This window comes from Natator depressus, chromosome 19 (genome assembly GCF_965152275.1).
Source record: "Natator depressus isolate rNatDep1 chromosome 19, rNatDep2.hap1, whole genome shotgun sequence".
In the NCBI taxonomy this organism is placed as follows: domain Eukaryota; kingdom Metazoa; phylum Chordata; order Testudines; family Cheloniidae; genus Natator; species Natator depressus.
In genome coordinates this window covers 30,752-102,840 of record NC_134252.1, presented here as the reverse complement: position 1 = coordinate 102,840, position 72,089 = coordinate 30,752, and the positions used below count along the sequence as shown (strand labels likewise).

The 72,089-nt window shown below is 42.1% G+C and overlaps 3 protein-coding genes across 4 annotated transcripts; all 3 read right to left on the bottom strand.

The window, feature by feature from the left end:
- Nucleotides 1-15,593: 15,593 nt before the first annotated feature.
- On the bottom strand, nucleotides 15,594-36,330 carry RRAGC (Ras related GTP binding C). 2 transcript variants are annotated; one of them, XM_074934260.1, is made up of 7 exons: nucleotides 35,925-36,330; nucleotides 27,916-28,119; nucleotides 26,096-26,295; nucleotides 25,035-25,149; nucleotides 22,629-22,771; nucleotides 19,145-19,293; nucleotides 15,594-17,523 (listed from the first exon to the last, which is right to left on the bottom strand). In XM_074934260.1, the coding sequence occupies exons 1-7, from the start codon at nucleotides 36,195-36,197 to the stop codon at nucleotides 17,375-17,377; spliced, it is 1,233 nt and encodes a 410-aa protein (XP_074790361.1). In that variant the 5' UTR covers nucleotides 36,198-36,330; the 3' UTR covers nucleotides 15,594-17,374. The 2 variants fall into 2 exon arrangements, with proteins under 2 accessions (XP_074790361.1, XP_074790362.1); XM_074934261.1 differs by having other exon boundaries at nucleotides 35,934-36,325.
- Nucleotides 36,331-38,670: 2,340 nt separating this feature from the next.
- On the bottom strand, nucleotides 38,671-52,805 carry MYCBP (MYC binding protein). The gene is made up of 5 exons (XM_074934262.1): nucleotides 52,723-52,805; nucleotides 52,460-52,532; nucleotides 44,173-44,221; nucleotides 43,179-43,308; nucleotides 38,671-38,786 (listed from the first exon to the last, which is right to left on the bottom strand). The coding sequence occupies exons 1-5, from the start codon at nucleotides 52,735-52,737 to the stop codon at nucleotides 38,742-38,744; spliced, it is 312 nt and encodes a 103-aa protein (XP_074790363.1). The 5' UTR covers nucleotides 52,738-52,805; the 3' UTR covers nucleotides 38,671-38,741.
- An 11,348-nt stretch (nucleotides 52,806-64,153) lies between these two features.
- GJA9 (gap junction protein alpha 9) lies at nucleotides 64,154-65,962 on the bottom strand. The gene has a single exon (XM_074934281.1). It carries the CDS (start codon nucleotides 65,946-65,948, stop codon nucleotides 64,380-64,382), a length of 1,569 nt encoding a protein of 522 aa, XP_074790382.1. The 5' UTR covers nucleotides 65,949-65,962; the 3' UTR covers nucleotides 64,154-64,379.
- Nucleotides 65,963-72,089: the final 6,127 nt, after the last annotated feature.

Sequence of the window (72,089 nt, the reverse complement as noted above, 5' to 3'; positions counted from 1 at the left end):
CCTTTTCCGCAGAACGGCAACCTATAGTTGAACAACTCCTTAGTACTGTCCAGGGTGTCTGTGCTTGTTTCCCAGGCCCAGAATTGGCATTCCATGGCATGAGCCTGCCCCATTAACACCATGATCTCCAAATTGCCGGGGACCACAGTTTTAGAGAAATCTGTGTCCATGTCCTCATCACTCTCGTCATCGCGCTGCCGTCACCACCTCGCCTGGCTTTTCAGGTTCTATTTCTGCATAAACTGCACGATAATGCACGAGGTGTTTACAATGGTTATAACTGCTGCGGTGAGCTGAACGGGCTCTATGCTTGCCGTGCTATGGCGTCTGCTTGGGCAATCCAGGGAAAAGGGTGCAAAATGATTGTCTGCCATTGCTTTCATGGAGGGAGGGTTGACTGACGACATTTACCCATAACCACCCGCAACAAATTTTTGGCCCCATCAGGCATTGGGAGCTCAGCCCAGAATTCCAATGGGCAGCGGGGACTGCGGGAACTGTGGAATAGCTACCAACAGTGCACCGCTAAGAAAGTCGACGCTTGCCATGGTACTGTGGACGCACACCGCTGAATTAATGTGCTTAGTGTGGATGCATGCACTCGACTTTATACCATCTGTTCCCGAAAATCAACTTCTGTAAAATCAGAGTAATTTCATAGACTAGACAAGGCCCTAGACACATCAGAAAACTAGACAGTTTTAGGGGCTAGCGGCCTTTGGGAAGGGAACACTGTGTAAAATTTTCTGCTCATGCCCCCAGATCAATTGCTGGCATTATGGAAGCTTAGTGTAATTTTATTAGTATTGCCGCTTTCAAGCAGCTGTTACAGACCAGTAAATAAAATGAGGAGATGAAAGAAAAAAATTATTAGTCCCACAGAGTATGGAGAGAACTTCTCCTCTACAGTCTGATATCAGATTTAGAACTTGTTTGACCTGCCAAGAACAGAAACATTCACAAGTTTTTTCTCATTACAGCAAGTTTCCCCTTTTTTGCTCTCACTTTCTCTTCATCTACTATCTTACCAGAGAGCTAAAAGTTCTAAAAATAGTGAGAACATTCTAACTACTGCAAACCCTGTGTTTTGAGCCTACTGCAGGTACCCAGCCCATTTCTTATTTTTAAAGGTATACGGACAAATATATATGCAAATTCTCGTACTTCTCATGCCATTTCCATAACACTGACAAAAGAATTTATAAAAACAAATTCCTACTATATACTCCAGAATAAAAGAAAAATGTATAGAAGACTGTATTCATTCTGAAGTTCCTATTTCCCTTAATTTCTGGAATCCTGTATAAACCTAAAGCATGCTTCCTGCCTTGCCTTGTTTCATTTCAGACAGCTGAAACATATAGGGTCTGCTTACTGATACTAGCAAGATATAATTGTTGCATTAAGCCCAGAAATGCTTTTTAAAAGCTTCTTTTCACAGGTCTTCTAATGATGACCTTTTCCTTAAATTTGTGATGGTTTCAACTGGCTTTTCGATCTTCTGTGTAGCTATAAAAGGCAAAACACCTCCTCCTAACCCCATTAGGATGAAAGCTGAAGATTTTATTATTCATTTTTAACAGGAAGAAGCTAAAACTCCCTCAAGAAGTGTAAAAGGTAGGCTCTTGATGTATCAGATACTGAGAGGTTGCCACAAAGTCATGCCTTTCATAGACAGTCTGATAAAGAGCATACTTTGTAAGAGAAAGAGAGAGGTTATCTTTTTCCTCCATCTTTTTAAAACAAAAAATAATTAAATTTCAATTTGATAGGTCTCATTTTATTCACTCTTATTAGCCTGCTGGATAGTATTTAAACAGAGGATGTACCATCAACCTAAAATACAGCAAAATGTTCAGGCCAAGACATTGTCTCATGATAATTGTCTGTTAAACAGTAACAGCACACTACATAAAGGTAACTAAATATAACATATCCCTCCAGCATTCTGTAGTTTATAATTGCAAGAAAACCCCTCCTGCAGACAGTGTCATTATCCAAAAGACATTAACATCAATATTAGTATCAAACACCATCTGGCAAAGGAGACTGCAAACTGAAGCAAAAACTAACTGAAAACCTGGTCGGCATAGTGGCTGACTGGCAATAAAAGGAGATTTCCAGAAATGCTGCCCTGTAGCTGTTACGGAAGAGGGCGATGGTCTGAGATGGTGAAGCACGGAGCATTGTCTAAGCACTGAGCATTGTCTGAACCCTTTTTTCTCAGCAAGGGGTTGCCACCCTCACGGGAGCCACGAAAGGCACTGAAAATTAAAATTTTATTACACTCTGAAGCAGAAAAAAAAACGTCACTCCCACACACACCCTTACCCTTCAAGTATATTCTGTCATCTTCTTGAAACACAAAAAAATTATATAAGAGTATTATTATCATTTGATTCACTTTTAGTAAGGGTGAGTGAACATTTTTGACTTTGCATAATGGATCACCAACCTGAAAATGTTGAGAAATACTGGCCTAGAGTCAAAGTCACAAGCAGAGTATGGACAAATCATTAGAGTAGCTTAATCTCTTCATGTGTGAAAGAAAAAAAACAACAGACAAGAAAAAATCCAAGTTTAACTCTACTGACTACTGTTAAATGGCAATTCCATTAATTTAATTATACATCGGCCAATTACAATTTTATCAAAGAAAACATACAGATTAACACCACCAATGCTAAACAGTTACAAAAATGTATGCCTAAATTTAGCTCCATACATGCATACTAGGCACATAACTAAGTGGCCTAATTTTCATAAGCCCCGAATACCCGGTAGCTCGCATTAACTGCAGTGATCAGTCAGGGAAGGTGCTTGAGCCAGAGACCTTCGCTGTAAGGAAGAGATTTTTGGAAGGCCATTCTCCAAGAAGGCTCTATGACTCTGAAACCCACTTCCCCCCTTGGTTCACCATAGCCTATAATCCAGTCATGTTATCTGCTTATCTCCCAGGCATTTGAGAAGGGGATGATCTGTAGGAGCCTAGGGCAGAGAGGAAACAAGCAGTCATTGTTATATGGGATAGTATTGGGAAACTGCCAATGTCAATTGTTGTTTGCAGGGTTGTTATAGCCATGCTGCTCCCAGGTTATTAGACCAACAAGGTGGGTGAGGTAATATCTTTTATCGGGTCAACTTCTGCTGGTGAAAGAGACATGTTTTCAAGCTACATAGAGCTCTTCTCCAGATGAGCTAAGAGCTCTGTGTAACTCGAAAGCTTGTCTCTGTCACCAGCAGAAGTTGATTCACACAGTCAACCTGTGGAACTCCTTACTAGAGGATGTTGTGTAGGCCGAGGCTATAAGAGGGTTCAAAAAAGAACTAAATAAGTGCATGGAGGATACATTCATTGATGGCTATTAGCCAGGATGTGCAGGGATGGTGTCCCAAGCCTCTGTTTGCCAGAAGCTGGGAATGGACAACAAAGGATCGATCAATTGATGATTACTTGTTCTGTTCATTCCCTCTGGGGCACCTGGCATTGGCCACTGTTGGAAGACAGGATACTGGGCTAGATGGACCTTTGGTCTGACCCAGTATGGCCATTCTTATGATTCAGTAAAAGATTAACTTCACCCACCTTGTCTCTCTAATGTCAATTGTTGTAACGCTACCCAGAATGCAGGTTAGGCCCGTTAATGGAATTACAGTAGAACCTCAGAGTTACGAACTGACTAGTCAACCACACACCTCATTTGGCACCAGAAGTACACAATCAGGTGGCAGCAGAGATGACAAAAAAATAAAAAAGCAAATACAGTACTAAAAAAATAAAGGGAAAGCAGTATTTTTGTTCGGCATTATAAAGTTTCAAAACTGTATTAAGTCAATGTTCAGTTGTAAACTTTTGAAAGAACAACCATAATGTTTTGTTCAGAGTTAAGAACAACCTCCATTCCCAAGGTGTTTGAGGTTCTACTGTACATTGTTCATAAATTTGAAAGAACATTTTTTAAAAAGTATCAATAGCTAGAAGATGGCCAGCAACATCACAAGAATAGGTGGTCTGATACCACGGTGATGGGTACCAGGGAAGAAAAGAGAGATCAGACAGAGTATAGCTTAGATTTTCTCTTTTCACTTAGAATTTTTCCATTATGTGGAACTCTCACAACAGTAAGGTGTCAGGCTCCACAGCAGTTCTCACCAAGCATCGCAAACAAGTGAAAAAGAACTTCAAAATGACTGAGTCATACTGTACCTCCAAATCCAGCCACTAAGTGCTGGGAATTCCAAGTGTCAACAGAGCAGTTTTCCTGTATTCACCCACCCTCCATCATGGCATGTGCTCAAAAATATCCAGAAGACAAATATTTTTCTGATTGCTACCCAAAAATATTTAGCTCAGTGAACACAGACAATCTTCATGCTATCTGGGATCCATCCAGCGTTAGAAAATAGCCTTTTCTTCTGTGTATTTGTACACTACATTGTAGGAAGTATTTCATAATTTGTTGTGTCACTAAACATTGGGCTATATTTCATTTGTTCTACTTATTTAATACAGCTGACATTTTCATTCTGAGATCAATATGGTCATAACTATGTTGAAAATTATAGTGTAAATTATAAACTATAGTAACTTTATTTACTTTTTTTTTTTTTAAAGTACCATAAAAAATTATTCTCAGGCAGGACCTAATCAATGTTATAGACTAAAAATATGCCACTCTGCATGAAGCTATAAAAAGATTAATGTACTTTTTTTTTGTAAGAAATTAGTAGCTTAATGAAGTGGATAAAAACGCTGTCACAATTTTATTGGCTCTAAATTGCGTAGTAGTGGAGGTACAGTAAGTGCCTAACACATAATGACATAATGAGTCATGACTGGAGCTGGAAGGCTAATTTACCCTTAACTGACACATAACCAGGGAATTAACATCACAGTAGTTTCAAGCCAATATAAGATACATTATTTAATTTCACAGCAGGTTTTAAACAGAACTGTTAAATGTAGGAATATTGATCTATTCTTCTGTGAAATTATGGAATTTGGATTTTTTTAAAAGTACATCTTAAATTCTTGTTGCTCCAATGACATTTCTTTTCACAGCATCATGTGTTACAAGTGTATTCAACACGCCAAGTTTGGATATGAACACTCCCTGTGCATCAGTCATTATTCAGACATAAGAGGGTTTGCTCAAAAACAAAAAATGAACTAATGCTAAGTTTATGAAGTGAATACTACCAAATATCTGTGAGTCTGTTATAAACAACTTCACGCCAAAGACTATCACTTGGAAGATACCGTATGTGAACAAAAGTACACTTATGAGCAAAAAAGTGATAACTTTCAAAATCAGAAACATCTTGTCAAACAATTGATGGGAGAAGGAAAAACGGACAGCAAAGGAGCTGAACTTTCAAGTAATAAAGCAGCAAGTGACATTTGGTTATATAAACTCTGTCTCAGGCCTCACTGATGTTTCTTATTTAAAACTTCTTTATTCACAAACAATCTACTTCCTAACTGAATCTGGGAAGAGTCTATGAATATTAAAGCAAGGGTATCCGGATTCTGTATTCATATGTCCATCACAGAACTCTCTCTCCTGTTTCACAACGACTGCATCATTATAAAATTGCTATTTATAAAGGTATACAACTGGAGATAGAGATATAATAGCTGACACCATATATACATGGATAGTGTGGGTTTCATTCAGGACTCAACTGCTACACCAAGTTAAGAACCATTATTTGAGTTTAAATCTGGCTTAAGTCACAAGTAAAATTAGCAGTTTTTCCATCCTAGCACATAGTGGACATTTGTCCACACATCAATAACCAAATAGTGCAGCATGAGTGGCAATGAAACTCAGGAGCAGTCAAGAACTGGAATGACAAAGGGTTCAACAAGTCCAGACTGAGGTGTGTTAAACATACCTGTGGTTGTGGGGGGAAAGAGCTTGACAGATTTACCTTATTCTAGGTAATGTTACAACTTCTATACTTTAAATAGCACAAAATTCACTAATTTAAAATACTACTGTCATAAATATAAAGGGAAGGGTAACCATCTTTCTGTATACACTGCTATAAAATCCCTCCTGGCCAGAGGCAAAACCCTTTCACCTGTAAAGGGTTAAGAAGCTAAGGTAACCTCACTGGCACCTGACCCAAAATGACCAACGAGGGGACTAGATACTTTCAAATCTGGACGGGGGAGGAACAAAGGGTTCTGTCTGTCTGTGTGATGCTTTTGTCAGGAACAGATCAGGAATGCAAGCCTTACAACTCCTGTACAGTTACTAAGTAATATAGTTAGAAAATGCGTTAGCTTTTCTTTTGTTTAATGGCTTGTAAAATAAGCTATGCTGGAGGGAATGTGTATTCCTGTTTTTGTGTCTTTTTATAACTTAAGGTTTTGCCTAGAGGGATTCTCTATGTTTTGAATCTGATTACCCTGTAAGGTATTTACCATCCTGATTTTACAGAGGTGATTCTTTCAGCTTTTCTTTAATTAAAATTCTTCTTTTAAGAACCTGATTGATTTTTCATTGTTCTTAAGATCCAAGGGTTTGGGTCTGTGTTCACCTGTACCAGTTGGTAAGAATTATCATCAAGCCTTCCCCAGGAAAGGGAGTGTAGGGCTTGGGGGGAAGACGTCTCCATGTGGTCACTTTCCCTGTTCTTTCTTTAAAACGCTTGGTGGTGGCAGCATACTGTTCAAGGACAAGGCAGAGTTTGGGGAAGTTTTAACCTAAGCTGGTAAGAATAAGCTTAGGGGGTCTTTCATGCAGGTCCCCACAACTGTACCCTAGAGTTCAGAGTGGGGAAGGAACCTTGACAACTACATATGTATTTTGTACCCTTAGAGTGCCTGATCCTGTAAACACTTGTGCACAGAAGTAACTTTATTCTTGCAAGTAGTCCACACACTCACTTTTGTCTCTGTTTATTGCCCAGTTATCTCACAGTCCTTTGCAGAAAGATGTTTGTTGAATCATTTACAAGGATTCTGACCAAAAAACCCAAAACAAAACAAAAAACAGTAACAGAAGCCTAAATAAAATGGTCCAAAATAACTTACAGAATTTTAGACATAACATTAATGTTAATGGGAAAAAACCTTTCCCAATACAAACTGTATACCACAGAGCAAATGTCTGTTTCTGATGTGCCCATCATCAAGCTGTCTGGGTTCTCTGCCCCCACTGACATTCTCTCTCATTCACAGTTTATATTCAGTTCAAAACGCAATAGTGCACCTGCTGTTTATACAATTTTTTCTTCACTGGTAGCCTTAAAAAAAAAGTTGTGCTCATTTACACATACAGTAAAAGAGAATAAAAGCTTAACAGTTATGGGGGATACTTGTAGTTGCAGAACAAGGGTGATGAGACATGTTCAGCACGAGAAACTGTGTTGAGATCTCTAGGCCACCTAAATGCTTTGTGTCTCCCTTTATAATGCAGAGTAGAAACGCCTAACATGATGGGTACGAAGAAGAAAACATTCCTTAGGCAGAACTCTATATTAGGGCTGTCAAGCGATTAAAAGGGTCAATCGTGTGATTAATCGCTCTGTTAAACAACAGAATACCATTTATTTAAATATTTTTGGATGTTTTCTACATTTTCAAATATATTGATTTCAATTACAACAGAGAATACAAAGCGTTAGAGTGCTCACTTTATATTTTATATTTTTCTATTCACTTAATACAAGTACTGTAGTGCAATATCTTTATCATGAAAGTTGAACTTACAAATGTAGAATTATGTACAAAAAAAAATAATTGCACTCAAAAGTAAAACAACGTAAACCTTTAGAGCCTACAAGTCCTCTCAGTCCTATTTCTTGTTCAGCCAACCGCTCAGGCAAACAAGTTTGTTTATATTTACAGGAGATAATGCTGCCCGCTTCTTGTTTAAAATGTCACCTGAAAGCGAGAACAACCTCAGCTTCCTCATGGCACTGTTGTAGCTGGTGTCACAAGATATTTACATGTCAGAAGCGATAAAGATTTATATGTCCCTTCATGCTTCACCTACCATTCCAGAGGACACGTTTCCATGCTGATGACGGGTTCTGCTCAATAATAATCCAAAGCAGTGCGGACTGATGCACGTTCATGTTCATCATTTAAGTCAGATGACACCAACAAAAGGTTGATTTTCTTTTTTGGTGGTTTGGGTTCTTTAGTTTCTGTATTGGACTGGTGCTCTTTTAAGACTTCTGAAAACATGCTCCACACCTCGTCCCTCTCAGATTTTGGAAGGCACTTCAGATTCTTAAACCTTGGGTCAAATGCTGTAGCTATCTTTAGAAATCTCACATTGATACCTTCTTTGCATTTTGTCAAATCTGTAATAAAAGTGGTCTTAAATCGAACAACATGTGCTGGGTCGTCATCCAAAACAGCCATTAACATGAAATATATGACAGAATGCATGTAAAACAGAGCAGCAGACATATAATTCTCCCCCAAGGAATTCAGTCACAAATTTAATTAATGCATTATTTTTTAATGAGCGTCTTCGGCATGGAAACATGTCCTCTGGAATGGTGGCCAAAGTATATGAATGTTTAGCATACCTGGCATGTAAATACCTAGCAATGCCAGCTACAACAGTGCCATGCAAACACCGGTTCTCATTTTCAGGTGACATTGTAAATAAGAAGTGGGCAGCATTATCTCCCGTAAATATAAACAAACTTGTTTGTCTTAAAGATTGGCTGAACAAGAAGTAGGACTGAGTGGACTTGTAGGCTCTAAAGTTTTACATTGTTTTGTTTTTGAGTGCAGTTACATAACAAAAAAAAAATCTACATTTGTAAGTTGCACTTTCATGATAGAGATTGCACTACAGTACTTGTATGAGGTGAATTGAAAAATACTATTTCTTTTGTTTATCATTTTTACAGTGCAAATATTTGTAATAAAAAAATAATATAAAGTGAGCACTATACACTTTGTATTCTGTGTTGTAAATTGAAATCAAATATTTGAAAATGCAGAAAAAGATCCCAAATATTTAATAAATTTCAATTGGTATTCTATTGTTTAACAGTGCGATTAAAAATGCGATTAATCGTGATTAATTTTTTTAATCGTGAATAATTTTTTTGAGTTAATCGTGAATTATCTGTGATTAATCAACAGACCTACTTTATATACATGTATACTGTGCTTGCGATAGTCTCTGACAAAGAAGTCGTCTGCAGCAAATTAAGTTGCTATAAGTGATCAAGTGCCATTTCCTCCTTGCCAAATGATGTGAAAGCAAATAATAAAAAGAACCTGCTAATTTCCCAATACTACACATCATAAGTTCTTAGAGTGATTTTTCTCCTACCTGAGAGATGACCAATTCCGAAGAGTTTTGTGGACGCCAGTAGGTGGTACGGGCTGAAGATCATGGAAGATTTCTGGCAAATGGGAGTCAGGCTGGGTCAAGACACACTCCAACGCCTTCTCAGCTCCATAAAGCCCACCTCTTTCTCTACTCTCCCAAGATGACACCCTGCCGCCTTCTCTTCCTACCAGATTCGAATCCTCAGGGTGAAAACTCTCCGGAAGGGATGGGGGGGGAGGAGAAGTGAGGTGTGCTGGGATTCAGGCCAGTGGATTAGGAGGTACTGGAATGGAAAATAACATCAAGGTGGCATGGCTAGTGGAGAGCAGCAATAGGCACTTGTCCCAGGGTAGGGAATGAGCAGTAACCAGTAAGGGTAGAGAAAGGTACTGGAAAAAATTGTATTCAGCTGCACTGTTCTAAGGATCAAGATAGGAAAACTTACAGACACCGCTGAGCTGATCTTTTGGTACATCATCTTAGTGTGCAGATGGCACTGAGAAAATCAACTTGATGCAGAAAGCGGAGGAGGACAACTTCAAAAAAAAAAAAAAAACTTACTGGAAAACTCAGACATACTACAATAGTGCCATCTAGTGAGAGAACAAGGAACAACAAGAATAACTCAATCAAAGCAAAAAGAAAAGGAGGACTTGTGGCACCTTAGAGACTAGCCAGTCTCTAAGGTGCCACAAGTCCTCCTTTTCTTTTTGCGAAAACAGACTAACACGGCTGCTACTCTGAAACCTGTCAATCAAAGCAAGTAATAGTGTACAACATCAAATGGAAGTAGTTAGAAAATTTAAGACAAATATTTCCTATCATGGACAAAAACTAGGATTATAAAAGGTTGTATCTGTGATTTTTAAGAGTTTGGTGGAAGATCTGGGGTATGGAGAGAATGGAAAGTTATATTATCTATCTATCTATCTATATATCGATATATAAATCAAAATAAGAACAAGGTCCCTTGCACTTATTAGAGAACCAAAGCGCAAATTATTTGAAGAGTAGTCATCTATGCCTTTCTGCAGACACACCTAAAGAGATGGGTGGATGGTGAAACAGTGCATTTTTTAAAAATAAGATGAGACAAGGACATGCATTCCAACAAGAGGACTTTGACAGATGTTTAGACTGTGAAATACTCAGACTGACAGGACCCTTTTCAACAGACAACCTTGTAAAGCCAATGCGGTCTTAAACTCAGAGCAGGAGGCTAGAACTCCTGAGTTTTAATCCCAGCTCTCACACTGACTAGATGTATGCCTTTAGCAAATCAACTTCTCTGATCAGTTTCCTTACAAGGGTGAGGGACCAAACAAGGGTGAGGGTGAAGGCACAGATAGTGAGATACCACACATCTCTCAGGGTGTTGTGAGGATTAAATATTTGTACAATGCTTTGAGCTTGCCAAATGTGATGTAAGTGATTAGAATTATTAGTAAAATAAACACATATGTGATGGCTGCTACTGTCAAAACTTAAGTGTAAATAGTGCATTTTAGAATGAAGTACTGCAGAAATGGATTAGGATGAATGGCAGCAGTTCTGGCCACCAGATGGCCAAAGCATTTGCTAGAATTCTGCATATTAGATTAAAAAAAATAATCACAAAATCAGTGCTACAGTAGTAATGAACAATAAATATGTGGGCAACCAACAAACACATCAGCCATATTATATCAGCAGCAGCAATCATTTAATGCAAGTGCCCACAGTATTTAGCGCCCAGACACAAATATATGCCAGATAAGTATATTTGCTCTTTAAACTCCACATAAGGAAAAGGCAAGCTGTTTTTTCTAGTTCCTAGTGTTCTTGTTGCAGGTTCCTTTCAGCCTGATTAGTGAATGCAGGCCCCATGCACACTCATTTAATTCTCTCTTTTAATCCTCTCAGTTATGTTTGCTTATAATTTACTGCCAAGAAACATCAATAATTCAGAGTTATGGTTGCCTAACATTGTCTTGTGCCATTCTTAACTCTCTGAACACCATGAAATACAAAGTTAAGATTATGTCTCCCTCACCACACACCCCTTACAACCTCAATTCACCCTCAGCCTTTGAGCAATGCCCAAACCCATGCCTGTCAGATATCACAAGACTGTAACTTTCCTAGACTCTGTAATATTGGCTGCACTTGAGGCAAAACTTCCTAAAGAAGCCCCTAGAGAAAGCAGGCTTAAGTACTGTGCACACCAAACATTCTCAGAAATCTGCCAATGGCAGGACTTGAACTCATGCTATTTGGTGGTGCTCAGGTTTGAAGTTCATCGCTTGTTTCTCTAAACCACTGAGTGCCTCTGATAGGGTCTGAATTCCTCTACACCATAAGTTGCTACAACATACCAGATTTGAGAAAGCACGAGTACATGCACAAATCACTCTCTGAAATGCTTCCTAGATGAGTGCCAATTTACAGAGCTGGAGAGACCCTCCAATAGCTTCTCTGATGTGAAACTGGATGCTGGGCACTAGCAGAGATCAACACTAATCAAGTAATCTCAGTTTAGTGTAGATTAGTCCCATAATTTGAGCCACAAGTGTGTGCACAAGTACCATGTGTCCAGACTGAAATATGGAGCCATACTGGTGTTTCCTCCCTTCTTCCCAGCCTTTTAATATATTTTCTTTCTACCCCTGCTCACACACCTCAAACGTACTTTGTTTTATTCCATCCAGTCCCTTCTTGCACTATACACCCTGGTCATTCTGGCTTCAAGCCCAGGTGCTCTTGAAGCCTCACCCTCTCCTCTGTCCTAGTAAATACAAAGCAACAGTGACAACTCACCTTAGGAGCATGTTTTCATCTTCCTGTCTGGGCAGCCCAGCAAATCTCTTATTGTCTCTTTCCCATCACTTCCAGCAGGGATGTCTCCTGCCTTAAATAAATGGGAATCCCCAGATTAGTACCCAGGCCGCAGACCTGCCAAGATTAGGGCTGCTCCCTCCATGCACGAAGCTCCCTAGCCCTGAACAGAGGGACCCTGGGCCTATTCCCCACATCTCAGGACGAGAGGCAGGAAGGCCCTTCCACCGGCCCACGGGGAGCCCCCCTCTCGGGAGGCCTCAGGACACATGGAGGAAGGAGTCTGGGTCTCCTGGCTCGGCGACAGACACAGGGCCGGAGTGGGGTGGCTTGACAAACTGCTCCCCTCACCCTGCCTGCCTGGGAGCCAAGGCAGGAAACAGAAAGCAGGGAGGGGGAGGTCAAGGCAAAGGGGCACTTGGTCAATAGCAGAGCAGACTCTCTTCGCCTCTGGCGGTCGGGAGGAAGTACTACAGGCAGGATGTCCTGATGCCAAAAGCGTGGGGATTATACCAGTGTCTGATGCTTGGCATCTCCAAGAAGAGCACAAAACGGGTGCACCTTTACACAGCTCAGGGTTATCCAGCATGCTAAAACACTCAGTGAATGAAAACACTCTAGTCTTGTCTGTGTTGCAGCTTATCTCAATGGTTACACCACTGCAGAGGCTCACAATTCTCCTGGTGTACAAACCCCTTAGGGCTGCTTTGCTTGCAAAACATAGCTCAGGGTGTTACTTTCTATGGTGGGTCTGGGAATGAAGCAGCTCCCTTGGCCTCCTTCCTCACTAATGATTCAGGGTGTCAGACTTCCTGTGGGTTAGAATGACAGTTCCTAAGCACAGCAGGCTCTTTGTTATCTTGCAGAAAGGGTTATGGGAGATGGAAAACAGAATGTCAACGAACAGGGTTGTTAGAGCAAGGGAAACCATGAGGGGGAGACCCAAAAACCTGCAAAACCAAGACATCAAACAGCTTGGCTTAATTTACACTTTGATTGGAGAAGTCCACTGCCTGTTTGTAATATGTTACAGAGATTGTTGAAGTTTGTATTGCACTTTAGTAAAGTGGATAGAAACCATGGAGGAAGGGAAGGATGTGGTACTCTCATGACCAGCCTCTTGCACTAATAGTTCAGGTATGCAAAGTGGGAGACTAGGTTGATCAGCAAGGAGAGCCTAGAATGACCTCAAAAGGCTGACAGCACCCAGCACATTAAACAAATTGGCTCTAGTCAATTTAGAGATGTTATCTGGCCTAACACTGTTAGAAAGAAAATAAGCACAGAGAATGTGAATACTGTAACAGAGGTCTCATGTAAATTAGAGCTGGAGTGTAATCTTGTGGATAACGCACCGGAGTAGGACTCAGGAGATGTAGATTCAATTCCCATCTCTGTCAGAGACTGCCTGTTGACCTTAAGCATGTCACTTCACCTCTGTATGCCTCAGTTCCCCATTTTTAAAATGGAGAAAAATATTTTTTTCCTCTCTCTTTTATGTATTAACCCTGTACGCTCTTTGGGGCAGGCACTGTCTCTTATTATTTCTATAGGGCACTTATCACATTAGGGACTTTAGGCACTAAAGAAAGTTAATTCTCAACAGTGGCCTGAATTTTTATTTTGTATTTATTTATTTTTGACAGCTCCTCCACCTCTCTCTCCAACCAAGCATTACATTCTCATAGGTTTTTAAAGTTGGCTTACACCAGCTTCTCCTCCTCCAGTCTACCTGCCTTTTCCTCCCTCATGTTCCTCCAGCTGTCCTATCTTCTCCATTTTCCTATTTCCTCTTCCACCCTGTGACTCAATTTAATCCACCTGGAAACGAATTATACACTAGCTCCTCCTAGTTAGTCATTAGAAACCATATGGTCTGAAAGCCTCTAAAAGCAGGGCTTGAAATTCAGGAAAAAGGTACCTACCATTAAATACAAAGCAATTAATCACAACAGCTGCATCATTCTACAAACCCAAGGCATCTGTCCCCATGCAGTCTGACTGCTCCATTTTCTCTCCCCCTCCACCCCATTGAATTTTAGGACTTCTTCCCCCTGCAAGGATCTGCAAATCCTCTGTTATCCTGCAGTTTCTCTACATGGCATCTGTCACAGAAATACAATTTTAAAAGACAAAACAAAACATGAAACACAATCCTAGCTTCAGTTTTCTTCCTATCTCTCCCCTTTTGTACCTGTTCAGGTACTTCAGTCCCAATTTTTAGTGTATTCTGTCTCCCTTTTTTAAATTAGAGCAGCATCCCAATGCCCTTGTTTTCGGTCACGTTGTTCCTCTTAAGTGCTGTTGCTTCCCCACCCTTTGTTCTGCAAGATTTCTCATTGCAGCAAGCCAGTGACGGAGAGAGATGTTGATTCCCAGAACAGGGGAAATGGAAACATTTTCTTCCTTCACATTGGGGAAGACACTGTCAATGAAGGCAGAAACGCAGACTACTGGAATTATAGCTAAAGAAACTGCAGTTCCAGACAGAACCAGGGCAGCCACTTGCTCAGAAGCAATCCTATTAAGCCTGCAGAGTTGCTGGAGTTGTAGATTGAGGCTGAGTTTAACGAAAATATACTCCTGAATTATCTGACAGCAGCAAGAGAACTTCTGGAGCACATGATATTAGCACAGGCCTAAGCGTTTTGTATATTTTAGCAGATAAGGGGTGATTTTATTTTCTTTGATACATTTATTATGCCAAACTACATTTCCCCATCTTTGATAATTAAATACCTGAGTATGGTCAAGCGCTCAATTACAATTCTTACAGCCTAAGGAAAGGGGGACAACACTAGAGAGCAACAGAATTCTATGTGCAATTTGAGCTGTTTTAGACTTATCAACTCTTTTAAGTGAAAGTAAACAAACTGATATAAGCAACCCCTCTGTGCTGACAAACACATTTTAGAAAGGTCTTGTCAAGTTTTTCCTTTCTCATTAGTTAATATTAACTCAGAAGGTTAGCACACACAACAACTCACTCTACTTTATATTCCATCCCTGATTAAGATACAAAAAAATTAAGGACACCCTCTCACGCCATTCTGTAGAAGCAGTCCTTATCTCTGGAAGCTGCATTTTAGAAATAAAGTATTTCACACTGTTTACTGGGAAAAAGAATAAAGCACTCTTTCTTCTTTATTAGCTAATTAGGTCCAGTTAATTTTGACAGTTAACTTTTTTGTGGATGCATTGTTTATCCTTTGACAAAGGAAAGTGCTAGTGATAAATTTGTCATTATCTCTCACTTTATTTGTGCAGCAAGGTGGAGAGATCAAAGGAGAGAGAGGTGAAAAACATCTTTCTGCTTGCACTGTTGAGAGACCAGCAAATGCACTGGAATGATGTCTGCTACCATGCTCCATTGCTAGTTAGGTGGGCTGCTAATTCTGACAGTACACACACACCACAGTAATACAGATGAAGGATTATACTGTAGTGCTCTACTGATCCTGTCAAACCACTTACATGTTATTCTTCGGCATCAACTGCACCCCCACCCAGGTAACTACAATTCTATTGTCAACATACAGCCAAAATCGTATCGGGTGCATGTTTAGAAACTTACTAAGGAACCTGATCTAACCCATTGAATACCTCCATCCCTGATTTGAATGAGCTTTGAAACAGACCCCTTTATAAAAATGTATGCTAGGTGCAACATCCCTGAAGTCATGAGACAAGGTACACTACGTATGCCAGATGAACACTTGCTGGAGTGAATGCATTTACTCATACACATTTTAAACAGTTCAGGGAAAGGGGGTTCTCTCCCCTGAATATGAGGAGTCAGGTAAACGCTTAATTTGCGGAAATCACTCAAGTCACAATTAAGTATATAGAACTTCATATAGACACATTTTACAGTGGGCACTTGTGTACTCAACTGGACCAGTGACTTTTGAACATACAAGCATTGGTATTAAGGGGAAAGAATTGAAGGGAACAGGGAAAGGGCTTACCACTCATTACATGACAGATAAAGTTATACACTATGAAAGTCTGAAGTTATCAATAAATTAGATTAACAATTCACATATGCTGGTTTTCATACTATCGAAACTGTTGAAAAGATCAAGGAGACACTCAGTATTTAAGTAGGTCTGAGGCAAAAAACTATCATAAGCTATCTATTCTGGAGGGGTGTCAATACAGGAAACGGTCAAACTGGCACTCTCGTGGTCATTTAGGTCAATGCCATTGGAAATCAATTTTCCATTCCTACATAGATTGTGCTCATCACCCCATCCTCTGATTTAGAAATGGGATGAACTGTAGAAAATCCACAGACTTCTGACATCAAAAGGTGAAGGATTTGGGTTTTTACCCCCAGGAAAGTAAAATATAAAAATGTTACCCTAAGGGTTAGATATTATGCTAGACGTTTGTAAATTTACAGTTATTTACTTAAATCGCTCTCATCACTGGGACTGAGTAATCAATTCAAGGTTGAAAATGTTTTAGTTTAAGCCTCTTCTGATAAAAGCACAGTGAAAGGTGGTGGTTCTTGCCTTTATCTTCTTTACAAATACGGTGAAAAATGCTATCTGAAACCTAGGAAGGTAACTGGTCTAGAACAAAGCTAGAGTTCAGTCTTAACTGGACCAGAACATATGAGAGCAGGCAAACCTTGGCCTTCCCTCTGTTTACTAAGATAAGGAATTTTCTGGGATATTCTGAAGAGCAATGCAAGTATAATCAAAGGAATTTTATGGAATGTTTGGGTTTTACTGAAGTTATAGACCACAGACCTTTACAAAGCAAAAAGCATGAATTTAAGACGTTTCTACATAGTGTCCACACCACCAACTTCTTTGAAAGGCAAAAGGTTCAACTTAAACAAAACTGGATATTTTACAGAACAACTAAAAATGAAGATGAGCAAGTCACTGCAGTATTCCACATTACACTCAATCATTTGTAAGTTCCACCAAAAGGGACATTTCTCCCATTTATATTATATCCAGACTCTTAAAATAGGACTTTGAACAGGAAAAGCCACCACGATCAGGCTAAAGCTGGTTTTCAGTTGACAGTTCTAACTCCACTGAACTTCAAATGTTTTACAGTAGTTTCAGTTGTCCAACATCAGTTAACAGGCTGCTCTTCCAGAGTTAGTGTTGCTCTTTTCTTGTGGAACACACACCAGACTAAGACAGTATTCTTATCCTGTTCTATAAAGTTAAACTTTGGAGTGAAGAGCTGGTAAAAGTTGGTCCAACCAGTTTTTAAATCTTCACCTAGACTGCATTTCTAGGTGTGCCATTGTGAGTCACTGCTTTCATGTTTGGGGTGGTTGCTTGATTGCAGGTTCTATGGGAGACAACACCTACTTCAAAGACTTCATGAATAGCTTTGCGAAAACAATGGAAGTTGTAGTCTATCAAACCTGTGGAGGGGAAGGAAAAAAGGTTCCTCGGTTCAGTGTCTCTCTCAAATACCCAATGAAACTTAAATTAGCATAAAGTAATTCTGCTTAATTTATTAAGAGATTTCTGAGCAGTGAAAGACTCTGTAAAAACCAAAAGGAGTCAGAGGTAAGTTATTGTGCAGAATATTTAATGAAAAACAGTGCCAATCTTTATTTACGCTGTTTCACTTTTTAGGATGTGAAGGCATTTGTTAGGAATGTATAATAAAATATGCCAAAAACAGCAGATCATGACTGAGGGCTTGGCTACACTTATATTTTATAGCCCTCTAACTTGCTGGCTCAGGGGTGTGAAAAAAATCACCCCGAGCGCAGCAAGTCAGAGCGCTTTAAAGCACTGCTGTAAATAGGCTCCTAGAGCTGGGAGCCATGCTCCCAGCACTCAGAGCTAATCCCCTCATGGAGGTGGATTACCAGGAGTGCTGGGAGACCTCTCTCCCAGCACTTGCACGTGACCACACTCGCCCTTCAAAACACTGTCGCAAGGTCACTACTTCAGCATTACTATTTGAAAAAAAATATTAGCAGTGATTTTTAGAGACTGCTAATAAAAAGATCTTATATGCCAGAGTTTATAGACAGCCATAGAGGTGGGATAAATGAAGATGAACAGTGAAGGAAAAGGAATCATGTACAATGAAATATGGCCAGAAACAACAGTAAAGCAGAACCTCAGTTACAAACAGACCGCTCAACCACACACTTCATTTGGGGCCAGAACTACGCAGTCAGGCATCAGCAGAGACCAAAAAAAATAAAGGGAAAATTTAAAAAAAGATTTGACAAGGTAAGGAAACTGTTTCTGTGCTTGTTTCATTTAAATTAAGAGGTTAAAAAGCAGCGTTTTTCTTCTGCATAGTAAAGTTTCAAAGCTGTATTAAGTCAATGTTCAGTTGTAAATGGCTGAAAGAACAACCATAATGTTTTGTTTAGAGTTACGAACATTTCAGAATTACAAACAACCTCCATTCCTGAGGTGTTCATAACTGAGGTTCTACTGTACGCTACAATTCCATCCCTAACACGGCTTTTGAACTCCAATTCAGTAAATGATGTTATGAACACCGTTTAAATCTAAGTTCAGATCAAAAGGCCCAAACTGGAGTAAGAACAAAGAACCACTAAACTTCATAACTATTTTCTAGCATAAATACCCTTACACTATTATGAGTGAACATAAACAGAGGAAAAACAGCAATCGGAGCTACTATGTGTTGCTTCAACTGATATAGATGTTACAGAGGCAAATTACTCAGCCAAAGTTAGATTATCCAGCGCTTATATTAATGGGAGGATAGATCAGAATTAAAACTGTTAAATTTATTTCCACATACTGCAGAGAGAATGAGACGTCTTCACACTTATCTCTTTTGGAAGAAGAAAAAAAAAGTTTACTCAAAGAATGGAAGGCATAAAGACATCCAAGGTTTAGGTCATCTTAAGGAAGCTAATGATGGTCAAGATACAAATAGTTTTTAATTAGACTTCTTCAGTTGCTTCATAAATCAACATAAGATCTTTTAAGTGACAAACTGCTTCTTTTTTTTTTTGGGAAAAAGTTTTTAGTCAAAGTGCTTACCTTTGCGCTCAAAGCTTTCTTCTCTAAGTATGCAGACAAGTGCCAGAAACTTTGTCACTTCCTTTAAATATAGGACAGTTGTATTATTGAGTTTGATAATCGCCATCGACTCTTTATCGTAAGCACTTCCACTGCCATCTTCCTTTAAACTACAATAATGATATAAACAATGAACCATTCAATATACACTGACAATTTAGATCGCTTTTCAGAAAAAGAACACTTTGTGAATGCCCTACCCCACATGGCTGTATATCAGAATGAGACATGAAAAAAAAAAGAAAAGAAAAAAAAAAAAAAGAGGAGAAACTCAGCAGCAAATACATTTAGCAAACCCTAATATTCTTATCTCAAACCAGATATGGGCACAAATTTTCCTTAAATGTCATATCAGCAACATCAATCATACCTCCAATCAACTTCCAGTTAAGAGAGCAGGTTTGAAGCTAAGCATTTCATTTTACCTTTGCAGTAGGGAGATAGGGTGATCATGTCTCCATATTTAAGGTTGCCATTTAGATCCATCAGCTACATGTAACTTTGGCTAGAACTAGTTTGATACCAAGTTGCTAGTTTCACTTAGTCAAAGAAAACTGGTCAAAATGCAAGTTCAAACATTAAAATATTGAATTTTGTTTCACTGGTTCTTCTTGATCAAAGGCTGCTTGTTACTATCCTTTAAACATACCATTAGTTAAATCTTATACACAGGCTACATTTGAAGAAGTTGTGTTGTAATTAAACAAGCATATATAAGTGTGTGGTGACTACAGAAGAGAAGTAGAGAGAGGGGAGGTTAAGCTTTAAGACCATGGGTGGACATACAGAATTATTTCACTGACTCACCCTGATAGTTTAAACCAGATGGGCCTCAGAACCAACAAGAGAAAAGGCTAAGTGTCCCTGCCTCTAGCTTTCTTGTCTCGGAGCCAAGAAGTCTCAAAGAAAAGTCCTAGGAAGAAACTGCTTGAGAGGAAATATAGGCAAGCATATGTGGAGAACTGTTCACAAGTACAGCCCTGCCTCACGACTATTTCTTACATTTCAGCCATAGAATAAATGCATATCTCATGAAGGGGTGAAGAAAGGAGCTTGGACAAGACTACTGGAAGTGTGGTATGGGAGACAGCACAGGACTCCCCTTTGACTGTTATGATTCCCCACCCCCAGCTTATATGACATAGGGTCCTTCTACAGTCAAAAGAGCTTCCTTCAGCTCAAGTAATAGAGGCCTGTGTTTTGAACTGAAATACCAGGGTTTTAACCCTGTATTTGGGGAGGATTAAGGTTTGTTAATTTGTAGGAATGGATTCATTGCAGAATGACACTCAAATGTGTTTTCTTGTATAAAAAAAAAAAAAGACTGTAGGGTTTAGGCAATTAAAGGTTACACTCATGGAACTACTCATTAGCAGCCATCACTACAGAGAGCTGCAACTACAATTCCATGATAAAGTTTAGTTTAACATCCTCAGTTTATCCCTGGAAAAAAGTATTTTCAGCCATAAAATTGCATATTTGTAACATACCGTATACGGTTAGATCTTATAAAATCTAGAGTATAGGCCAACTACTTGTGGCTTTGTCATCACAACCTACTTATTTGGCATAGCAAAGCACACTTTAAAGAATCTTCTGAATATCAGGCCACGTAGTGCTAAGCACATCAACTTCACTAGAAACTGCTGGGTGTTCGATGCTCAGAACTCCTGAAAACCAGACCACTTATTTAGGAGTCTAAATATAGACTTAAAAATTAATGTTAGATCCTTGTTTCTGGAAGTCTTGTGCCTATATTATGGAAAGAGACGGTTAAGAGAAGGAAGATGAATATCTTCAAGTATTTAGCTACCTTAAAATGGCAATTTAATCAGTTAAAGGAGCTGAAGTGGAGAAGGCGTAACATGTTGATACACCAGAATTATAATGAAGCCTGGATGTCAATTTAAAGGCACATGATTAAGAAAGCTGCAGTTAAGTTTTAGTTGTGTGTACTTTTACCCCTTAGTGTTTAGCAACAGCATGTATGTACTCCAGAATACACTTCATTTGCTCTTCTCTGTTGAAAGTACTTAGAGTAGTGGTGTCCTCCACCTGGCCCACTCGCTGTATCTATATATGTGGCCTTACATGACAAATTCAGGTTCTACAATATCTCACTTTTAATTTAAAAGCAAGGAGTCTCTGGACCCCCACAGTTGCAAAGAAACACTTGTATCAAATTGGGAGGTTAACTCGTGCAACACTATCTTCCTGGTTGTGTAATGACTGACTAAGAAAGTGAACACCCCTGCCCAACAGTTAGTCTTGTGTATTAACTTTTTAAGTCTATTGAAAACATTAAAGCAAGAATTAACTATTTTAACTGCTCCACAATTCAGTGGATGGAATGGGTAGGGAGTAGGAATCTGGAGTTGTGGCATGGAAGGAAATCCAAAAGGGGAAAAAAATAAAGAGCGAAAGGGAAAGAAAAAAGAGGGGCAGAAGCAGTGGTCCTATTTGTGAGGCCATTTTCCCCATAAACGATGCTGAATGTAATAAGGTACTGAAAGAAATACTATATTCTACCTGATCTGCATAAAACTTCACATTGGATCTTCCTCCAATATCATCGAGGATTAACAATGTTATTTAATCCTAAATTTATACCTCACCCCTTGGGCCATAATTAAGAATGGAATTCAGCCTTCTCCATGAGTTTGACACCGTTGAGTGAGAGGGTATTTCCAAGCAGCTATCAATACAGACTAAAGACATCCTATCCGTAGTTGCATTAAGGTCATATTCTGGTTGTGAGTCAAGAGAAGCTAAAGCACACACTGCAGCAGTATATCTGCCACCTCTGGAGGAAAGAATTTTCTTATTGCTCTAGCAACCACGCTGAGGCAGTGCAACATCCATTAGATACCACTTAGATGTGAAGCTTAGACTAGGCTGCAGAGGAAACAGTGTTCAGTCTGCCTCCATCAGAAAGGTGTTAACGAAGGCTGAGCCTGACCTGCTCAAAAAAGTAACTTCCCCCAGGCAATGAGAACCTTTTGAATCAGTGTAGTTTCACTGCATTGTTAATTAATGCTCATTAGGAAAGTACATAAGAACAGGAGTGGATGGTATGGAATTTGTAGGCTTTTGTACAGCTCTCATCATCAAGCATTACAGAAATTAAATGGATTTACACTCACTGAGGCAAAAAGTGTATATTCACATTTTAAAGTGGAAGCTGGGGCTTAGAGAAGTTAAGTGACTTCTGTAAGGTCAAAGAGAGCTGTGACAGACAGAAAAAGCTCTTATCTGCACAACCCAGTCCAGTTGCTGAACCAGAATACCATCTTTCCTCTCTAAATGGACCAGAGAAGAAGCTCTACAGCCCACCTCACCCTGTAGCTAAGGGGACTGACATGTTTGCATGAAGTTTGCAGCTCTCATCTAAGCCATTTTATAGAGCTTATCTTAAGCCACCTCTCTAAAAGGATTTGTCACTTACCCATATATACAAGACACATCAATCACTACATCGATCATGTCACAGCACAGCTCATATGACTGCATATCCACAGGGGAACTGTCTGTCGCAATGTAGATTTTGCTGACTACATCAAAGAGAAAGGCTTTTTCAATGCCTGAATTCTTCAAAAAGAAAGAATTGGAGATGCATGCTGAGTCATCAGAACATCTAAATTTTAAGTCTTACGTAGAATTCATAGTTTCACATTTTTAAGAGCAGGAAAAAACAAATTTCAATTACTCAAAAGGACCAAAATGGGATTAAGATTTGAACAGTTTCCATAGTCTCCAGAGATTCTGTACAGGGCACTGCATCAGCTTGGAAACCTTTTAGCAAAATGCAGCTAGCTAACTGAATCATCAATGTTGCATTTTAGCTGATGGGAAATTGTACTGAAATTTAGTCTTTATTAACCATAAAAACTCATGAACTGATAGGGAGTGGGGGTTTTAAAATGTTGCCTTCTAAATTTTTTCAGTAGCTTATATAATGGCCGTTTACGGCAAATTAATTCATTCAGAGTGGTAGCCGTGTTAGTCTGTATCAGCAAAAACAACGAGGAGTCCTTGTGGCATCTTAGAGACTAAAACTTATTTGGGCATAAGATGCATCTGATGAAATGGGTTCTAGCCCACAAAAGCTTATGCCCAAATAAATCTGTTAGTCTCTAAGGTGCCACAAGGACTCCTCGTTGTTTTTGCTGATACAGACTAACACGACTACCACTCTGAATGAATGAATTATTTGCCGTAAACGGCCATTATATAAGCTACTGAAAAAATTTAGAAGGCAACATTTTAAAACCCCCACTCCCCATCAGTTCATGAGTTTTTATGGTTAATAAAGACCAAAATTTCACTACAATTTCCCAAGGACCTAACTGACAATTACTTCTCTACCTTCTATAGAATTTTTCCTCTTCAACAAGATAGCTGCATATGTGCAAATGCCAATAAACTAGCTCTAGCCACTAAATGAATTCAGTAATGAAAGGTGAAGGACAAGTATTACTATGAACAAATTATATGCAGCGGTGTTGTGGTGTGTCAGTCTTAGGGTATCAGAGAGATAAGGTGAGAGAAGTAATCTCCTATTGGACCAACTTCTGTTGGTGAAAGAGACAAGCTTTTGAGCTACACAGAGCTCTTCTTCAGGTGAAGTTATTTAGCCAGTGGCAAATACTTTCTATAGACCGGAGGCTACTCCTATACAGTTGACTTTCTCTATAGGTAGCAATCACACCGTAAGTAGCCCAAATGATGTAGGGAATGGACATTCTGATGGGAAAGAGAGGGCAACTAAAATCAGCTACCATATTTGTGACTGCATGAAGAGTATCAGATATTACAGAAGTTATCGTCAGAGGACACTGAAGCGATCACATGTCCCTAACGGTCACTTCTTTGAGAATATTCTGACTGGATGACCTAGGGTGCATGTATGCATACTGAAAGTTCACCAAATGCCTACTACTGGCAGTAAACAGGTTCAAATGAGTGCAATATGGATTTCAGTCAGAATCTCTATTTATGAACCAAAAGAAGCATTTATAGTAGCCTCTCCCCAGGTGGTTTGTATACCACATTTCGGGCACGTATCCTGGACATCTCTCTGAAGACTATTCACTGGCCACTTCCATATTAAGTTTATACTCCATGTTCTATTCTTAAAAGTGTTACACAGCTCTGTTCCAACCTACAGCTCCATTCTTATCCCTTTATCTGGCTAGGTTCTTACAGAGCCATATCAAGAGGATATCCAAGCACTTCCTTGTCTCCTGCTATACAGCATGAATAAGTGAGCACCCCCACACACACACACCCCTCACTCATTTCCTTCTCAGGAGGGCTTTTTTAAAGTTGCCCCTATGATAACGAGGATCTCTTAACGTTTGCTGTACACAGTCCTCCTCATGCAAACCCTTCTGTCGTCTTTCCACTCTACTATTCTGCTTCCTCTCACCAGAGGTTATATTAAAAATAAATTTCAGTGTAATCAACAGAAAACAGCAACACTACCTCTAGCAAGTAATGCTCCCCATGAGCAGTTTTCCCTTCCCGACACTGTGCAATTATCTATAATTGACTAAAACCAGGTCTATACTATAAACTTTCACCAGCATAGTTATGTTAGTGAGGAGTATAATGAGATGTGATTTGTGACTAACATAGCTGTGCCAGCAAAAACCCATAGTGTAGATGCAGTTATACCATCAGTGGGCTTTTGCTGGCACAGCTTATTTCACTGGCAAGGGTGCAAGAGGAGCCTGGAATATGCTAAATTTGCAAAAAGCACAATTTTGCCAGTATACACTACAGCATATATTTTAAAATAGTTTATTTTTAAGATAAGGTTAGTAACTAAAAGTAATAATATTTCACTTACTGATATAAAGATATTTAGTAGGTTTTCCAAGGTTGGCAGTTGCGGAATGAGTTTTTGTACGACCTTACTGAAGGCTTCAAATATTGAGTGGTCATAGATACTGGTCAAATAAAAGCTGTGGGTTTAAAAACAAAAAAATCCAATCTAAGAAAGTGTAAATCAGTGCTGCAATAAATTGTCAAAGTTAAAAATCCTAACATTTGAACTCTATTGTTTTATCCAAGTTCTACTGGCACAACACCATTCTGCTGCTACAGAAATGAGGAGGCATTTACAGAATTGTTGGAATAAGCATGGGATGATCTCCCACCAAAGCGAGCGAGCGAGAGATCTGGGCATGTTTTTCACATTACCTTTTGCTAGCAGTATCACAACCTCTGGCAGAGAGCTATTAAAAATGTGTTAAAAAGGCCCAGGCCATTCCCTTTCAGAGATTTAAATTTTATAAAAAACTTCCTGTTTTCTACCACTTCCACTTAGGTCATGTCTACACTGAGATAGTGTTAGAACCAGTGGCAATTTTTTAAAGATTTCCGCAGAGTAGAGATGGCCATAAAGAAAAACAGACATTGACCTCAATGTACTCAGACAGAACAATTTAAACAATTGAATACCAATAACCAAACGACAGCCCAACAACCATGACTATATACCAGAGTTAGCGCTGACCTTGAGTAAAGAAAGAAAAAGTGAGTTACACAGACATGAAAAAATGCTTTAATACTTGATAGAGCAAAGCTTGCAAAGTGCAATACAACATACATTTAAATTAGTAAGGAATTGGCAAGCAAAATAAAGCCAGGATCATGTATCACAAATTGTATTTTCTTTATTGACAACTCATTTAATTTTAATTAATAATGCTTAGTTCTAAACTAGTGAATGTTCTATAGTATATTTTGTAAGACCGAAGTAGTCTGTGTAATCTTAGTATCAAAGTGTGGACGAGACCTCATTAAAGTCCCTCGTATTAAATCTGATGAGAAATTAAAGAAAAAAAAGTCACCAGTTTCATGTATACAGTTGTGAGATTGTTACAGATCAAAATTTCTATCACTCACCTAAGATGAAGTTTTTCAAGCCCAGCATCTGCAAGATCATCATTGGCTCTCTGATGAATATCCCTTTGAGTTTCTATTTTATGGTCATCTGACAGACCATCAACTTTGTGAATAAAAACCTCGAAGTTCATTTCTGGATTGACTTTGTAGGCTTTAGAAACTGTAATGTGGAGTCTTGTTAAAGCTTCCATGTAGTCATCCTGTATATCAGTGTAGACAGGGGTTAATGTCACAGCTGCCAGCCAGCCAATTAACTGATCTTTCTTCGCTATCCCCCTTCTATTCCACTCTTTGCACACATACAAAAATAGTGAAATGAAAAAAAATTTCCACCTTTGAATAGAAGTGTGGCAGAAACAATCTAGTTTGGAAAAACAGAAATCCAGATATTAAGTTCTAAATCCTGTCCTGTCACCTTTAAAGAGGATTAGATCTCATTCATAACATAAATGCACTCACTTAAAAATAAAAAAACCAACAAGGATATAAACCCTACTCCTGGAGGAATTCTGCACCACTGTGCATGTGCACAATTTATGTTCCCCCACAGATTTCTTTGCTTCCCTGTAGAAAAATGACTTTCTGATGTGGGGAAGCAAAGGGAAGCCACAAGAGTGGTTATGCAACCCTCCACAGTAGTATGTTTCGGGTGTCCAGGGCAGCCAGCAGAGAGGTAAATCACTGTGGGACAGGGGGCGGGACTGGGGAAGATGTGGCTGGTGGCTCCTACCCTGCGCAGGGCTCAGCTGCTAGTCCCAGATGGATTGGGGAGGATGGGACTTCCTCTTCCCCTGCACAACAGCCAGGGCCATGTCAGACCCACTCCCAGATTTCTCCCCCTGCTGTAGGAAGCTCCGCAAACTCCCCCACTCCCTGCAACCATTGCTCCTCAGCTGCAGGGGGAGGGATCACTGTACAGCGAGCTGCTCCCCCCCATCTGCCCAGTCCCCGTGCATCCAGACCCCCTCATACCCAGACCCCCTGCCAAGCCTCATGCCCCCAGACCCCACCACCCCCAAAAGCCCCATTCCCCCTCACCTGTACCACCCCAACAAGCCACCTGCACCTGGATCTCCACCCCATTGAGCCCAATTTCCCCAGCATCTAGACCCCACCCAGGACCCACCAACAAGCCCCTGTGCAGCCAGATCCCCCACACACACTCTGAACCCCCCATTGAGCCACCCGCATCCAGACTGCCCGACACAGAACCCTCTCAACCCACACCTGGATCCCCCCCACACTTGGATTCTGCCTTGCTGGGCCTGCCTGCCCAGACCTGGCAAGGAGGGGCAGGGCCCTGGGGTGTTTCTGGGGCAGGCCCAGTCCTTGTGCTGTCAGGGTTGGGTGCAGGCTCTCTGCTGAGTCTGTGTCCCGGGGGCAGCTGCACTGTGATCTCCCACCTCTGTGAAGCCAGTGGTCTGTGCTCGCTCCCCAATGCCATGCTGGAGCCTCCACATTTATTTGACAAATAAAATTTGCAGAACTTTGCAGAATTTTAAAATATTGTGCGCAGAATTTTTAGGCGCAGAAGGCACGCATGAGTAAAACCCTCAAGCTCAAGGGTGTCAGCCAAACACTAAGACAGAGGATACTGGACTATATAGACTCTCTGCTTTGATCTTGCACAACTATTCTCATGTCCATTAAAGCAGTCAAGCTATGAAATGTAATGGGCCAGTAACAAAGTAAATTCAGGTTAAAAAAAAAAAAAAAAAAAGAGAAAGTGATTGGTTCTAGCCAGTATTAGGTTTTTAAACAGTCACCTCCGCCTCAAATAGCAAGAAAACTCCCCAGCATTATTAGCTATTAATATCTACCTGTGCGTCAATAACATATATCAGTGCCCCTGTGCCTCTGAAAATCATCTCATAATCAAATGTTGGGTCAAAAAAGTCCATTTGTCCAGGAAAGTCCCATATCTGGAAATTCACAAAGGAACTGTTGGATATATCATCTTTGTAAATCTTGTTGGTACTCTCCAAAAACAGGGTCTCATTGGGAGACATTTTATGAAACACCACCTGTTAAAGGAAAAGTGAAGACTGATTAGCTTTTGAAGATTTGACAAAAATCTAGTTAAGAATGCTGCCTTTTTCTCTCAGAATAAACAGATAAAGTAATAATGACCAGAGGATAAAGCCACACAATCAGCATGCAACTGGCCAATAAAATACAAGTCTCAGAATGGAAGAAAAATGGGAAAAAGTTTAAAAAAACCACACATAGCAAACATTGTTTATTTTATCTGATGAAGGAAATTAACCTAAAGTTAAGTTGCACTAAATAGTTTTTCAATTACGTGGATTTTACAAGACTGAATTATCCCATCCCCCAGTCAGCAAAAGACGAGTTGCTTCTTTTCCCATTGTACTAGTGTAATACAGTACCTCCAGGTCATCTGTGTACTGCCACAATAACTAAGTGGGAAGCTATAACCAGTGCTGTGGCTGTGGCCATGTAAGTCTTTGGTTCCGGAAGTGTTCACACTTTTCATTTCAGTGGGATAATTAAAAAACTTGGGCTCCTTAACTAAAGGTGTTACTACCACTCCAGGATGAACTTTACAAAGTCAGAAACAACCTGTTCGAAAGCTGCGATAAAAGTTAAGAAAATTTTAACAGATTTCCCAGTTTTAGAGACCCCAAAATCACAAGAACTGTAGTTAGTCTAACTGAAAGAGTGACGACAATAATACCACAACAAATCATTTGCTCTTCTTACTGACAGATTTGAGAACTGCTGACCCCATTCCCTTCAAGAATAAGTGTAGAACAAACATCTGAAAGAGAAGGGGGCAATTTTCAAGTTGCAGTTACTGAACAACATAGCGGCAGCACTAGTAGTAATTATTTATGCTATGGTAGTCCTCAAAGACCCCCCAACTGGGATTGGAGTCCCAAATATAGTTAGTGCTGTATGAACTGAAAAGAAACAGTCCCTGCCCGAAGATAGCCTACAGTTAAAAACTGCAGCTCTAGTAGCACAAATTATATGCCACGACTGCATGCTCTACCCCACAAGTCATTTATAACTGAACAATTAAGTGGCTTAATAGTTAAGTAAAGGAAAAAGAATGTGATTTATATGGCACCTTTTGCAAGAGTCAAGATTCTTTGAATGAGCTTCACCCATCTCCAAAAATGAGCCATCTTTGGGGCAGAATACAGCAACCACTGTAACAGAACCAGTACCACAACACAATAGCTTCAGGACAAGTTAAGAACAGCATATTTAATTGCTACACAGTGAAATTTAGGTGGATACAAGTAATTACTCAAGTTAAGATTAGATATCATTGGGATTAAAGCCTCCTCTTTCAAAAACAGCCAGGAGATCCTTAAATACCAAGAGCAGACAGGGCCAAACCTCAAACTTGAAAGGTAGCCTTTTATCAGCATGGTGCCACACACAGACAACGTAAGGGTGTTGGTTCAGTGCTGACCTAGAAATCTGGTTCTGGAATGGAGCAGACATCTAAAAAAAAGCTGGTGCCACAGAAGTACCATCATCTACTAGAACAGGGAACTTTCAGTCAGAAGACGTGAATTCTACTCCTACTACTGACTTGACATGTGACACTAGACAAGCCACCTAAACCTTAACTCATTTTACCCAATTCTGGTATAACAGTAATTATCCAAATATTCAAAGTGTGGCAAGAATTTTGAAAAAAAAATGTACATTGTAACAAAGTGGAAAGTTACATAATTCTATCACAAGATTTCTGCAATCCTGAGCCAATCTCTCTCAAAACAGACATTTTTGTGGGATTTCAGCTTGAGATTTCAAGACAGAATATGAAAACAGACCCCTTTCAGTTTTAGATACTGTCCAGAACTAGAAAATTTAAAGTTACAATTCCAAGATAGGAACTCCCGGACACGACAAAATTTGCAAAAAGCAAGGCCTGGTCTACACTACAGAGTTAGGTCAACGTAAGGCAGCTTACATCAACCTAACTCTAAGCGTCTATACAACAACATTACTGCTGCCAATATAAGTTGCCTATGACACCAACTTAATAATTCCATCTTCATGACACGAGTAGCACTTAGGTCAAGGTAGTTAAGGCAAACGAGCGTCTGTGTAGATGCTGCGTTACTTACATCGCCTGTTAGCTGTCAGTTCACGGCTGGAGGAGCCTCACCCCCCTGTGCTGTCAGCCCCCGCACATTACCCCACTTAAATCGGTGCAAACACTGCTTGAAAGGATGCACACCACTGGCCAAAGGAGGGTAGCATGGACATGAAAAAACAGTGATTACTGCGGTGGCTATATATCAACCTAACTAAGGTCGACTTAATTTTGTGGTCGAGACAAACCCCAAGATTACTCTGGTTAATTGAGTCTGGAGAAAACTGACAAGCTTCAGAGGGACCTGACAACAGCGACCTAGCAACATGAAAGCAGTTTAAATTCATTGTTAACAAATGCAAAGCAATAGATATTGGAAGGAATCATCTGAATGACTTACACACCTTACTGGGCGTCAAGTTAACAACTCAGGAAAAGAGACTTGGGTATCACTGTGGGCAGTTCAATGAAGATTTGATAGATGTGCATCACCAGTCAAAATGCAGCAAACAAATGGACAACAAGAATGACTCAGACAACTAAAACTTAGGAAAACTTTCATATGAAGAGATGTTTCAGAGTAGCAGCCGTGTTCGTCTGTATTCGCAAAAAGAAAAGGAGTACTTGTGGCACCTTAGAGACTAACCAATTTATTTGAGCATAAGCTTTCATGAGCTACAGCTCACTTCATCGGATGCATTTAGTGGAAAATGCAGTGGGGAGATTTATATACATAGAGAACATGAAACAATGGGTGTTACCATACACACTGTAACGAGAGTGATCACTTAAGGTGAGATATTACCAGCAGGAGAGCGGGGGAGAGGGGTGGGAGGAAAACCTTTTGTAGTGATAATCAAGGTGGGCCATTTCCAGCAGTTGACAAGAACATCTGAGGAATGGTGGGTGGGGGAAATAAACATGGGGAAATAGTTTTACTTTGTGTAATGACCCATCCACTCCCAGGCTCTATTCAAGCCTAAGTTAATTGTATCCAGTTTGCAAATTAATTCCAATTCAGCAGTCTCTCGGAGTCTGTTTTTGAAGTTTTGTTGTTGAAGAATTGCCACTTTTAGGTCTGTAATCGAGTGACCAAAGAGATTGAAGTTTTCTCCGACTGGTTTTTGAATGTTATACTTCTTGACGTCTGATTTGTGTCCATTTATTCTTTTACGTAGAGACTGTCCAGTTTGACCAATGTACATGGCAGAGGGGCATTGCTGGCACATGATGGCATATATCACATTGGTAGATGTGCAGGTGAACAAGCCTCTGATAGTGCGGCTGATGTGATTAGGCCCTATGATGGTGTCCCCTGAATAGATATGTCGACACAGTTGGCAACGGGCTTTGTTGCAAGGATAGGTTCCTGGGTTAGTGGTTCTGTTGTGTGGTTGCTGGTGAGTATTTGCTTCAGGTTGCGGGGCTGTCTGTAAGCAAGGACTGGCCTGTCTCCCAAGATCTGTGAGAGTGATGGGTCGTCCTTCGGGATAGGTTGTAGATCCTTGATGATGCATTGGAGAGGTTTTAGTTGGGGGCTGAAGGTGATGGCTAGTGGCGTTCTGTTATTTTCTTTGTTGGGCCTGTACTGTAGTAGGTGACTTCTGGGTACTCTTCTGGCTCTGTCAATCTGTTTCTTCACTTCAGCAGGTGGGTATTGTAGTTGTAAGAATGCTTGATAGAGATCTTGTAGGTGTTTGTCTCTGTCTGAGGGGTTGGAGCAAATGCAGTTGTATCGCAGAGCTTGGCTGTAGACAATGGATCAGTGGGGTGTGGTATGAAGAGATGGGGACTGTTTAGAGTTAAGATGAGGAAGAGAACACACAACAATGGTAAACAAGGTAAATAATGTCAGGGAAAGCAAGCTGAACAGCAATGCCTGATAGTTTTCATAAAAAAAGAAAAAGGGGGGATATTCAATTAATTGATCAAAACAAATAATTTCACACAGTTCACAATTTACCTGTGTCACTCACCACAACAAGATACTGATAGGTCCAAGTACTTAGTAGGCTTCACAAACAGATTGAATGGTTATACAAACAACAAGAATCTCCAGTTATAATAGATTCTTTCCAAAATGCTTTAATTTTTGCTATCTAAACTTTCAGGGCATCTTCTAAGTATTGGAGATTAGGACAAAAAGATTTTCTTGTGGATAGGTTATTCCATAACTGCCTACTTGCATCTTCCTCAAAAGCATTACATATCAGCCACTGCTAGATACAGGCACTAGACTGTGCTGACCCCGGTATGATAAGGTATGGCAACTCCTATCAAGAAAACTATCATTGAGCCACAGCCAACAGGAAGAGCAGCACTAGATATATATTAGGACTGGATATTCCATTCATTAGGGGATACTAATAGCTATAAGCAATGCTCCAAAGCATATGGTTGTCCACAATTTCATGGAGTCCAGAGCTGGCTATTGATTCTTACTGTGCTTCTCAGCAACCATCCACAACTTTTTCTTCTAGTTTCTTGGGCCCCCTTGTACCACAACACAGAGTCTGAAAAATCCACTTGCCCACAACAAGTAGGAATCTTTTCCAAGCAACAGTCATTAGTTTGTCTACAATCTGTGGAAGGCCCCTGCTGGCAATGCTACCCCACACCAGCAGAGGGCTCTGCATATGCATGACCCCCTGCGGTGGTTTTCAAACTTTTTTTCTGGGGACCCATTTGAAGAAAACTGTTGATGCCCACAACCCAACAGAGCTGGGGATGAGGGGTTTGGTGTGTGGGAGGGGGCTCTGGGCTAGGTCAGGGAGTTGGGGTGCAGGAGGGGGTCAGGGCTCTGAACAGGGGGTGCAGGATCTGGGCTGGGGCCAGGGATGGAGGGGGCTGGGGTGGGGCCTCATGGCTGAGGCAGAGGATTGGGGCGCAGACTTACCTCCGGCGGCTCCTGCTCAGTGGTTCAGCCAGGGCGCAGAGGCAGGCTTCCCCCGTCCTGGCACTGCGGACCACACTGTGCCCCGGAAGCAGCCAGCAGCAGGTCTGGCTCCTAGGCAGAGCTGCACAAGCAGCTCCGCACAGCTCTCATCTGCAGGCACCGCCTAAGGTCCCATTGGCCGGTTCACAGCCAATCGGAGTACGGAGCCGATGCTCGGGGCAGGGTCAGAGCATGGAGCCCTGTGGCCCCCATGCCAGCGGCTTCCAGGGCTCAGCGTTGGAACAGTTAGGCACTAGCCTGCCTTCACTGGGCAGCACCGCTGATGGGACTTGTAAAGTCCCGGTCAGCGGTGCTGATAAGAGTGACCCAGTGCCTTACATGCTGCAACCTAGTACTGGGTCACAACCCGAACTTTGAAAAACACCGTCAGAAGGCTTATTAGATCCTTCCATATACAGCACTTGGCTGGATGGGGTGGTATTGCGGGATTCCCAGTACAAGAGTCCTCTGCTAGTGTGGCAGGTAGAGACCTTCACTGGTCTTCAAGCAGTTCAGCTCCATGTTTCCTGTTTATTGAGCAGGCTAGGGGCTGCAAGCAGAGAACTCTATGGGGGACAAATGACCTCCTCCCACTCCAGCAGAGAGCAGCACTGGGTGAGGCCCAGCACGAACTAACATTATTGCCAGACCCAAGCATTCAAAAGTCATGAGTCAAGCCCCCCAGAAATCATGAGATTAGTTTAATCCTGAGATTTAAAATAATACATTTGGAGGAATTTTTAATCTGCCTTTTGGATTTATCATCTTTAGGTTTCACATTTTCCAGTATTTCTCCACAACCATGAGAGCCAGAAGCTTTTGTTAAAAACTGAAGTGACCTCCAAGTCCAGGGCTTTAAACAAGTAAGTACCAAAAGACTCATGACAATAAAATTGAGAGTGTTTACATATCTGGTGATGGCAGCATTATTTTGGAGCTCCGAGCTGAGTCTACGTCCGACTGAGGTTATCATCGTCATCGGCGATCCCTCAATTCAAGGATGATCTGTACCACAGATTTACATATGGGTCCTGAGATGACTCAGGAGTCCGATCCTGGAACCAGAGAACCACCCACAGTAGGTACAGACATTTCATGGTGGGTCAGCTGCCTGCTGAAAGAAAGTTCTTTTTTCCTTCCTGCTCTCTTTTTCAGCTTTGAGGGGGAAGGCGTTTCTCCTCAAAGCGGGCCACTGCCTGACAGAGAACGTGGCACATTGGGAATGGTTGGTGGCTTGCTCTTCCCAGCTTCCGATATCCACATCAGTTTTCTTGAGATGCAATTTCAGTGCGTCTTGTAGCGTTTTCTTTGACCACCATGGGATCTCTGACCATGGGAGAGTTGAAAGTAGAGGACTTGTTTTGGGAAGTGAGAGTCTGGCATGGGCACGCAATGTCAAGACTAGGAGAGTTGGTGCATGAGGTCATACGACCCAAGCACTTGAGATGGAGGAGAAAGGGAATAAACCCAGGAGACTACGCAGAAGGAAGGGTGGTCCACCAGACCACTGAATTTCATGTTGTTGGGAAGGCTTGGCCCTTTGGCTAACAGACGTTGAGAACAGTTAACAAGTCTTAACCAGAAAGATTAGGTTATTGTTCAGATTGCTACTGCCGTGGCAATGCTCTACACTGCGATACTCCGACACATCTTTACATAGGGGGTCACAGAAAAGGGCTTAGCAAGGAGAGCTATGTGTAGACTCTGAAGAGCTGCAGACAAGTATTGAGGATCACTGTTACACCGTTACATTTTTCTAAACTTAGATTTCTACCGTGAAGCTCAACACAATGACCTTGAAGGGCAGAATGCCCTAGCAACCCTATGAAGCCTAACAGCAAGTCTAACACACTGTTGCCATTTGTTAATGCATTCACCATCCAAAACTGTCCATCTTTCTCTTTGCCTCAAAGAAGCAAATCATCCAGAAGATCTAATTATGCTTTTGCACCCACAGATAATGAAATCTGAGTAGCTCCCAAAAAATGTTTAAAAAACTAAAGGCTTGTCTGAACTGGCAATTTTAACAACAACAACGCAGATTCATCACACTGGTGTGGCTTACCCTATTTTTAAATCAACATGTAGATAAAAATCTCAGAAACATCTGCCTGTTTCATTTCCTGAGACACACCTTGGTTTTGGGGAGAAGACACCTGTGCATCAGGAATAAAAAAGGCTGAAGCCCAAACTCAATGTGAAGCATACATCTCTGCAGACAGAGAATGCATTTTTTAGGAAATAAGAACCTTTTTGTTCAACTTTTCTATATGCTACTACTTTAAAAAGAAGAAGTTGCCTACTAACACGTACAAAGTGGAGAGAAGTTCTCATTAGAAACAAGCCACATAGAAGGTTCAAGACAATGCAGGTAGCACTTACCCTCCCCAACCCCCCAGCCAGGAGCCAGTGCCACTCTCCCCCCGCTGGGCTGCCGGCCTGCTAAACAGTTAGTTAAAAGGGAATGGCCCCCTGTCCTAGGCAGCTTACCACACAATTTACTGAGAAAATAGGGAAACAGAAAGACCAAGCAAGCTCAGGGCCCATTTCAATGAATAAAGGCAACTACACTGGAAGCTAACCGGTGTCAAGGCCTGAACTGCAGCTCAGAGAAATGTTCTTCTCAAGATTCGGGTGCCTCATTTATTGGGGGGGGGGGGGGAAGAGAGAGATAAAAGAAGACGAGAGAGTCGAAGTGCAGGTACAGATAGAGCTGCTACATCTTAGCCCCTGCACCCCTTGGCCACCCCCTGGGGCCCTCTACCCACGAACAGCCCCTGTACACTCCCGCTCCCCCCAAATCCCCCCACACCTACAGGCTTCACCTTCTGGATAGACGATTTCCCGCTGCGCCGCAGTCCCATAAGTAGAATACGGGGCTTGGAATCCGCACCACCCGGGCCGCCCCCAGCCACACCCGGGACGCCACTGCTTCCACCAGGGCCGGAGCCCCCCTCCAGTTCCGCCTCCTCCTCTTCTCCGTAGCCGAAGTCCTTGGGGAACGAATCAGACGCGCCAAAGCTTCCCCCGATTAAAGCCGGCTCCTCAGTGCCCCCGACTGGGCCCGGCCCCCCAAACTGCAGCGCCATCCCCACAGGCCGCCCGCTCCAGCACTACCTACCCCGCGAACCCTCGCTTTCGCTCCGCCTAGGGCGGGATGGAAGGAACCCCCAACTCCTACCGCGTTAACGCAACCCAACATGCCTCCACGTCGATTGGCCTAACCTGACAACCGTGAGTTTTGATTGGCTGGGCCCCGCAGGGTAGGCTTACTCGGATCAGGTGATGAGTCACCTGATTATACCGCTACACGTGACAGAGGGAGTCGGGTGGGGCCATGTAGCTGGGATTCCATTCCTCAGGGGGGACACGCCCCACGGAGACGGACCAGTCCCTGCAAGGGAGGAGGCGGTGCCTGGGTCGGGGCCAGATGTGGGTTGCCCCTCACGACTGCGATGGGTGCATCAAAAACCCGGAGCCTGGCCGAGCGGACCAGCAGGGGGCGGGGAATCTAAGCGCGGAGCCTGAGACTGCTTCCCGCTGCTAGGGAAGGATGGGAGGGTTGTGATAACTGCCAACTTGGGGGGCTACAGTGGTACAAGGTACAACACTCCTCCTGTACTCCACCTGACAATCCACCATACCAGGAGACCTGCTACCTGAATACCTCTGCTCCCTCCCCAACCTACCTCATGAACAGTGAACAAAATCACCCTATTAATGTTTCCACAGTATGCATCTGATGAAGTGAGCTGTAGCTCACCCCAAAGCTCATGCTCAAATAAATTGGTTAGTCTCTAAGGTGCCACAAGTACTCCTTTTTTTTTTCCTATTAACGTAGAAGTAGCTTAACTTTAACAGGGTTGCCAACCCTCTAAATTGTCCTGGTGTCTCCCTAACTTAAAGATTAATGTTTAATTAAAGATTGCCATGTGATGAAATCTCCAGGAATTTATCCAAAGTTGGCACCCTTACAGTGAATACCAGCAATATCACAGCTCTGATTTACAGACAGCCAACCTAAATCATTTGTCAGCCAGAAAAAAAGTGATAGTAGGTGTGGTAAAGGGATGACAATCCTGGCCTATAATATGGTGTAGCCCTGGAGACTGCCAGAATTTATCACCTTAAACTTCATCCATTCCTCACTTCTTGTCCCTTAGCGAGTATAGTTTCATTAAACCTGTATTTATAGATCTTCACTAGTGGGTTTTTGCTGTGCAGTGTAATCAATCCTCACATTTGTAAATAGCTAGGAATAGAATGCACCTTGCAGCTAATATGAAAAGCAATATTTAATCTTAATAGTGCTACTGAAATTATTCACTGTACTTCAGGCACTTTGTGCTAAATTAGTCTTGTTAGCATGTTCTGAAAGGTATAACTCATGTGATGTGATGTGAATGTTAACTCCTTCCAAAGCTTATAAAAAGTTAGGTTTAGAACTCTACAGAAGAATGTTTGCAGATTACCTTAAGAATCATAAGACCTTTTTTCATAGATTTGTAGGACTGGAAGGGACCTTGGGAGGTCATCTAGTCCAGTCCCCTGCACTCATAGCAAGACCAAGTATTATCTAGACTAGTGATCCTAGAGGATCTCCCAGTCAATCACCATCTCAGGGGGGGCTGACTCCCTACCCCAGCCCCACACCGCTCCCAAAAGTGGCCAGTGCGGCCCCGTGAGTGAGCGGGGAGGACAAGGGTCTCCCTCTGCACACTGCTCCTGCCTGTAAGCACCACCCCTGCAGTTCCCATTGGCCAGGAGGACTGCAGGGGCAGTGCTTACAGAGGGGCAGCTTGCAGAGCGACGTGCCCCCCACTCCCAGGGGCACATTGGCCCCTTCCAGGAGCCCTGTGGAGCTGGGGTAGGCAGGGAACCTGACTTAGCCTTGCTGCACCTGCCACGGATCAAAAGCCGCCGGAGGCAAGTGCTGACCCACAAGAAGCTGCACCTCAACCCCCAGCCCTGAGCCCCTTCCCGGAGCCAGCACCCCATGCCCCCTCTGCACCCCAATCTCTTGCCCCAGCCCTGATCCCCCTCCCAGAGCCAGCACCATGTACCCCTTCCTGTATCCCAACACTCTGCCCCAGCCTGGAGACTCCTCCTGCACCCAAACACCCTCCCAGAGCCTACACCCTCTTCTGCACCCCAAACACTCTGCCCCACGCTCAGCCCAGAGCCCCCTCCCACACTGCAAACCCCTCAGCCCCAGCCCAGAGCCCACACCTCCTCTTGAACCCCAACCCTAGCCTGGCGAAAGTGAGTGAGGGTGGGGGAGAGTGAACAACCAAGGGGAGCGGGGAATGCAGTGAGTGGGGCAGGGCTTTGGAGAATGGGCAGGGCAGATCCTGGGTTGCCCTTAGATTCAAAAAGTGATCTTGGGCATAAAAAAAAAAAAAGTTGGAGACCACTGATCTAGGCCATCCTTGAGAGGTGTTTGTCTAACCTGCTCTTAAAAATCTCCAAGGATGGAGATTCCACAACTTCCCTAGGCAATTCATGTAGTTGTAAGATGATTGCCAACATATTGCATGAAATGTTTCAAGATATTTATATCCAAAAAAAGTCAAGACAGTAAACTTCTGATGAAGCCCTTTATTCAGGTAAGTAACCAAAAGGTGAAAGCATTCCTATTCACCACGCTTCTCTTCTGGAGGTGGTTCATACTGAGACAGCTGTAGAATTTAAAAAAAAAAAAAAAAAAAAGTGTGATTTTGTTAGCTGTAGAATGTTAAAAAAACCCTGACGGCATATTTTACCCCAACAGGAGAGGGGAGTAGTAGTTTTATAGCAAGCTTTATTCTACAAAATCTAATTTGCTACTGAATACTTAGGTCCACTTATTTTCAAAGACTACAAACATGCCTGGTAAACCTTTTTTCTGTGGGGGTGCGGGAGAAGGGAGGGAACAATGCATTGTGCAAAGATGCAGCTATGACAGAGAGAGGCTTTTAAAGGTGCAGGGCAGGATTTTCAAAAGTTCTTAAGTGACTTATAAAGTCAGGAAATTTCAGCACACAAGATCCATTAAATGCTTTTGACAGTTTTTCCCACTGACAAATATTTAATTTCTTACTTTAAAGAAGAGAGGGTTTTACATTGTGATTGCCCAATACTGGCCATCTTGAGTTAGTTTTGGGCAGAATGAGTGTCCTATATTCTTGTATGCTGTACTGAAATATGCTGGAGTAAAATGGTCTGACTGCCACCACTAGAATTGGGATTAGCTATTCATGAGACTATTCCAAATTTAAAATAGAGGACAAACCTACCATCAGAACCTTAGATCAAAACTTCACACTGATTTAGTGATAATTTGGCCACTTAAAATACACACTGAATTCTCCAATTATAGATGCATAGGTATAAAAATTAGGCAGCTGAAGACCAAGTAGATTTCACCAGACCCTTTGAAAAGAATCCCAGACATAGGGAAGGTTATGAAAGTAAATATTAGAATATCTGGAATCTGCCATTCAGTTTTAAATTTTGCATTTAAAATGTCTCTTATTTATGGGTTAGAAATTCCAAGTCTGATCGAAATATTCATCTGGCATTTACAAATAATGTTGGATTAAATTTATCACAGTGTGCTGCCAGCAACAACTGCTGAAACAGTGCTCCATGTCTTTTGCATACCAAGCTAGCTACAAAATAAAACTTCTGGACTGTATGAGTGGATCTTAGTCAAGTTTTGCTTTTCAGTTAATTACATGTACTTTCTTCAGATTAGCAGGTTTACCACTGTGCACAGAGGTCTTTACACAGGCACCCAACTGAAAAGGGAAACTTGCTAGTTACTTAAACTCGCTACAGTACTTAATGGAAAGGGAAAATAAATGTTTCCTCTTTAATGCTCTGCATGCTAAAAGACTAATGAAGGAAGCTGATTAGAACATGATTTTGCTCCACAATCCTCTCATGTAAAGTTGTTCTGCTGCCATTCAGAAACCCAACAAAACTCAAAGATCCAGGGGAATGGGTGACTGTGCAGGACAAAAAAGACAGATGGAACAAAAGAGGTAAAGTGCATAAAAAGTAGATAGGAGGGGAGAAGGGAAAGTACTAATCAATAAGGAGAAAAATGTCAGAGATACAAGGAAACGAGAGCAGAAAAATTGGTGGTCCTAATGACACACTGAATCATTCCTGATTTCCCCAACAAACTTGGTTACTGCCGAGGGCAGCCTCTTGCACCTTTTCACACAGTTGTGGCATATGGCCCAAAACTTTGTAACTGGCCCACACACTAAGGTATAATTCAGCCCTCATTACCAAATGAGTTTATCAGATCTCTTAGACCACTTTCATAGGAAAGTCTCCTTCTGCTAAAGTCAGATTACTCTCATTTTAAGCCATCTGAGACCAAAAAAATGCCTGCAAGCTGCAATAACTACATCCATGCTCCTCCTACAACCCATCTAATTTTTTCCCCCCTCAAGGAAGCACTCCCATTTTAACCCAAGCCAGGACCATTTAGATAAGCATGGCAGCTTGACTCAGCAGAATGTTCAAGTCAAATACTTATAGCCTTTTTACTGTAAAAAAAATGTGGACAAGAGTGATCAAGTGGATATAGTGTACTTGAACTTTCAGAAAGCCTCTGACCTGGTCCCTTACCAAAGGCTCTTAAGCAAACTACACAGTCATGGGATAAGAGGAAAGGTCCTCTCATGGATCAGCAACTGGTTAAAAGACAGATAACTAAGAGCAGGAATAAATGGCTAGTTTTCAGAATGGAGAGAGGTAGATAGTGGCAGTGATCAGTACTGGGACCAGTGCTGTTCAACATATTCATCAATGATTTGGAAAAAGGAGTAAACAGTAAGGCAGCAACATTTGCACGATACAAAATTACTCACGATAGTTAAGTCCAAAGCCAACTGTGAAGAGTTACAAAGGCCTCTCACAAAACTGGGTGAGTGGGCAACAAAATGGCACATGACATTCAGAGTTGATAAATACAAAGTAATGCACATTGGAAAACATAATCCCAACTATACATACAAAACCGTGGGGTCCAAGTTAGCTGCCACTCGAGAAAGATCCTCCAGTTATTGTGGATAGGTCTCTGAAAATATCACTCAATGTGCAGCAGCAGTAAAAAAAAAAAAAACACCACCCTAACAGAATACTAGGAACCATTAGAAAAGAGAAAAGTAAGACAGAAAATATCATACCACCACTATATAAATCCATGGTACACCCAGACCTTGAATACTGTTACAGTTCTAGTTGCCCTATCTCAAAGAAGATACAGGAAAAAAATAGAAAAAGCAACAAAAATGATTAAGGGTAAGGGACAGCTTTCATATGAAGAGAGATTAAGACAACTGGAATCGTTCAGCTTGGAAAAGAGACAACTAAGGGGGGATATGATAGAGGTCTATAAAATCATGAATGGTGTAGAGAAAGTGAATTGGGAAGTGTTATTTACCCCTTCACATAACATAAGAACCAGGGGTCACCTGATGAAACTAATAGGCAGGAGATTTAAAACAAACCAAAGGAAGTACTTCTTCATACAAAACACAGTCAACCTGTGGAACTTGCTGCCACGGGATGTTGTGAAGGCCAAAAGTATAACTAGGTTAAAAAAAGAATTCAATAAGTTGATGGAGAATAGGTCCATCAATGGCTATTAGCCAATGGTCAGGGATGTAACCCCATGCTCTGGATGTCCCTAAGCCCCTGACTGCCTGATGCTGGGACTGAACAACAGGGTATGGGTCATTTGATAATTTCTCTGTTCATTTCCTTTGAGGCATCTGGCATTGGCCACTGTCAGAAGACAAGATACTGGGCTAGATGGACCACTGGCCTGACCTAGTGTGGCCATTCTTATGCATATATGTCTTGACAGCAAATTTAATAGAGAGATCATTAAATTTGACCAATGAGTTTATTGTTAAGTAGGTGTTTTCTGGACCAATTAATGGACAAATAGTGCCTTTGTTCTATTGTGGAACTACCACTGATAATATATGGTGTGTACTAAGATAGCAGCTTGCAGGCTTCAGGCCTCTTTGTGGGCAGTCCCATAATCCATGCAAAAAAGCTTGCATGATCAAAAGCTGTAGAAGGTAAAACATAATATGTAGTAACTAGTCATTTGGTAAGTAAAGTTAGTGTAGAAAACAGCATCAATGCATGGGAAAAAGTATGTCACACACTTTCAGAACCAGCACTGTTTCTGCCCCTCGTTTATGTGGCTATTTGCATGTGTAGTTATGGATCCGTATAACTATGGTAACTGTACAATGAATTATTTGAAAAATCTGTCTCAAATATAATTTGGTTTAAGAACAGATACCCTACTTAGATAGCTGAGAGGTGCAGGCAGTCTGTATACCCAAAACAATGACTCTGCCTTAGTTTACACTCAGGATCCATTCAGAAGGTTTTCAGAGTCAGAGAACTAGAGGTATTTTAAAACGTTTAACTCTAGTTTATTTTGCATACACATAAATGCCTCCAGTGGGTCAGATCTTGCAAGGTGTTGATCCCATTGACCTAATAGGACTCTTCCACCTTGAATTTATTTTCTGTAAGAAGCTTTTTCAGTTAGCATCTTTAAAATGTTGTAATCTGTTTGGGAAGTATCATCTAGATTGATTTTTACACCATTTTTTAAGAAGTTAATTCTATCGTTTCCACTCAATTTTACTTGAGTTTGGTACTTGTAATGGTTTCCCATGGCTTTTAAAGAAAGTTAAGAAAAAGAAACTGAGTGGTTAGTCATATTAAAACATGAAAAGTGTTCTTTTCAATTGAGTGGCCCCCCCCACCAAGAGCCTATCAGGCTTTCCCCTTGTTCTGAGACTTGCACAAAGTGACACTGCACTATCACTGATGAATGTTGACTACTAATACAGTAACGAATATCAGTGATTTTTTTTTTCCACTGAATGCATCCAATGAAGTGAGCTGTAGCTCACAAAAGCTTATGCTCAAATAAATTTGTTAGTCTCTAAGGTGCCACAAGTACTCCTTTTCTTTTTGCTAATACCACTGTATTTTTCTTTTACATTTTAAGAAGATACAGCAATGGAGACTCAAATATTTACCTTTGCTTTTAGTTTTTTGTTTTCTTCCAACACAGCTTCATATTTTTCTTTCATCTCTGCCACTTCCAGGCGAAGGGCCTCTACTTCTGGATTTTCTGGAGCTGCAGCTCCTATATGATGCTTCAGAAAGCTAATAAAAGTTAAGTGTTTCTTTACTTAAAAATGATAGCCTGAATCTGAATAAACTACAACGTTGGTAGAGCAAGACATAATGGCAGACTGACAGGATACACCAGATATGTCAGTTAAGAAAAAAGCCAAACAGAATTGTTTTAAAGAAGATGGCAACATGGCTGTCTGCAGGCCTTTAAAACACAATGAAGGAGAACAGCAAGGTTTACTTAGCTTGTAAAGAAGATTGAGAAGGGCATGGTTACAAAATAGTATAAAGTAAAAGCTGAAAGATGTTCCTTTTACCCTCTCCCACAACATAAGAACAAGGGAATACTAAACTGTAAGGCAGAAAAATTTAGACAGTAAATACTTGTGTAGTAAGCCCTCATAATTCACTGAGGCAGGAGGTCAAAGAAGAAGCCCAGCAAGATTAAGAACTAGATAGTTGTCAGTAATAAACAGCAGTTATGCAAAATACACTGTTCCAAACTAAGCAGTACACCTGCAAATAAAAGGAAGGCATTCCTATGCAAATAGCCTTATAGAAAATGTTTAATACCAAAAGGAAGGCAAAAGTCTATTAAACACAAGCCACTGCCCAAAAAACCAACCAAGATACTGGGTTAGATAAGCCAAAAGCCTCAGGCTGTTGGTAGTAAGGACTTTATCATGCAAGAGTTAAATTTCCAGTTCTCTATTGTACTTGGTTCACCAAGTGCCATTTCCCTAAAATTGCTGCTGTTCTTATTTAATATGGAAATAAAATATTTTGTTTACTTTATATAATATGGAGACAAACAAGTATCTGCCTTGGACTGTGCTTCCATCTTTTGCCTCACATATGTCCGAAATCAATTCACAGAAGGAAGAAAAAGGATACTCCAGTGCACTATTTGGTTTCTCTGGCTCTTCATATAGGGCTACCAACACTGTAAATAAAAAGCATCCAACAGTTGAAAGCAGAAAACACCTCAAATGGTTCAATTTCTGAAATGTGCACCAGTAGTCAAAGGTAATACATATGAGACTTAAAAAGGATTACTTCCAGATTAGTATTCTAAAGGTGATGTTTCACTAATTTAAACATTCACACACAAAGCTACCTTTTATTATAGTCAAAAATTAGAACAATGAACACGTATTCGTGATTATGCCGAGTATTTCTGAGAGACTCATGTGCATCCAACATAAGCTTTGACTACAGTTATACAGCTGGAATTCTTTTGAATACGCTTTTTTCAACAATTCTTTAATGAACTGTAAAGCTAAACGTTTGCACTAAATTCTGCACTTACATAAACACAAACATTACAAGTAACTTTCAAGCAGTTATATTTTTCCATAAACTGATCAAATACATACCTATTTAACAATAGTTCCAGGATATATACATTCTCTACCAGTAAAGTAGTTGCCTACTATCATATCTGTCACTTATCTTATAATAAAGGTAATCAAAAGTAATCTACACTTAAACTTAAAATCAACATAAATTATGTTGCTCAGGGGAGTAAATTAGCCACCCCCGAGCAACGTAATTTATGCCAATTTATGCGCTGGTGCGGACAGCACTCTGTTGGCCAGAGAGCTTCTCCTATTGATATAACTACCACCACTTCCAAGGGCTGCAGTAATTAAGTCAACAGGAGACCTCTCTCCCATCATCATCTTAGAGCAGCTACACTAGAGACCTTACAGCGGTGCAGCTGCACCGCTGTAAGCCCTCTAGTGTAGCCAAAGACAGAATCTTCTTTACTAAGTTTGGAAAACTCAATATTCTCCTCCATCACCAGGCCTCCTTTACTGGGGGATCAGGGGGAACAAACAAATCGCAACCACCCGCTGCTTTGCTTCTAAAGTGGAAGCAAGAATCCTAAATGGTGTCTCAAGAATGCAGTTGCACTCTTACAGTCGCACACTTGGCTCCTCCATCACCCATCTATAGGTTGTTCTCATCTCCAGGGGCACTCAGAGTGTTACATTGAGTATGGTACTCAATAACTAATATTTTGAGTTAACACAGATGTGCACCAAAGACAGCCACCCGGCACGAACTTCTGAAGTATTCACTGTTCAACACTTTGTTGACTGAATCCTCAAAAGAGCCTGAGCCATCAGTTCTCCTGTTGATTAGTTCATACTTAGATTTCTGGACTTGGAATGAAACCAAAATGAATACGATTTTTCATGGTCAGTATGTCCACACTTGGTTTTTTGTTTTTAAATTATTCCCAGTCACAGACCAGAACATCACTGTCATAGGTACCAAGTTAATGTATTGTCAAGTAAGCCAACACATCTTAACTTGCTAGCCTGGACAGTCCCAACACTTGTTCATGTAATTTTGGACTCCAAAACTTCCCTTCCAGGACAACTGTGTTAGCTAGTAGAGTAGCTACATCCTTTTAGACTAGTTTGTTAGTGAACAACAGCAGCTTTAGAGCCACCAGATGGAGCACACCGATTTACCTAAAAGTGGCAAAAAGACTGACTTCACATTAAAAAAAAAAAAAAAAAAACTGCATGTGGAGTGAAGTGTCCTCCACACTCTAAATATGTATTCACCATGGAAGTGAGTAAACGTAAGCGGATCTGCACTCATACCACATTTCTTAAACGAAACGACAGAATGTATGTGCAATTTAGCTCCATTCCAAAACATTCACTATAATCTGAAACTTGGTACAAATGGTAGAATATACCTACCAAAGTGAGATACCAGTATTGAGTGTCCAACTGCTCCATTTTACAGAATAGTTTTGACCTAAAAGCTATGGCAGCACTTCATAAAGCAATTAAACAGAGATTACTTGCTTTCATTTTCATTCAAGGAGAAAATATAAGCTAACTAGAAATAGATAAAACAAATTTTTTTTTGTTTCTAATATGGTATTAAAGAATGGAAAGTTATGAGAACACTTTATATAATATGCTTTGAATTAGTGTATATATCCCATTCAAAAAGAACAAGAATGTTAAGGTTGCACAGTTTAACTTGCAACCTTGACTGTCTGCTTGTGAAAATGTATTATGATGCAGTCTTTAATTACACAAGAGAGTATTCCTGAAACTCAGGATACCGTATTTTTTCTACAAGCTTAAGTATGCACATGCAACATTTTGTGATACGTTTTCATTTGCATAATGCCTATTTTCTCTCTGACAGACTTTTGCTATGCACCACTATATTTGCGTAGTCTTTTTCACTAGGCACTTATGACAAAAATGAGAGGGGAGAAGCATCAGGACTAAATTTGCCATTACAGATACAAAAAAAAACCCCAAACAAAACAAACCCATGCATGATTTATAGGCTGAGGAAGTGGATATTTATGCAATTACAAAACTAAAAAGTACAGAGAGACAATTAAATATTTCTCTTGAGTTCTATATATATATTGCTTGACTTTCTTAGATTGTGAGCTATACACATAGGGACCTTTGATGAGGGCAGAATAAAAACCAACACAGAATTTCTACTGAAGTTGTCAGATTTTCTGTGTTTGTTCAATATTTAACCCAGTGGCACCCCAATCCAGATATGGGGATTTGGGTACTGTACTTTCACAACACAGATTATAGCCAGCGCTGGTAATTAGACCTGTGGGTAAGGTTGCTTAATACTTTCCACTGAGAGACCCTGTTTGTAGTTATAGGTTTCAGAGTAGCAGCCGTGTTAGTCTGTATTCGCAAAAAGAAAAGGAGTACTTGTGGCACCTTAGAGACTAACCAATTTATTTGAGCATAAGCTTTTGTGAGCTACAGCATCCGATGAAGTGAGCTTTAGCTCATGAAAGCTTATGCTCAAATAAATTGGTTAGTCTCTAAGGTGCCACAAGTACTCCTTTTGTTTGTAGTTACTTTTAACTTTATGGACCATTGGACTGAAATTTTACTTACATGCCATGTGCATGCCTCATGCTGAAATTTTTGGAAAGTTGTACCCAACAGTTCAGCTGTTTCCAAGAATGAGATTAAGGCAAAAAAGTTGTTTTGCCCATGTTAAAAATTCTTACAGTCATTTGACTAAGAATCTCTAGTGCCTCTATGTGCCGCGCATGGATGGCCTTGGTGTCAGGAGTATGTCTTTTGCCATCCACATTACAAGTCTGCCCAAATTACAGAGAACCAAGAAATTGCTCAGCAGAGGTGTGTTACACTTGTTGGCTAAATTTCTCCAAAATTCAGTCTGCTCTGAGCCTGCTTCACCTGTAATTGCAATTGCTCCTCCTAGTTGCGGGGGGGCCTTATGTGGACTCTCTCCTGTGCTCTCTATTCTGCACCTGCTACACCCAGGCAACATGAATATATAAAATTAAGCAATCCATCTGAAAACATCTAGAAGATAATAAGGTCATCAGTGACAGTCAACATGGATTTGTCAAAAACAAATTAGGTCAAACCAACCTGATAACTTGATTTGACAGGGTAAAAAGCCTTGTGTATAGAGGGGGAAGCAGCATAAGTAGTATATTTTGACTTTACTAAAGCTTTTGATATGGTCTCACATGACCTTCTCATAAACAAACTAGGGAAATACAACCTAGATGGAGCTACTATAAGGTGGGTGCATAACTGGTTGGAAAACTATTCCCAGAGAGTATTTTTCAGTGGTTCACAGTCATGCTGGAAGGAGATGAGTGGGGTCCCGCAGGGCTCAGTTCTGGATCCAGTTCTGTTCAATACCTTCATCAATGATTTAGATCAGTGACCTCCAACCTTTTTACGCACAAGATCACTTTTTGAATTTAAGATCAACCCAGGATCTACCCTGCCCCTTCCCCAAGGCCCCACCCTGTTCACTCCATTCCCCCCTCCCTCCATCACTTGCTCACCCTCACTCACTTTCACCAGGCTGGAGCAGGGGGTTGGGGTGCAGGAGGGGGTGCAGGCTCTGGGCTGGGGCTGAGGGGTTCGGAGTGTGGGAGGGGGCTCTGGGCTGAGCTTGGGGCAGAGGTGCAGGAGTGAGGGGTGCAAGCTCTGGGAAGGAGTTTGGGTGCAGGGGTCATATGGTCACAATGTACCTAAACTCAGACTCCACTGGACATTTTAGGAGTTGTACCTTTTATTAGTGTCATTTGTGGTTATAGATCCAAAATCCTTCAGAGAGTATCACAAATCAGTAACATTCTCAACTGTGGGGTGTGCACTGGTTGAGTCTGGGGCAAGGGTGCAAGAATGAGGGGTTCAAGCTCTGGGAGGGAGTTTGGTGCAGGAGGGGGCTCCAGACTGGAGCAGGGGGTTGCGGGTACGGGAGGGGGTGCAAGGTGTAGGCTCCGGCTGGGAGACGCTTAGCACAGGCGGCTCCCAGTCGGCAGCACAGCGGGGCCTGCCTGCCATGGCCCCATACTGCTCCCAGAAGCGGCTGGCACATCTGTACAGCCCCAGGCCGAGGGGGGGAGGGGCGGGGCGGTGGCTCCGGGGGCAGGCAGCGCACAGACACCCGCACCCCAGGGGCCACAGAGACATGCCAGCAGCCAGCCGCTTCCAGGAGCGGCATGGGGCCACGGCAGGCAGGCACACAGCCTACCTGAGTCCCACTGTGCAAGATCGAACTTGGCTCCTTGACTGATTCACCTGGAGCAGCACTAGGGTGAGCTTGGAGGGATTCGGGGCCATTCAGTCAGGATCGGAGGCGACTTTTAGTGGCCCAGGGATGGTGATCGAGCAGCAGAGGCTCCAGGATTGACGAGTCAATCGCGATCGATGGGTTGGTGACCACTGATTTAGATAATGGCACAGAGAGTACATTTAGAAAGTCTGTAGACAATACCAAGCTGGGAGAGGTTGCAAGTGCTTTGGATAGGATTAAAATTCAAAATGATCTGGACAAACTGGAGAAATGGTCTGAAGTAAATAGGATGAAATTCAATAAAGACAAATGAGAAGTACTCCACTTAGGAAGGAACAGAACAATCAGTTGCACACATACAAAATGGGAAATGACTGCCTAGGAAGGAGTACTGCGGAAAGAGATCTAGGGGTCATAGTGGACCACAAGCTAAATGGTCAACAGTGTAACACTGTTGGGGGGGAAAAAAAAAAAAAAAAAACCCCGAACATCATTTTGGAATGTATTAGCAGGAGTGTTGTAAGCAAGACACAAGTAGTAATTCTTCCACTCTACTCTGCACTGATTAGGCCTCAACTGGAGTGTCAAATTCTGGGCGCCACACTTCAGGAAGGATGTGAACAAATTGGAGAGAATCCAGAGAAGACTGACAAAAATGATTAAAGGTCTAGCAAACATGAACTATGAGGGAAGATTGAAAAAAACTGAGTTTGTTTAGTCCGGAAAAGAGAAGACCAAAAGGGGATATGATAAGTCCTCACCTCAGTCCCTGGAAAAATCATGGAGCAGGTCCTCAAGGAATCAATTCTGAAGCACTTAGAGGAGAGGAAGGGGATCAGGAACAGTCAGCATGGATTCACCAAGGGCAAGTCATGCCTGACTAATCTAATTGCCTTCTATGACGAGATAACTGGCTCTGTGGATGAGGGGAAAGCAGCGGACGTGTTATTCCTTGACTTTAGCAAAGCTTTTGACACGGTCTCCCACAGTATTCTTGCCAGCAAGTTAAAGTAGTATGAGCTGGATGAATTGACTATGAAGTGGATAGAAAGCTGGCTAGTTTGTCGGGCTCAACGGATTGTGATCAATGGCTCCATGTCTAGTTGGAAGCCGGTATCAAGCAGAGTGCCCCAAGGGTCGGTCCTGGGGCCAGTTTTGTTCAATATCTTCATTAATGATCTGGAGGATGACGTGGATTGCACCCTCAGCAAGTTTAGAGATGACACTAAACCGGGAGGAGAGGTAGATACGCTGGAGGGTAGGGATAGGATACAGAGGGCCCTAGATAAATTAGAGGATTGGGCCAAAAGAAATCTGATGAGGTTCAACAAGGTCAAGTGCAGAGTCCTGCACTTAGGACCGAAGAATCCCATGCACCGCTACAGACTAGGGACCGAATGGCTAGGCAGCAATTCTGCAAAAAAGGACCTAGGGGTTACAGTGGACGAGAAGCTGGATACGAGTCAACAGTGTGCCCTTGTTGCCAAGGCCAATGGCATTTTGGGATGTATAAGTAGGGGCATTGCCAGCAGATCGAGGGACATGATCGTTCCCCTCTTTTCGACATTGGTGAGGCCTCATCTGGTGCACTGTGTCCAGTTTTGGGCCCCACACTACAAGAAGGATGTGAAAAAATTGGAAAGTTTCCAGCGGAGGGCAACAAAAATGATTAAGGGACTGGAACACATGACTTATGAGGAGAGGCTGGTGGAACTTGGATTGTTTAGTCTGTGAAAGAGAAGAATGAGGGGGGGATTTGATAGCTGCTTTCAACTACCTGAAAGGGGGTTCCAAAGAGGATGGCTCTAGACTGTTCTCAGTGGTAGCAGATGACAGAATGAGGAGTAATGGTCTCAAGTTGCAGTGGGGGAGGTTTAGGTTGGATATTAGGAAAAACTTTTTCACCAGGAGGGTGGTAAAGCACTGGAATGCATTACCTTGGGAGGTGGTGGAATCTCCTTCCTTTGAGGTTTTTAATATCAGGCTTGACAAAGCCCTGGCTGGGATGATTTAGTTGGGGATTGGTCCTGCTTTGAGCAGGGGGTTGGACTAGATGTCCTCCTGAGGTCCCTTCCAAACCTGATATTCTAGGATTCTATGATTCTATAATAGTTTTCAAGTAAGTAAAAAGGTTGTTACAAGAAGGAGGGAGAAAAATTTGTTTTTCTTAACCTCTGAGGATAGGACAAGCAGCAATGGGCTTAAATTGCAGAAAGGGCGGTTTAGGTTGGACATTAGGAAAAACTTCCTAACTGTCAGGGTAGTTAAGCACCGGCATAAACTGCCTAGAGAGGTTGTGGAATCTCCATCATTGTCTAACCTGCTCTTAAAAATCTCCAAACACCTCTCAGGGATGGTCTAGATCGGGGTTGGCAAACTGTTTGGCCCAAGGGCCACATTGGGGTACAAAATGGTTTGGAGGGCTGGGTAGGGAAAGCTGTGCCCCACAAACAGCCTAGCCCCTGCCCCCATCCCTCTTCCCAACCCCCTCAGAGCCCCCAACCCATCCAACCCCCCCCCGCTCCTTGTCCCCTGACCGCCCCGTTCCAAGACCCAAAGGAGAAGTGTTTAAGACTAGAAGCACATTCCCCACCAAAACATGGAATTGAACACAAGATTATTTAATAGCTTCAGAATCACTGGCAAAATCTGTCTCATCCCTCTTTAGTGATTAGTCTACACAGATTAACAACCTACTGCTGCTATCGGTTGCTCCACTAGCTCAAGCGGGAGAGGTTTGTGCAGTGGATCTAGAGGTCACAAACGTGCTAACAATCCATATGAGGATCAACAGGATTCCACATGATGAAATATGGTCAGTTTTTGTTTCTAAATGTGTAATTACATAAAAAATATGTTAAAAGAATATTCCAGTTGCAAAGAAGTGTCAGGATTAAGGCTGCTTGTGCCGCTTTTTGGCATGTGCATGACACTCTTTAGTTACATGATCACATACTTTTTCCCCCCTACAGGACTTCTGTCTCATTCAGTGCACCAGAAATCAAACCGAACTGTGTAGTGAATGAGGCTTTTGTCTAAAAGAACCCTGCCTTCTTTGTTGTAGAGGCTGGATGTTGTGTAGCAAATAAAGCAGAGAATTACAGGGAGAAAAAGGATAGTCTGATGGTTACAGACCTTGAATGCCACCCTGAAGAACTGCATTTTATCCCTGCTTCTGCAATGCTGAACAAGTCACTTAAACCAAAATTCACAGGTGCCCACTGTGTGGAGTGAGTACCAGGGATCAGGGGCCAAGGGGTCAGAATTGCAGAAGCAGGGTGTGCTCAACACTACAACTGAAATCAAATGGAACTCTGCTTTGAACATATAAAGTGCTATAGAAATAGTAAGTACTCTGACAAAATAAGGCCTCAAGTATCTTAAGTCTTGACCCACAGGATTTCCAACAACGGCTGCTGGCCACCTGCCACTGCTGGCCGGCGAGGGTCGGGGGACAGCAGCTGCTAGAGAAAGGGCCCTGCAACCACCCGGCGTGGGCACAAGGGCAAGAGAACACAGACCTTCGCCCCCCGTGCGGGGCAGGGGGGACATTTCCCTTCCCGCGCGCTGGGGGCAGCGGCTCGGGGCTATTTACCTTTGGTGAGCGTGTCCAGCACCCCGGATTTCTCCAGGTAGCGGCGGAACTGCTCTCGCTTAGAGTCCGCGGCCTGAGGGAAGGATGGGAACAACGTTAGCGCGGGGCAGGGCGTTCCGGGGTCGGCGAGCCGGCTTCGCCGGGCCTGTCTGAAGGGCGCAGAGGCCGCGCGGAGGCAGCCGGCGGGATACCGAGACTCCCCGATGTGGGGAAGGGGACCAAGAGAGGGTGGTGGGTTCCGGGAAGAAATCGCAGTCCCGCACCTTGTAATGCGCCATCCCAACCCTCTCTGCACCGAGCTGCACCCTCTCCACTATGACGACTGCGCCGCGCTTGCGCCCTGTGTCTTTTACCGGCGGGAGGGGAAGACACGCAGCGTCCTATCAGTTACCATGGAGACCGGCAACGCTGGCACACAGCCCCGCCCCGCCCCTCCTCCAACTTCTTTTTGGCGTCCTGCCTTGGGCCTTTCCGCGAGCTGTATCTCCTCCCCTCAGGCCGTGCCCAGCCCCTTTTCCCGCCTTCCTACTTCAGGCCGTGCCCAGTCCCCTTCTCCCGCCGCCCGCCTAGCCCCCAGCCCCCTTCTCCCGCCTTCCCACCTCAGATCGTGCCCAGTCCCCAGCCCCCTTCTCCCGCCTTCCCACCTCAGATCGTGCCCAGTCCCCTTCTCCCGCCTTCCCACCTCAGGCCGTGCCTAGCCCTCTTCTCCCGCCTAGCCCCCTTCTCCCGCCTTCCCACCTCAGGCCGTTCCCAGCCCCCTTCTCCCGCCTTCCCACCTCAGACCGTGCCCAGCCCCCTTCTCCCGCCGCCCGCCTAGCCCCAAACCCCCTTCTCCCGCCTTCCCACCTCAGGCCGTTCCCAGCCCCCTTCTCCCACCTAGCCCCCAGCCCCCTTCTCCCGCCTTCCCACCTCAGATCGTGCCCAGTCCCCTTCTCCCGCCGCCCGCCTAGCCCCAAGCCCCCTTCCCACCTCAGGCCGTGCCCAGCCCCCTTCTCCCACCGCCCGCCTAGCCCCCAGCCCCCTTCCCACCTCAGGCCGTGCCCAGCCCCGTTCTCCGGCCTAGCCCTTACCCCCTTCTCCCGCCTTCCCACCTCAGGCCGTGCCCAGCGCCCTTCTCCCGCGTCCGCCTAGCGCCTAGCCCCCAGCCCCTTTCCCACCTCAGGCCCTGCCCAGCCCCCTTCTCCCGCCGCCCGCCTGGCCCCTACCTTCTTCTCCCGCCTTCCCACCTCAGGCCCTGACCAGCTCCCTTCTCTCAGAACCTGCCCAGCGCAGCGCAGCTGCCTCCCGCCGAAGCCGTTCCCACTCAGCTGCCCGCGTGTTAGCCACTCCACGCCGCGACCCCCCTGCTTTTTATCCATGTGGGGCGCTGTGCTCACGGTGCCCCGTGGTTACGCTTGGAGCAGGAATGCTAGGTGCCGCCCAGTGTAAAAGTAAGTGCTGGGACACGGCCTCATACAGGTTGCTGCACAGCCTCACTGGCTCTGCTGATACACCGTATGTAAGTCACTACAGTGGCCAGGGTCTGATAAATTCTCGGTGCTACTCAGTATCACTGCCACTGTCGCCGGGGGGGAGGGCGCATGTTATATATGCCCGCCGGCCGCCACTATGTATCACTGGCATGGCAGGGGAGCAGAAGTTCCTGCCTTGCCTTCTTTAATGCTTCTTCATGATGGGGAGGAAAGCTACAGTAGAGCGATCTGAAAAGGAAAAGAAGGCGAGGTCCTGTGTGTTTGCTACGGAGTATTTAACAGACATGCTACTCAGAATATAAACTGCCCACAAGTGGAAAGGGCTTATCTACACAGGGAAATTATTGCAAAATAAGCTAGAGCAGTGGTTCTCAACCAAGGATATGCCTACCCCCTATGGATACACAGAAGTCTTCCAGGGTGCGTCTCTACTTATCTACATCAGTGTTTCTCAACCTGGGGGGGGGGTGTCGATGGATGGATTTAGGGGGGCTGTAAGCAAGGCAATTGCCTGGCACCCCACACCGCAGGGAGGGAGGCCTGTGAAGCTGAGTTATACGATTCAGCCCCAGGCAGTGGATCTCTGGCTTCAGACTTCTGAAAGGGATACAATGGTCGGGAAAGGTTGAGATTAGAACCATTGAGCTACAGTGTGAATTTAAAATGCAGTAGCTATTCCATACTAACTCCCCATGTGGACATTTATTCTTAGGGCCCTACCAAAATCACAGCCATGAAAAACGCGTCACTGGGAAATCTGGTCTTTTGTGTGCTTTTACCTTATACTATACAGATTTCACATGGGAGACCAGCATTTCTCAAACTGGGGGTCCTGATCCAAGAGGGAGTTGCAGGGGGGGTCACAAGTTATTTTAGGGGGTCCCAGTATTGTCATCCTTACTTCTGCACTGCCTTCAAAGCTGGACAGACAGAGTGGCGGCTCTTGGCCAGGTGCCCAGCTCTGAAGGCAGCGCCCCACCAGCAGCAGCACAGGAGTAAGTGTGACAATATCTTACCATGCCACCCTTACTTGTGCGCTGCTGTCTTCAGAGCTAGGCGGCCGGACGATGGCAACTGCTGACTGAGGGTCCAGCTCTGCCAGCAACACTGCAGAAGTAAGGGTGGCAATACCATACCATGCCATCCTTACTTCTGTGCTGCTGCTGATAGCAGCTCTGCCTTCAGAGCTGGGCTCCTGTCCAGCAGCTACTGCTCTCCAGCTGCCTAGCTCTGAAGGCAGCGCCACCGTCAGCAGCAGTGCAGAAGTAAGGGTAGCAGTACCACAACCTCCACTACCATAATCTTGTGACCCCCCCCAACTCTTTTTTCGGTAAGGACCCCTACAATTACAAGACTGTGAAATTTCAGATTTAAATAGCTGAAATCATGAAATTTACGATTTTTAAAAAAATTTTCATGACCGTGAAATTGACCAAAATGGACTGTGAATTTGGAAGGGCCCTACTTATTCTACATTGTAGTAAGCTAGTACAGAATATCTATTCTAGGCTATTTCCCCACAAAGACAACCCCTTAGAACAGTGGTCCCCAAGCTGTGGAGCATGCCCCCCTAGGGGAGCATGGAGGAATGTACAGGGGGCAAGGCAGGGCCCAGGCAGCCCCCATGGGGGGCTGGGAGGGAGCACACCCAGCCCTACTCTGCTCCCAGCTACGCTCCAACTCCAGCCCCAGCCGAGGCCTCAGCTTCTGCTCCCATCCACAGTTTGGCTCCTGGCTGCAGCTCCCGGCCCGGGCCAGCCCCATATGGGGCAGGGAGGGAGCATCACCCAGCTCCACTCTGGCCCCAGCCGAGGCCCTGGCTTCGGCCCCAACCACAGCCCAGCTCCTGGCAGCAGCTCCAGCTACAGCTCCCATTGGAGTGGTGGAGATAATTACATTACAGTTAAAGAGGGGTGCATGTCATAAGATTGGGGACCACTGCCTTAGGGCCCTGTCCTGAAGTCCTTATTCAGGCAAAACAACTTGATTACCTGTTGATCACTTGATGATTACCTGTTCTGTTCATTCCCTCTGAATCACCTGGAAGATAGGATACTGGGCTAGATGGACCTTTGGTCTGACCCAGTATGGCTGTTCTTATGTTCTTAAAACTCCTATTAAGTTCACATGAAGTACATTTATACAGCTCACAGTTGCAAGCCTCCCAGACTTGGTCGACACACTCATGCTTAGGCTCTGAAACCTAAGGATAGGAGTGGGTGTCAGAGCCCATTCTGCAACTTTAAAGAGCAGTCTTCACAGCTATTTTTAGAGTGGTAGCACTAGCCCCACAACCCCAAGTCTGTCAACCCAAGCTGGGAGGCTTCCAGCCACTGGCTATGTAGATGTACCCATGGAGACTCCAGAATTTGGCCCGATACTACTATGTGATCAGCTTTTGAAAACCCCAGCTATCTAGCTAAGTTACTGATACACCCTCTCCGCACACACATCATCATAGTATCTGAACACCTCACCATCTTTAATGTATTTATCCTCACAACATCCTTGTGAGGGAAGGTAGTACTATTATCCCCATTCTACAGTTTGGGAAATGAGGCACAGAGAAACTAAGTGACTTGACAAGGTCACACAGGAAATCTGTGGCAGAGATTATGAGTGGGGTTGTATGGAGTCAGCTGAACACAGTATTCTCACCTCCAGAGGCAGCAGATATTCACTCACCTGCGTATGAGTTAATGCTACTTGAATAGGGGTCTTGCGTAGGCACTGGGGAACTGGGCAATGGTAACATGTACCCTTCAGGAACCATGCTATCAGGGACCAGGTAGGTCGAGAATAGCAGCAAGTGACTCTAACCCTCTCCAGAACTGGGGGTCCTCATCCTGCCTCCATACCTTAGTCATCTTAAGCCTCCAAGGCCCTTTCTCTTGACAGGAAAGTTTGCAAAAAATTCTGTAAGGTCAAATACCTTTCTCTCTCTCAGCTCCAAGCCCCAGTGCCCCTTCTGCAGTTATTTCTATAGAGAGGTATATTTTGGTACTTCATATTTATTTAAAAAAAATAGACTGCTTTTCAAAGTTGAAGAGCACCCACCCATTAACTGCAGTGAGGGTTGTGGGTACTCAGCAGTTCTGAAAATCCAATCTTAAAGCTTCATTATTTACAACTATTACCATATTTCCCATGTTTGAGGAAAAGTAGCACGGAACATAGAATTTAATATAATTCCTACCACATGACAATGCGTAGACAAAAAGAGCAAACACAAAGGGAACATTTGTTTCTCTCTGTGTTTTTCTAAAGAAATATCACCATATGCATGAGACCTGAATGTAACATACATATCTCAAAATAACATTTTGGAGTTTTCTATGGCCCTCCTTACAGTGGTATGCATCTAAGTATTATGTGTTAAGTATTATTAAAACTGTGTGCCTCACATATAGAATCATAGAACTGGAAGGCACCTCGTGAGGTCATCTAGTCCAGTCCCCTGCACTCAAGGCAGGACTAAGTATTATCTAGACCATCCCTGCCAGGTGTTTGTCCAACCTGCTCTTAAAAATCCCCAATGATGGAGATTCCACCACCTCCCTAGGCAATTTATTCCACTGCTTAACCACTCTGACGGTTAGGAAGTTTTTCCTAATGTCCAATCTAAACAACCCTTTCTGCAATTTAAGCCTATTGTTTCTTGTCCTATCCTCAGAGGTTAAGAAGAACAATTTTTCTCCCTCCTCTTGTAACAACCTTTTATGTACTTGAAAATGGCTATCATGTCCCCTCTCGGTCTTCTCTTTTCCAGACTAAACAAACCCAGTTTTTTCAATCTTCCCTCATAGGTCATGTTTTCTAGACCTTTAATCATTTTCGTTGCTCTTTTCTGGACTTTCTCCAATTTGTCCACATCTTTTCTGAAATGTGGCGCCCGGAACTGGACACAATACTCCAGTTGAGGTCTAATCAGCATGGAGTAGAGCGGAAGAATTACTTCTTGTGTCTTGCTTACAATACTCCTGCCAATACATCCCAGAATGATGTCTGCTTTTTTGCAACAGTGTTACACTGTTGACTCATAGTTAGCTTGTGATCCACTTTGACCCCTAGATCCCTTTCCGCAGTACTCCTTCCTAGGCAGTCATTTCCCATTTTGTATGTGTGCAACTAATTGTTCCTTCCTAAGTGGAGTACTTTTCATTTGTCCTTACTGAATTTCATCCTATTTACTTCAGACCATTTCTCCAGTTTGTCCAGATCATTTTGAATTTTAATCCCATCTTCCAAAGCACTTGCAACTCCTCCCAGCTTGGTATGGTCTGCAAACTTTAAGTGTACTCTCTATTATCTAAAAAAAAAAAAAAGGAATATTAGTGGCACCTTAGAGACTAACAAATTTATTTGAGCATAAGCTTTCATGAGCTACAGCTCACTTCATCAGAGCTGTAGCTCACGAAAGCTTATGCTCAAATAAATTTGTTAGTCTCTAAGGTGCCACTAGTACTCCTTTTCTTTTTGCGAATACAGACTAACATGGCTGCTACTCTGAAACATCTCTATCTAAATCATTTATGAAGATATTGAACAGATCCGGACCCAGAACCGATCCCTGCGGGACCCCACTGATTATGCCCTTCCAGCATGACTGTGAACCACTGATAACTACTCTCTGGGAATGATTTTCCAACCAGTTATGCACCCACCTTATAGTAGCTCCATCTAGGTTGTATTTCCCTAGTTTGTTTATGAGAAGGTCATGTGAGACAGTATCAAAAACCTTACTAAAGTCAAGATATATCACATCTACTGCTTCCCCCCATCCACAAGGCTTGTTACCCTGTCAAAGAAAGCTATCAGGTTTGTTTGACATGATTTGTTCTTGACAAATCCATGCTGACGGTTATTTAACACCTTATTATCTTCTAGGTGTTTGCAAATTGATTGCTTAATTATTTGCTCCATTATCTTTCCAGGTACAGAAGTTAAGCTGACTTGTCTGTAATTACCCGGTTTGTCCTTATTACCCTTTTTATAGATGGGCACTATATTTGCCCTTTTTCAGGGCATGTCCTACTTTATCGTCCCTCCATTAAACTTCACTCTGAACCATTTAGTTATGTTGTTGCATTTAAGACTTAATATTTTACTAACGTTGATTTTTAGGCTATTGTAGGATATCTTTGGATTAAACTGTGGTTCCTATTTTCTGTAGTCATTTATAAATCATCAATGAACTGAAATGTAAAGAAAACATCAGTAAAAGTAATATTAATGTAAATCACTTTTTAACTAATGGTACAATTAAGGATGCAAAAGTTTTTCAGTAATAATTCCATTTTCACTTACTCATAGTTTTCTTCAGCAGGGCTTAAATTCTCATAGGATATGTCTACACTGCAGCTGGGAGGTGAGAGTCCCAGGCTGGTTACACAGACTTGAACTAGCTCAGCTCAAGATAGCATACTAAAAATAGTAGTGTGGACATAGTGGAACGTATTCATATATAAGCTAAATTATGATTTAATTGGCATCACAGAGGCTTTGTGGGATAAGTCTCATGACTGGAATAATGGTATAGTGGGGGACAGCTCATTCAGTGAGGATGTGCAGGGGGAAAGAGAAGGTGGTGTTGCATTATACATCAAGAAGGCAGACCACCTGAAAGTCTTTGAGTAAAAATAAAAGGGGGGGAGGTGGAAATAGGGATAACATCATGGTAGAGGCTTGCTATAGACCACCAAATCAGGAAGAAGAGGTAGATGAGGCATTTCTAGAACAAACAACAAATATCCAAAACACAAGAGCTGGTAGTAATGGGGACTTTACCCAGACATCAGCTAAAAAAGTAACATAGCAAAACACAACACTGCCAATAAATTATTGGAATATATTGGGTCAACTTCTTGTTTTGGAAAGTGGAGGAAGTAACCTGTGGGACAGCCATTTTAGACTTGATTCTGATCAAGGAGGAATTGATAGTGAATCTGAAGGTGGAGGGCAATTTGGGTGAACGTGATAATGAAATGAGTGATTTAATGATTCCAAGGAAAGGAAGGAGTGAGATCAGGGGAATAAGGACAACAGACTTCAAAAAAGCAGACTTTAACAAACTTAGAACATTGGTAGGTAAGGTCTCATGGGAATAAAATTTAAGGGAAAAAGGACTTCAGGAGAGCTGGCAGTTTCTCAAGGAGACAGTATTAAAGGCACAAATGCAAACTATCTCAGTGTGAAGGAAAGAATGGAAGAATAGTAAGGAGCCAATATGATTCCATCAGGAGCTCTTTAATGACCTGAAAATCAAAAAGGAATCCTACAGAAAGTGGAAACACGGACAAATTGCTAAGGAGGATTACAAAAGCATAGCATAAGCAAGTAGGGAACAAAATCAAAAAGGGTAAAGCACAAAATGAGTTACACCTAGCAATGGACATACAGTAAAAGGCAGTAAACCTATGAAGAGGTTCTTTAAATACATCAGGAGTAAAAGAAAGACGGAGGAAAGTGTAGGTCTTCTGTTTAGTGGGGAAGAAGATCTAATAACTGATGATATCAGGCAGGCTGAAGTGTTTAATATCTATTTTACTTCAGTCTTCAATGAAAAAGTTAGTGGTGATTAGATATTCAACACAGTTAATATTAACAACAAGGAGGAAGGATTGCAAGCCAAAATAGGAAACAACAGGTTAAAGGAAATTTAGATAAATTAGATGGATTCCACCGGGCAGTGCCTGATGAAATTCATCCTAGAGTACCTCAGGAACTAGCTGAAGCAATCTCAGTCCCATTAGCCGTTATCTCCGAGAACTCATGGAAGATGGGTGAGGTTCCACAGGACTGGAGAAGGGCAAACATAGTACCTGTCTTTAAAAAGCAGAACTAAGAGGACCTGGAAAATTATAGACCAGTTGGCCTACCTTCAATACCTGGAAAGATACTTGCACAAATTATTAAACAATCAATTTATAAGCACCTAAAAGATAATGTGGTTAGAAGGAATAGCCAGCATAAATTTATCTAGAACAAATCATGCCAAACCAACCTAATTTCCTTCTTTGACAGGGTTACTGGCCTAATGGATAGGGGGAAACAGTAGACCAGATAGATATTGATTTTAGTAAGGCTTTTGACACAGTCCCACATGACATTCTCCTAAGCAAACTAGAGAAATATGGTCTAGATGAAATAACTACAAGTTGTGTGCACAACTGGTTGAAAAATCATACTCAAAAAGTATTTATCAACATATTGATGTTTGCTGTCAAACTGGGAAGGCATATCTAGTGGGGGTCCCACAGGGGTCTGTCCTGAGTCCAGTACTATTCAATATTTTCATTAATGACTTGGATAATGAAGTGGAGGAGAGTAAGCTTATAAAATTTGCAGATGACACCAAGCTGGGAAGGGTTGCAAGCACTTTGGAGGACAGGATTAGAATTCAAAATGATCTTGAAATATTGGGGAATTGCTCTGAATTCAACAAGATAACATTCAATAAAGACAAGTGCAAATTTCTTCACTTAGGAAGGCAAAATCAAATGCAAAACTAGAAAATAGGCAATAACTGGGTAGGTGGTAATACTGCTGAAAAGGATCTGGGGGTTATAGTGAATCACAAATAGAATATAAGTCAACAATGTAATGTTGTTGCAAAAAGGCTACTATTCTGGGGTGTATTAACAGAGATGTTGTATAAGAAACAGAAGGTAATTGTCCCAGTCTTCTTGGCAGTGGGGAGGCCTCATCTGGAGTACTATGTCCAATTCTGGACATAACACTTTACAAAATATGTGGACAAATTGGAGAGAGTCCAGAGAAGAGCAAAAAAAATTATAAAAGGTTTACAAAACCAAAAGAAAACTGAGGAGGAACTTGATAACAGTCTTCAAATATGTTAAGGGCTATTAATAAAGAGGACTACGATCAATTGTTTTACAAGTCCACTGAAGGTAGGACAAGAAGTAATTGGCTTAATCTGAAGCAAAAAAGATTTAGGTTAGATATCGGGGGGGGTGGGGGGATTAAACTATAAGGACAGTTAAGCTCTGCGATAGGCTTCCAAGGGATACTGTGGAATCGCGTCATTAGAGGCTTTTAAAAACAGGTTGGACAAACACCTGTTAGGCACATTCTAGGTTTACTTGGTCCTGCCTCAGTGCTGGGGGCTGGACTAGATAACCTCTCAAAGTCCCTTTCAGACATACGTTGCTATAATCATAAAGGCCTGATTGAAAGCCCACTGAGGTCAATTGAAAAACTCTAAGTGATTTCAATATACTTTGGATCAGATCTCAAACGTGGTTTCACAAGACTTTAATGGAATGCTTTCCTCCACTATAAAAAAAAAATCATTCCCACACGAACACACAAATAGATGAACTTTGACACTTGGGATGTAAATAGTGTTCACTTCAATATGATCATGACCAGGTTTGAATAATAATTTGAATGAATATTAATAAAGTTATATATGACTGAAATATCTCCACCACTGTGGGGAGTAGGTTTCAGCTGAAGAGCTCCATACAGGGGGAACCAAAGAATTACGCACACTCAAACACTTTGCAAAAAATAGTGCTTTGCCCTCAATTTCTCCATCTGTAAAATGGGCATAATTATATTTATCTCCTTTGAAAAGTATATACTGATGAAAAGCATTATATAAAAAAATATACTGTGATATACTGATGAAAAGCATTATATAAGATCTAGAAATCATCATCATTAGCAGGACTAGGACAAAATCCTGGATGTGAAAACAACACCCATATTTTATTGTTGGGTCTTTCAACAATTTCTGTTGCATTCTGCCATATTCTGCAAATTCTTAAGTTTTAATGTTAGCTAAATTTCATGTTTGTTTTCCAATTGAAAAGATACTGTGTGCAGCCATTAATGTGTGACACATCCTTACAGTAAACTGTCTCCAAACAGAAGCAGCAGAATATAAACTCCTTGACAGACTTCTGCACAATTCAGTGAACTGAGATATGAACTTCAAAGCCCAATCATAACCATTTAAAAAATAACATTATTGCTACTTATGTATTATTTATACAGTGCAAAAGGAGTGCATTAAGCATAGGCATTTCTTCTTTTAAAAATCAGAAAATTAAATGCAAAACACATACATTATTGCAAATATAAGTATTCCCAATTAAAAGTTTAAAAGTCAGAAAATGCAAAAGTTAAGATTACTACATGATTGTTAATGGAACATATTGGTAAGGTAGTCATTTAGCAATATCAATAGAATAACATACAACTATGTATTTACCTCAGATGCTAAACTGATAGACACCAAAGAAAAAACTAAGTTAGATAGATTTAACAAGATACACAAGAATAGTAAATACTTCAGCATGTGCAACATGCCTAATGCTAAAAGAAAAATTACTTTTCAATTTCCTAGCTTTTGTTTTTTTGTTCTTGTTTTAACCTTGATGTTGCACTATCAGTTATGCAAATATTGCTTGAAACTGTGAATTTAACTCAGGGGAGGCACAGAAGAGAGCATGTATGGCCTGTTCTAGGGGTGTGTGAGCAGAGCAGTCACTGTGGGCACCAATTTTCCAGGGAGCTGTGTCACCACTTGGCTTTTCTGGTTTTGGGGTTTTTTTTGTTTTGCTTTGCCTTTTTTGGGGGGTGGGGAGACTCCAATGCATAGGCAGACAGGGTGCTGAAAACATTTTCCACCCTGGCCAGCAAAACAGCTAGGGCTGCTCCCTGGGAGCATGCAGGCTACGTCGCATAGTGCTCACTTCTCCCCATCCTCACATAAACCCTTTTATATTTCACAGGTGCTTCATGGAATTTGGGCTCCACAGATCTAGAGAGGAGGCAGTAGAGGTCCATTCTTTTCAGTATGTTCCCCCTAAAACAAAAACAAAAACAAAACAAAACACAACACATGTTCCCCATCCTTGATGTGGAACCCCCACTAACATGCTTTTCAGAGGCAACTGCAGCAAGCGAATCCCTGTCAGCACAGTCCCCCTGGCATGGAGCTATGTGGGAGTGAGGGTGAAAAAAGGCAATGAAGAGGCACAAAGCCTCCACACAAAGATGGCTCCCGTCTCCATCACTTCTCCTCCCCCCCCCCCCGCCCCCCACCAAAAAGTCAGTTCAGATTGCAGTGATCCGTAGATTTTTGAGGCTGAACTTGGATGGACTTCATACAGGAATTACTGGGTTGAATTAAAAGTGACTGACATCTGTTTGCTTTAGAAACAGGAAAGATAATGGGGATATCTGCTCTATTAGATTTTAAGTCATCTTTTTATTAAGAGGAAGTAGAATCAATTTCTCATTTCAAGAGTTCTTAACTACTGCACAAGGGCACATAGTTCTTTGCATTACCTCAGTGAAAGAGCTGGTGAAAGTTGATTAACTTAACTACAATTACAAATAGGTATAATTCATGCGACGGTGTCCAATAATTTCCCTCAGTACTCATGCATGTAACATATAGGTAAGGTAACAAACACTTAGATCTGAAGATCGGTGGGGGCACGCCTGCTGCTGGCATTACTTGCCAATGACATTCGCCGAGAGGGAGAGAAAGCCTGAGGACTTTCACAATTTCTGCTCTGTTTGGATTCTGAGCTCGACTCGCTTAGAGAATCAGGAGTGTCTGGTCTGCCAATTTTTCTTAGGTCAGTCTTGGAAAGGCCTGGGGCTCTGCTTCCACTGAAGTTGTCTTGTCCTCGGTTGCTGCTCGTTGAAGGAGAATCGGTTGGAGACCCTTCACTCTCAACTACTGTAGAGCAGTTCCATGGGGAACTGACTCCCCGTAGCTTTCGAGCACAGTTATTTGAAATAGGGGAAGTCATATCACGTTGCAATGAACTTCCAGGTGGCAGTTCAGCCAGGCTTCCCAAGCACAGACCGGAAGCAGCAACTAGATTAGAATGCATGCCACTGAGGCAATGTTTCTTTTCATCTTGCTGTTGACTACCGTTAATTTCTGTCCCAAATACCTTGCTTAAGCCTTCATTATTATTTGAGCTGGTATTTCGAGGATGATGGTCCAAAGTATTAGTAGTTTGCGTCTCATCTGGCAATTTACTTTCCTTTTCATCATGGAGGCGATTATTGCTATTTTCAGTATGGTTGTTTTTAACAGATTGGAATGCAGAAGATGAATTTAGATCATGGCCTGCCATGTAAGTTTGTTTTTCCATTAACATGGTATAACTACTAGGGACAGAAGGGAGAGTTCTTTGTGGAGTTGCGGATGTTCCCATACAAGGGTGGGGTATTACAGAGTTTTTCTTGGATTTACTTACATAGAAATCATCAAAGTCATCCCTGTTTTTATCAGGCCCACAAAGTCCCTTTTTAATTTTTTTGATCCCTAGATGGACAATTTCTAAGATGTTTAAAAACAATGATACAATTGCTATTGACTGCATAAATAATATGAACACTGTCTTTTCTGTTGGTCTTGATATAAAACAGTCAACTATGTTTGGACATGGCTCTCTCAGACATTTATAAAGAGGATTGAGCTGGAAACCATACAGAAGATATTGGCCAATCATAAATGCAACTTCAACTGCAGACCTAGTAAAAATATGTATCACATAAGTGCAGAGCAAGGAGCCTCTCAGGGGTGCTTTGTTGAGCTTTCTTTGCTCCAGTTGCCGGAGTTCTCGCTCCAGTCTTTTCCGATCTTCAGTCATTTCTAGTTCGACTCCTTCAAGTTCCATTCTTACTTGTGCCTTCTTCTTTTGTCTCTCTTTTTCTAAGGCTCTTAGTCTGTATAAAGCATGGCCCATATAGACCAAGGAAGGTGAAGATACAAATATAACTTGCAAGACCCAATATCTTATGAGAGAGATAGGAAAGGCCTGGTCATAGCAAACATTTCTGCAGCCAGGTTGCTCTGTATTGCATATGAATTCTGACTGCTCATCATTCCAGACATCTTCAGCTGCCACACCGAGGACAAGCATTCGAAATATGAATAGGATAGTTAACCAGACCTTTCCAATAATAGTGGAATGAATGTGGACCTCTTCCAAGATGCCTCCAAGAAAATTCCAGTCTCCCATGGTTACTCTGCCATCTTAGCACTAAAAGCCATGAAAGATAAACATAAGATATTGTCACAGTTTCAGCCCTTCTATACTATATTAAACAAAAGCTGACACTGATTCTCTCACATTCAAAACATAATAACCTAGCTCATAAAGAACACCACTCTTTCATTAAAGGCCTGAGATTTTAATATCTCAGGTACAACATGAATACAGTGATGTTTTCTAGCTTTTTTTCTTCAAATTAAAAATAAAAATTACCTTAGTAGGGACCAAACCTTACATGGTACTAAGCATCCTCAATTTCCATTAAAGTCAATGGAAGTTTAGGTGCTTGGCCCTTTGCAGAATTGGGTCCTTACTGATGTTATTAAAGTCCAGTAAATATGCCTTTAATAATTAGTTGATATCTAAAGTAAGTATAGAAAAAATCTCAAATCTACATAAATTGTATACTGGGGAATGTTACTTCTGAACAGGGAAATCAGAAAAGCTACGAAGAGGGTTGAAAGCCACAAAATCAGGAGGCTTTTATCTGGTATAAATAAAGGTCAAACATAGTATACTGGATTTAAAAGAAACCTGCAGTGATTAGTTTTCAGAGTAGCAGCCGTGTTAGTCTGTATCCGCAAAAAGAAAAGGAGTACTTGTGGTACCTTAGAGACTAACAAATTTATTTGAGCATAAGCTTTCGTGAGCTACATATCACTTCGTCGGATACAGTGATTACTTATACTTCCTTTGATTAGTTATAGTTCCCTTGATAGTTAATAAAACATTATTATTTAGTGAATACGTTTAATGGATTTTTCAGAACAGTTTTTAGAAATATCTATCACTATCCCATTAGGTTGATAGCTGAGAATGGATTTTTTTTATTTTTTATTTTTAATTATGCTTCTCAGCAGTAGCTTCACCCTCAAGAAGCCTGGAATAGAATGGATTGCTTTCTTCTCTTCACATACCAGAGCTATTATTTTGTAAAAGTCATTTGACCTGAAGAAGAGCTCTGGGTGGCTCAAAAGCTTGTCTCTCTCACTAGAAGAAGTTGGTCCAATAAAAGATGTTACCTCTCTCATTTCAACCATTGCCATTTATGGTGAAAGGTACATCACTCATGTAAAGCCTAAACAAATAGGATTTACAAAGGGATTTGCACAAGCGACCTACAGAGATTTGGGGGGGCCTGATGGTCTCACCCATGCCCTTCCTTCATCTCATTAGGAACCATCTCCCACATGCTCTGTGGAGATAGCCACTGTGTCACACTGCTCCATTGCATTCAAAGGACTGTGGAACCCTTTTATGACCTCTCTGTGGTCTGTCATCCTACACCATAGTTGTGCCAGAGCAGTATCACCGTGGCTTGGATTGTGCACTCTTGTGAAGGCTACCAGACTTTCCTTCTGTATGAGTAAATAGGTGAAGACATTTTCAGGTCCTGGTTTTCAGAATTGTTGAGCACCAACAACTGCAGTTGAAGTCAGTGGGAGTTGCAGTTTTTCAAGTACATAAGAAAATCAGGCCCCCACTGACTGTCTCAGACAGTGAAGGTTTATCATGCTCACTATCTATAATACTTCTTTCAGGCCACAAAACAATTCAGTAGCTTGAGTTCTGAAATATGTTAAAATTAAAAAAAAATCAGACTTTTTGAACACACAGTTGTGAGCTCACAATATAATCAGTGAATAAGTGGCACATAATGAGAACTGTAGTCATGGTTTATTAAAATAAATATTTTAAGTAAAAATACACTGTGAAAAATTGCCAGCATTTGCCTAAATGTTTATAGTAAAATAAAATTTAAAGCTGGTAATATTTCCATTAAATCACAAGACTTGCACCTACTACAGAGAGGTGTTTTTGCTGCTTTCTGTTTTACAGTGAAATATCATGAAAATACCTGATAGTATTATTTATAATTTTTAACATATTTATTGAATATTATGCAATATGTTGACAAAGAAACTGTTTTACTATGTTTTTGTAGCAATAAAAGATAAGCAATTATGCTGACAGCATTAATTTAAAATGTGCTGCATGTATAATTTAATAGGCTCCTGTTATACTAAAAACACTTGTAGTAACATTGATGCAGGAGACTTTTTATACATTAAGAGAGCCTGCTAGAGGTAAACAATATAATTTCAATTGATTATTAATTAACTGGATGAAAGAAATACCAATGATTAAAACATACCTTTCTTGACTAAAATGTGCCATGTAAGAACACTATGATATCCAATAAAAAGTCACATCCTCTGTCATCTTTCATCTGCCTCAAGAGATTTTACAAAATATCAAAAGAGAGCTTCTTCCACTGCTGGAGGATTATTTAATGGAGTTCAAGCCTTGTGCATTGAACTTATAGTCAGGAAAAAAATCAATTTGTTGTTCAGTCTGCCATGGCTTCTAGCAAAATTTAACTATGACCAAAATTAACCTGATGCAATGAAACAATCACTCCCAACAGCCAGAAATGCAAAACTTCAGGAGTCTAGGATGCTTCCCTCTTCTCCCCCACCACTTTTTTTTTTTTTTTTTGGTAATTCAGCATGACAATCTCAGTCCTCAGGAGGAAAAAAAAACACAAAACTATTTTTATAGGTTTTTTAAAAATCGTATTGCAGTTATACTGCATGTGTTGACCCTTTGTCTCCAACAAGTTATTTCCAGTTTAAATGATCCAACATTGCTAATTTAAAACAACTATATATTTTACTCATAGAGAGGCAAATACTGAGGAGTCCGGATACTGACAAATTCAAATTCATTAGACCCGGTGCGAGTTTGTCCAAGTAAGGACTGCTGGACAACCAAGTATTTGAATGCCCTGGCTATGGAAAGACCAACAGGAGGGGCTGATGAGTGGGGGGGAAGAGTATTTTACCAGGTTCCCCTTTTGGAGTTTTCCTCTGAAGTCTCCCATCAGAGGGGTAGGGTTTGACCTCTGTGGAAGAAGCAACGCATACAAGTTCCATCTGTGAGTCTCTGAGGATCCCTTGGAGGCCATCAGTGGTTGGCACAACGTAAAAAATGTAGACAGAGACAGAAGGCACAGGATCACTGGTGCAGAAGCTCTGTGCCTCCACATCCCGGGGCAACCTGCTGGTTTTCTTGGCCGTGCAGCTCCATTAGTTCTGGGGACAGTGGTGGCTGATCTTCCCACACAGAAAACTTGCATGCAGCGTGGATTTCCATGCATACAAATATAAGGAAATGATCAGTCTCTGAGTAAGGTGCTCAGGGCCTGGCCTATAGGTTTTTAACACCTTTGTTCGAAATTCTGTCATTTTAATAACCAAATTTAAAGATTATCTTTAGTCTCAGAGGAGTATGGAAGAGCAATATTATTGTTATATATAGTGCCAGACACCAAAATTGATTATTTTTTAGGAAACTTGCTTGTTTTCACGTGTGCTGGAAATTCAGATGGATCTCTGTGGCTAGAGAGGCACAACCGTGGCATGGAAAGGGTATGACTGGTTCTCTTAATTAAGAGGGCTCTCAGATTCAATTTTTTTTTTTTTAAAACACACATTCTAGAAAATTAACTTGTCATTTAATGGCAGATGTTTTATTCCTTATAACTGGTGAGCAATATCATCTTTCAGGTTTTATATATATGCATTAATATTTATATAAACATAATTTTTATAAGGCACTTCAGCCTTATTTACTTGGTAGGAGTGGTATTCTGGACCTAATGGTGTAAGTATTTACATTTATTTTCCTAGGGCCTTGTGACAGGATTGCCTCTGCAGCATCCCTTTGTGGCCCATAAGGGCACAACACCCAATTGTTGGTCTCCACTGGTATGTCACTGTCTCTGTGAGGTCGAAGGTAGTGGTGCTCTGACCCTCTGCCTAGGCACATTTCAGTCCTAGCCCTTTCAGAATGTTGTGGTCCAAGTGAAATCAGCAAACAAACAAAAAACAAAAAGCCACAACTAAAAACGAGGTCATCTGACATTTGGGATGGGATCTTGCTTCAAAGTCTGTGCTTCCACCAATCCCCTTGTGTCTTGTCATCCCTACTGACAGGGACTTATCTGTTCAGCAAGCTGACTCAGTCTCTGGGCTGCAACCAGGATTCTCTCCCATCAAGAGAAGCAGAGCTCCGTTTTCTTTCCTGGTCATCTCTGAGCTAGGCTGAGGCCTGGTATACACTACAGAGTTAAGTCAACGCAAGGTCACTTATGTCAACCTAATTATGTCAGTGTCTATGCTAGAATGCTGCTTCCGCTGAAGTAAGTCCCCCCACCCTGCACAGACATAATAACTCCACCTCCATGAGCGGTGTAGCACATATGCTGACATAGTTAGGGCGACACAGTGACTGTATCACGGGGTAGCCGTGTTAGTCTGTATCCACAAAAACAACAAGGAGTCCAGTGGCACCTTAAAGACTAACAGATTTATTTGAGCATAAGCTTTCATGGGTAAAAACCCCACTTCAGATGCAGGGAGTGAAAATTACAGATGCAGACATAAATATACTGACACATGAAGAGAAGGGAGGTACCTCACAAGTGGAGAACCAGTGTTGACTGGGCCAATTCAATCAGGGTGGATGTAGTCCACTCCCAATAACAGATGAGGAGGTGTCAATTCCAGGAGAGGCAAAGCTGCTTTTGTAGCGAGCCAGCCACTCCCGGTCCCTATTCAAGCCCAAATTAATGGTGTTAAATTTGCAAATGAATTTTAGTTCTGATGTTTCTCTTTGAAGTCTGTTTCTGAAGTTTTTTTGTTCACATATAGCTACTTTCAAATCTGTTATAGAATGTCCAGGAAGATTGAAGTGTTCGCCTACTGGCTTTTGTATGTTACCATTCCTCATGTCCGATTTGTGTCCATTTATTCTTTTACATAGGGACTGTCCGGTTTGGCCAATATACATGGCAGAGGGGCATTGCTGGCACATGATGGCATATATAACATTAATAGATGTGCAGGTGAATGAGCCTCTGATGGTGTGGCTGATGTGGTTGGGTCCTCTGATGGTGTCGCTAGAGTAGATATGGGGACAGAGTAGACAACGAGGTTTGCTACAGGGTTCCTGGGTTAGTGTTTCTGTGGTGTGGTGTGTAGTTGCTGGTGAGTATTTGCTTCAGGTTGGGGGGTTGTCTATAAGCGAGGACTGGCCTGCCTCCCAAGGTCTGGGAGCATGAGGGATCGTTTTCTAGGATAGGTTGTAGATCGTTGATAATGTGCTGGAGAGGTTTTAGCTGGGGGCTGTACATGATGGCCAGTGGTGTTCTGTTATTTTCCTTGTCGGACGTGTCCTGAAGTAGGTTATTTCTGGGTACCCGTCTTGCTCTGTCAGTCTGTTTCCTCACTTCCACAGGTGGGTATTGTAGTTTTAAGAATGCTTGATAAAAGATCTTGTACGTGTTTGTCTCTGTCTGAGGGATTGGAGCAAATTCGGTTGTATCTTAGGGCTTGGCTGTAGACAATGGATCGTGTGATGTGTCCTGGATGGAAGCTGGAGGCATGTAGGTAAGTATAGCAGTCAGTAGGTTTCCGATATAGGGTGGTGTTTATGTGACCATCACTTATTTGCACTGTAGTGTCCAGGAAGTGGATCTCTTGTGTGGACTGGTCCAGGCTGAGGTTAATGGTGGAAATTGTTGAAATCCAGGTGGAATTCTTCAAGGGCCTCCTTCCTGTGGGTCCATATGATGAAGATGTCATCAATGTAGCGTAAGTAGAGGAGGGGCGCTAGGGGACAAGAGCTGAGGAAGCGTTGTTCTAAGTCAGCCATAAAAATGTTGGCATACTGTGGGGCCACGCGGGAACCCATAGTAGTGCCACTGACTTGAAGGTATAAGTTGTCTCCAAATCTGAAATGGTTGTGGGTGAGGCTAAAGTCACAAAGCTCAGCCACCAGGTATGCCGTGGCCTCATCAGGGATACTGTTCTTGACAGCTTGTAGTCCATCCTCATGTGGAATATTGGTATAAAGACCTTCTACATCCATGGTGGCCAGGATGGCGTTTTCAGGAAGATCACCAATGCATTGTAGTTTCCTCAGAAAGTCGGTGGTGTCTCAAAGATAGCTAGGAGTGCTGGTAGCGTAGGGTCTGAGGAGAGAGTCCAAATAGCCAGATAATCCTGTTGTAAGAGTGCCAATGCCTGAGATGATGGAGCATCC

Coding starts and splice junctions, on each gene's coding strand:
- RRAGC (XM_074934260.1), bottom strand. CDS start 36,197: ATGGCGCTGCAGTTTGGGGGGCCGGGCCCAGTCGGGGGCACTGAGGAG. Junction 28,120..35,924: donor CTATCCAGAAGGTGAAGCCT/GTAGGTGTGGGG, acceptor TTCCTTTAACAG/GTGGTGTTTCATAAAATGTC. Junction 26,296..27,915: donor TATATGTTATTGACGCACAG/GTAGATATTAAT, acceptor ACTGATATACAG/GATGACTACATGGAAGCTTT.
- MYCBP (XM_074934262.1), bottom strand. Junction 44,222..52,459: donor GCTGGACACGCTCACCAAAG/GTAAATAGCCCC, acceptor TTTTATTTACAG/TGTTGGTAGCCCTATATGAA. Junction 43,309..44,172: donor AAACCAAATAGTGCACTGGA/GTATCCTTTTTC, acceptor AACTTTTATTAG/CTTTCTGAAGCATCATATAG.
- GJA9 (XM_074934281.1), bottom strand. CDS start 65,948: ATGGGAGACTGGAATTTTCTTGGAGGCATCTTGGAAGAGGTCCACATT.